Genomic DNA, 55,346 nt, shown 5'->3' on the forward strand with positions numbered 1-55,346 from the left:
ATTCTCAGCGAGTGTTTTGAAGGGAATTCGACTACCATGGAGATCAGTCACCTATCGTGCAGACTCTAGCTACGAATAGCATCACCAGTGCAAGATGGCAGCAACTGTATCCCGGATATTTTGGCTTCATTTTAAGAATAGCGGGCGCAAGTGTCGTCCATCCTCACACAGTTTATGATTCCCACAGAACCTAATGTTAAAATGCCCAGATATAAACATATTCACAACCTGGTACAAAAGATGATTTTGGTCTCTATAGCTAAGTTCATATTTATGACAAGTGTAGGAAAATTTCATTTTTAAATAACTTGTTTACATTTGATTAGGACTTACAGTTATGCATGATTAAGAGCAGATACTGAAGACAGTGTCCTTTCAGTCACATTCACCTCTCATTCCCCCACAGCTCCACCCTCCTGTCCAAATGTGATCACCTCTAGCTCCAAAAATCCAAGATGGTTTGAAGTCTATTTTTGTGTTGCAAAACAATAGAGTTATAACTCGCAAGTTTGTCATGGGACCCAAAAAAAATACTTTTCCCCATTCACTGACATGGAAAAAGAGAGGTCTGTTAACCTGTGGATGTTATTTTTAAGGGTCAAAACCTCTGCAAAATGAAAAATTCACTATCAGGATTTAATAAAGTTGGTCCGATAAAATTTGGAAAGTCTAGAAGAGCCGTTAGATTAAATCATTTAATCCCCTATCAAGTTATTGGAGCAGTAAACTGGAAGTAGCCAGCCAGTCTCTTATTATGTTAGCGCTATTTTGCCTTCATGCACCGCTGAACAACTTTCACAGGTATGAATGGGGACCCACCTTGAATGCTATATTCAGGTCATTTAATACAGCCATGGCCAAACTACAAGTAGAAAGAGACATGACTGTTAACTATTTCAAATGACTATTTTTGGCGCTCTGAGCACTACAGGCCGAGTACCATCTAGTTCCATTATGTTGGACAGAAGGTAGACATCTTTACAGCAGATAACTCCACACTCTGCAACTCACACCGAAACAATGTAGATCAATAAATAGCACTAAAGGTAAGAGGAAAAATGTGGAATTTTGATTTTGGAGTGATTTGTCCCTTTAAGAGCCTTTATATAATCAAATCATCTTATTCCACATTATCTGCCCATATATTCTGTATATTCTGTATCAGCCTGTTCCAGCTTTTCATCAAAGCTATTTGATACACTATTATATCCTCATATTCGTATAAGGACAGCATTAAATACAGCATTGACTGACACCGCATACTAATCGTATAAGATAAGCCTTTAGACAAATACACAAAACTTCCTTGAGTAAATATTCATAACAGCAAAAAACACACATCTTTGCATTATTTTATACACTTTCCCCCAGACTGCATCTTGACATACAGTATGTGGTGTCTTAGGAAACTCTGGGATCTTTGCTTGAATTAATAATGAAGTTCTGTGAGTTTAAAAGATATTTTCTGGCACAGCATGAGCCTGACTTACCCACAGGCTGGCCTGCAGCTTGTTAAAATGTTCGACAGCTACCACCAGACGCAATGTTATTTCACTGAGGCGGTTGAGTGGATTAACACAAGTGCAAAGTGCAAAGCTTCAACCTTACACCTTGCAACTCCAAGAACAGCATTATGAGTTATTTTGAGAACACTATAAGTCATGCGGAACTACATCCTGACAATAACTTTTTTTGTTCACAGTTAAATGAGAAGCTGAATCAGAGTATTTCTACAGCTTAATACTTCCTTAGAGCGACAGTGATACAGCAGGTAAATGCAGTTCACGCTACATGATTCCAAATATAGCCATCCATCAAATAGCATTAGTTTCTTATCAAAATCCACCGAGAACACAACATCACTGAAGTACCAACAACTGTTCAGAACTTCAAAGAGACACAATGTGATTTGCAAGTATTATTTCATTAACCTCGGGCAGATTTAAATAAAAAACAAGATAACAATCAAATAAGCATTTGCATCAGTTCACAGAAACTCCCCAAAGCCACTAAAATATCTAATTACTGACATGGCTGAAAGAATCCAATCTCAACAGCAAATGAAGCGTGAGGCCCTGATAACATCGCAAATGAGGTGCTGAGATTACAGCCCATCTGGACTTCAAGATGCAATTTTCACACTGTTCATCGTGGCGCTTAGCCTCAGAGTTTACTCGGGGCCACTCATCTTGTAACAGTGTAACATTTCCTAAATACTGACTCACTAAAACTCCACAGTCGGGATGCGAGAGTGGAACACACATGGAACACAGTGATAAGAGGGAGGACAAAGCATTACTGTGTTATCTAGAAGAGAGATGGACAGAAGACGCAACGCAACACAACGCAATGCGACGCAACAACACACAACAGCTGGAGTACATCTCCTCACAACTCAGTGTCTTATTTATTTATTACTCTTTAGTGCTCTTTCTTTATTTTACTTATTTTATTGATTTTTCCTTTACTTAATTGATTGACACAGAGAGAGAGAGAAACAGAAAGATCTGTTTCTTGATTTTTTTTTCTTGTATTTATTTATATCATCATTTAATTGTATCTGAGGCTTTGGCAATATTGTTAAACATTCATGCCAATAAATCAAACTGAATTCAATTGAAATTGAAAATGGGAGAGATGAGATAGAAAGGGAGAGAAAGAGAGAAACAGATAAAGTTGCAGATACACAGAGAGAGATTGGCCTGTAAATTTACTGTTTATGTAATGAATGATTGAATGAATGTAATAATTCAATAACTTTGTGAACTCCGTTGGAAAAAGCACATTTTTGTTTATGCTTATATGCTATTTGAATTTAAATGAGCAACCATCTAGAATATTTTTTAACAAGTAAAAATGCTCACTTGAATTTTTGATTCGGGGAAAAATGACTTCAGTTTCTCTCTCTCCCTTTACTACCTTAAGTCTACCATAAACTCGCCTGACTTTACTTATCTTATTCTTATACCGAAAACCAAGCCGTTGGCCAAATCCACCACCTTGAGAAGTGAGACTGTGCAGATGTTTTTACACACAAACACACACACACACACACCAGCATCGTGACTTTCAGTATCATTTCAATAGGCTCTTCTTCTTCTTCTTCTTCTTCACAGTCTATTAGGAAAAGCATTGGAGAGGAAGACAGAAGACGAGAGAGGGGGGGGGGTGACTGATTGGAGGATCGTTCATGCTGCTCCTGTGGAGAGCCCTCCTGGTGGTGAGTGGAGCTCCATTCCCCTACTTGGCCTTCACACCACTCTTGCCAATCACTTTCTGTTCAGCCCTTGTTGCCACAGCTTCTGCTACAACAGATGTACTTAAAGGGACACTTATTCAGTTTTAGACAAGCTTTGCATCAAAACAAGGAGGGCAGTATGTGTAAATGACATATGTTAAACTTACTATCCTGCCTGCACCCAGATCTCTGTACTCGCGTTGTTACATGAACGAAAGATTGTGCTTCCTCATGTTTGTATGAGAGAGAGAGAGAGAGGGAGAGAGAGAGAGAGAGAGAGAGAGAGAGAGAGAGAGAGAGAGAGAGAGAGATTGTTTCCAGAAACATGTTTTAGTGTACTGTTTAACTATAATAACAAATTGTTAATTACAAACCGGCCGCCTTATTGTTTTCGAACAAGCCTGCCAGAACCAACTTGCACCTCCCGCCAGCGGAGCATTTACCAGACCAGTGTGGCGCAATGCATTCTGGTAGTTAAAGTTTCTACCTCTTAAGCAAAAGAGAATGCCACAGCCCCTTTTCTCTGTTTTCTCCAGGCCTCCTTGAACGCTGCTCAGCCTTGATTTCAAATTCCCAGTGGCCTCTTGTGGTATTGCAATGGAAAAAAATCCCCTGAAGCTCAAAAACCATTTACTGCATTACCATCACTGTAAAACAGACATCTGCTAAACTGTTGGCGGGACACCCAAAACTACAAACAAGGTTAGGGGGAGGGAGGATTTAATGATCAACATCAGCAACATGTGCCCTGATGTCCGAACAAGCAGTAGGCTACATATCATTTTTAAAGATGGCTCTCTGCAACCTGGGCATGCAACTGATTCAGCTATAAAAATACAACCACCTTCCCCAGTGTAGCTTCACTACAGTTAACCAGAGAAGACAAAAAAATAATAATTATGTAACAGAAATTACCAACAATAAATAAAAAAGCATGTGGACAGTGTGGCATGTATAACAAGAATTACTACACCACATAAATTCAATAGCCTGACACTTGTTATAGAGTCAGCAGCAGAATAAAACATCCCCGAGGCAACAAAACAGAGATATAAACAGTTGCTCTATAAACTACACAGCAATATCCACACATAATAAAGCAAAAGTAGAGACCGGAAGACTTTTACACACCACGTAGCATGTACACGTGAGCTGAATGATAATCTGCAGTGCTAAAAACCAAACACCTCACACCTCACTGAGGGTGACAGTTCCTCAGTGAGCATACCATTTGCATTTTAGCATTTACAGGGTTCCAACACTCTTTCATGGATAACATTTCAAAAATATTCCATTACTATAAGGACCCATAAAAAATTGAAATAAATTATTTCCTGACTTCCCTGGCGTTTTTTAAAAAAATTATAGATTTAAACTATAACCAAACATAACTACAACAAGCTGGCATATAAGAAGGGAGAAGCGAAATGCGAGAAAAAAAAAGTCAAATGCACGTGATGGTAAACAAAATTTGTTACAAAGACAGCTTGTCATTACACACAACAAAATTCCACGACTTTCCCAAAACTTTCAATGATTTTTTACTGATTCCATGACCTTTCCACACATGGAAAATGTGATTCTGTTATTCCACAACGTTTCCAGGTTTTCCATGACCATAGGAACCCTGCATTAAAAAAAAATAGCTAAACACACCACTGGTTAGCTGTTTGGATCAGAAAGTGCTGTTAAAACACATTTAAAAAACTCTCAATACAGCGTCCACATAAAAAATTCAAAAATTCAAAATCTCAAATGATCACTTTTCAGAAACTCCTGTAAAAACTTTTTTGTTGACTGCTGGAGTTGCTGCTACTTAAGGGGGCTTCACATTAATTTTCCCAGTCAGAAACTTGTTTTTGTGATTATTGCAACACCACATGAATGCAGTCTCTGCCCGCCTGCAGCCGCAGAACCGCCAGCAGATTCATCTCTGCTGCTGATTTATCTTCCTTCTTTCCATTTGTTAATTCATAACACTTCTTAATTTGGACTTATTATCATCAAGCATATCATCTAAACTTTTTGATTGTTTTTCTGGTTTAAATAGGCCTCCATATGACAACATTTCTATTTAGGAAAAAGATTCTGTAACACATGAACAATGCTTCATATCTGACAGGATGTTGTTAAATCTTTGCATCACTCTTGTTAATGAACTCAGTGGCAACTGAATTATGATGCACAACATCCAAAACAAAAAATAATCTGCCATCATTTGAGCTTCATTTTAACTAATAGACAATGACTTTTACTATTGAATATTTACATTGTTCTAGTTGCAAACCTTGCAACTAACAGCTATAGCTACAGTGTAGTTACTTCATATCCCTCCAAAGTGATATCTTTTTATTGCTTTTTCTCACTCAAATGTACACACTGATTATTACTGATTTTCCATAGCCGTTTTATATGACTGCATGCATGTATTTGTGTTGATGAGTCATCTCTTGTGTGGCATATTCAATATGTTGCAGTGCAAGCCTAAAAACTCAGGACTGGTAGATGATGCCTGATTCCACAACCACAATCAATATAATCCTGTTTTGGTATTTCTCCTTCCATATGGGTGTGTTTCTTTGTTTGGCTGTGCAGAAATGACGACAACCAAACCTAATCCAATCAAATCAATATACGACACACGAGGAAGCAAACAGCGTGTGGGCGGTGAGTGACTGCTGTGTGTTTGACTCACCACCAGAGACTACTGAGCTCCTCAGCGTGCTGCGATGCACCAGCTGAGCGCTGTGCATATGACTGCATGGATTAACTGGGGGTTTCACAAAGGCATGAGCCTGTTAAACCACATCAGGGCTGATGAAGTAGGGAGAGAAAATCAAACCGAGGGGGTATTTTGGTCAAAGAGTAGATCAAATAAAGCTTTTAGAGCTTTTCAGTGGTCTGGCTTGTCATTTGCATGGCTGTATGATGTTATTATTCAAAGATCTTTGGATTATAAATTAGTCTAATGCAACCCTCTGTTTAGAATTACATGACAAAAATATTGTGTTTTTATTACCTTAGAATGAGTTGTTCATATATAAAGGAGAAGCCATTCCTTTTCCACAGAGTCCACCATGTTGCTTTTACAGTAGCTAGCATTCAGCAGTAACGTGCTACTGGTAAGGTGTTTCCAGTAATTATATTACTTTTTAAAGAAAAGAGCACTATAACCAATAACTAATACAATTTCAGTAATAATATTATATCTATCCCAAAACCTCACCCCACTGGTGGGCTGAAATACAACAATTTGTAATCGTTGCATTGCACATGCACATCACAGAGCGGCAAGCTAGTTTGGAAGATAGAAGTGCTTACCTTGAGCGGCTGGAAATATTCTCATTAATTTAATTTTGTTTGGGAGCAAAGATAACAAGAACACTGTTGCTGCAGATAGTGGTACTAAGATTCTTTCCACTGTGAAAACACCTCCTCAAAACTCGGAGAATGTCTGTAATCCTAAATTGGTGAAGATTCTCAGTCATCCAGGTCATGGTAAATATAAGTGCTATATTTTTCGGCAACTGGACTTGTTTGAGTTTCTTGATGATGTTTCATTTCTCATCCACAAGGCTTCTTCAGTTCTTCACAATGATTCTAAGTTTTAGGTGCAAACTAACTGGAGCAAAAGTCAACTGGAGTCTGTAACACTACACTAGATAAACAACCAAAACTGGATTTTAATCTTTGACAGCTGCAGGCAACAAGCAACAAAAAAGTAAGGAAGCTTGTGGCTGCATTTATTGTGGATGAAATGTTACCTTTCTCTACGATTGACTTGCTGTCTTTTAGATAAAAAACCAACAACAACATTTGTAAGCTATCTAGCCTTGGCTGCACCTATAGAAACTTACCCTTCACTTTTGCCTCTCTAAGGCAAAAAGCAATTATGACACATAAAGGCCAATATGCCATGCACACAATGCAAAAAACAGTAACAACAAACACCAATATGCCATACACACATCACAAAAAACAGTAACAACACACAGCAATATAATATATATAAAAAGCGCAACAATTATTTAGTCAAAGTTTCACTGATCATGCAGGCATTTTGCAAATCCATATACAAATTACACACCAAATAGATCTTCATAATAACTTCAATAACCTAGTTTGGAAAATCTACACAGCAGATTGATGACAGCACATAGCTTTTTTTCAAAATAAAACAATATCAGCTCTTCAAAATAAATAATACCAGTGCAAATATCTCTATATACCATTTTCTTGTTTGCAATTGGGCATTAAAGATAAAGGATTTATGAATTTCAAACCTAACACCTAGAGAGCAAGTAAAGCTTACCTTTCAGGAGTGTACACAGCATATTGTGAGGCCAAATGTATGTCCAACTCTTTCCATTCATGAGAATATTTATATATATAAGCTGATTTTTCATGGGTGCTATGGTATGGTTGACATATTTTTCCAGTCTTTCACACTGTCTCTTTCAAGAGCGTATTCTCTCTCATTACTGAAAAAAGTTTACAACAGAAGCAAAACATAGCAAGATTGCTTGCTGAATAAACGAACCACAGCTTTTTCAGAATCTCCCTATATATTAGCAGCCAGCTATAATGAGACACAGAAACCTGCAACTTTACCACTAGATGCCACTAAATCTAACACACAAGACCTTTTAAGAAGAGTCAGCTTGGTGGTTTTTGCCTCCTCCCTTCACTTGGGAATCCCAGAGTGGCTTCCATCTCTTTCAACTTGTCCCTGAATTCGACACCAATCAAAGGTATCCTGACCTGCCCTGTGAAACCCATGAATATTTGAAGTGCTGTAGAATTCACCAAATAGTTATGTTTGCTGGCACATCACGCCATGCTCTGCAAAGAGACCTCAAATATTTAAACCTTTACTTTTGTTTACTACTTCACTTCTTTAGCGTTCTTTTATTTTCTTTCACTTGAGGTTGGATTTTTTGTTCAGACTGGTATTTGGTAGCAGTGTCAGATACATAATGTTATGTATTTCATCTTTCTGCAGGTTTCCTAGGTCTTTTCTACTATTTCTCCCTCTATTGAAACAATAGACTGGACAGAGTGGTATTTATCTCTCAAATAACTCAATAAACATGTGCTACAATATTTGTGCTGTTAGATTTTTTGCTCAGTCTAAACTGTTTATGCTGTATTAAAAATAACTAGTTTTTTCTGTGGCTTTCCAAGGCTCAAAGCCTTGATATGAAGTTCTTGATCTTAAAATAGTTCTTCATTGAGTTTATGTCAGCCGTTTGATCTCAGGCTGTGAAAACAGCAGTTTTCTGTGAAAGCTTGACAGGGAGTTTGAGACGCCTTCCCCCAAAAGGCCGCATGTTAGATCAGCATTTTATCTTCCTTCCTCTGAGCTGCTGCTGAAAAATAAAGCCAAATGGAAATAAATAAATAATCTGGAGCCTGGCTGGAGAGAAAACTAACATCTCTCATTTAGGCTTTTACTTGACGTTTTCCTGTATTTTTGACTTGTTTATGCGTCTCATAAGCAATTTAAGTCCTAGGAGGTGAAATGTGTACAATGTTCCAGAGAAAACAGTTTCTCTCCTTTACTTCGAAACTCATTTGGGAAGTAAAGAAGGGAAGATAACTGCAGGAATCTGAAGACAGTTTTGTAACTGAAGGTTTTGCTAGAGGAATATGGGATGAAGAACAACTGCTACGCTCAAGATTTTCACTCAAAGTAGAAATTTAGGTACTGCCATCAAACAAGACGTACAATCAAATTACTTCACAGTGAATGATGCTCTGCCATGCCCTTGATAAAAAGCTTTTTACTCCCTTACCAATCTTAGATTACACGTTCGATTAACCTCAGCTTCTATTACCTTATCTACCCACATATCCTCTTTCAGCTGCAAATATCTCAGTTACAGAAGCAACAAGCTCTCATTTATTTTATTTACTTGTGGTAAATAAGTACTTGTTTACTTGCGGTTTCATGCAACCTAGTGGCCAGAAGAAAATGTTGGCATTATACATTTCTGCAAACCAGAAATATATTGCATTTGCACATTTTATACACATCATATCAGTTCTTCTAAAGTGACGTAATATATGAGCTGACATTTCTCATGTGGATGTAGAGGGACTGGTGGAGTGATCTGTTTCTTAGGTAAGATGCCTGTCTTGCTGCAGTCCGTTGCAGACCACTATTTGAGACAGTTGGTGTTTCCATTGCATTTTTAAGCTCCAAACATGGGTGATTTGTAGTGACCTGCCGATGTGTTTACATTGGCTTTTTTGGCTCAAATTGTGGGTGTTCTGTAGGAACCTGTTATGTGTTTTAAATCGACTTTTAAAGCTCCAGTCACGTCTTTCGTAGCAACCTGTCCGTGTTTTTTTCTCTCCACTTGTGAGTGTGTTTTGTAGCGACCTATTGTTTTGTCTCAATCTGCTTTTGGGCTCTAAACGTGTGTGTTGTCGGATTTTCAGGCTTCACTCATGAGTGTGTTTTGTAGTGACCTGTAAGTGTTTTTCCTTCTGCGATTAGGCTCCAAACTTGGATATTTTGTAGTGACCTGTCTGTGTATTTCCATTTGCTTTTTAGGCTCCAAACATGGATGCTTTGTAGCAACCCATTGGCAGGTGCAGTGCTATAAAAGTGATGCTACAGATTGTTTTCCTGTTCTGATTGTGCACCGCAAAATTAGGAATTTGAAGCCAAAACATGACTTTTTCTAACCATAACCAAGTGTTGTTTTTTGGTTTTTTTTGCCTAAACCAAACCACATGTTAACCACAGTGTTGTTGAAATGTAATGTATCAATGTAAAGTTTTAACATATCTGCTACATAACAATGTATGTATGTAACATGTTCATGGTTTACAGAAACATACAATTCCCACAATTTTTCTGGCAATTGGGTTGTTTCATGACCACCTCATGATATAGCTTAATTGTAGATATCGATGACAATTTCTTCAGAACACCATGATAAGACATTTTAATCTTGCTCTGGCCCGACCTTTTGCTTCCCCAGAGAATGACGTGATTGAACTCAGTGACATCGTCGTGTGTCAAGACGGTCGATAACCTTCCGCCCTTCCCTCCAGCGGTTGAACAATTAACCAGCAACAGCAGCAGATGAAGACGAGGGATCATTATGCAGGCTAATCCCAAACGATCAATTTCCCGTGTGTGTATGTTTGTGTTTGTCTGCTTGCTGTCTGCGTGTCTCCTGCTATGTCAGTAAATGTGTAGGTTGTGCAGAAAATCATTAGACCCTGCTCTGCTTGTCTAACTCCAGATCTCCAACCCTGCAGCGCAATGCTGAATCTGATGCAAAGTTAACTTGAGAATTCATTTAAAATGGCATTTTAATACCATGAGACTGCGTCAAGAAACGAGGTGGAGAAAATGTGCCTAGTATCCCGAGGGCTCATTCTATTGCATTTTAATATAGTAAGAGAATGCAGATCTCTATCTTTTTAACACCTTCGGGGTGCCAGACACACTAGCACTAACCCAAAATTAAGCCCACAACAGCTGCCTGTCTCTGGGGTTCTCAGCCCAGGCTTACCCCTTCAAATCCAGGTTGCCTCTGTTAAATGTGGAGAACAAGAAGTGGAGGAGGACGGATTAGTGGTGTTAGGGAGTTAGGGGACCTCAAAATAACCATCAATTTGTAGACTCAATATACACCCATTCAAAATGAGAAGAAATTTGACTGTAAAATCTAAATTGGCGGAACTGTTAAGCTCCAGAGAAGAGTTTAATCTTTGCCTTTTTCGTGCCTCAGCTGCTTGAGCTGAAAGTTTTAAAGTGCCCGACCTTGTTCACTTTGAATTTTATGCAAACGAAGCGGCACAAACAGCCACTTGCAAACAGCCCCTTCAACAGCGACTGCAACAGCACGCTTCAGCTGCTAATCCACTGATCCCGACACCCGTGAACTCCAAGAGCCTTTTATAACTGAGGTGTTCTCTGATCTGATCTGACCTCCACCGTGTCCGACCTCCCAGCAATCACTCTGATGGCTGTGCACTGTGCTGCATGTGAAACACAGGAACTCTTTTGAGGATACAGTTAAAGCAAAACATAAAAAAGAGACATGAGTCTTAGCATCTTATAAGTGAACAAACAAGGATCTTTATATATTAAAACATATTAAAACAGTAACCTTTGTGAAAATGCCATTTTATAGTCAACTTTGTCTTTTTTTAAATTCAAGGAACAGTTTGTAGGATTTGGTGGCATCTGCCGGTGAGAATTGCAGATGGCAAACAGCTGGAACTTCTCCTGTGTACCAAGCATGAACTCCCAGTTACGATTCCATTAGGAAGTTTATATCAGGAGCCAAAAAAGTCTTCAGAGGTCTCCTCCTCTCCAAACCAAACCAATCAGATATTCAAAACTGGTAAAAAGATGCAATAAAGCCATTTCATGTTACAAGGCAGTATTTCTCCAACACTGTTCTGCACATTGCAGTCAGGCTTCTTGTCCCACATCTGCTACTGTGTGCTCAACTTTTTTTCTGATAACTTAAGATCCAGAAATGGAGGATATTTTTACCTGGAGCCAAATTATCTTCAGAGATCTCATCCTCTTTTAAACAAACGGACCTGGTGATTTAAACCAGTACAAACACTAAATAATGCAATATCACATCAAAATTTAGTGTTTTTCCAGTGCAGTTTGGCTTGTCCCGGGGGGCTGCTAACTACGGTGGCTCATGCGAAAACATGAAAACACAAAATCCTGAAAATATCATTTTGCTCTGCAACATGGCGAATGAGGACCCGCTCCCTCTGTAGATATAAATGGCTCATTCTAAGGTAACAAAGACACAATTACTCTTCTTTTTAGATGATTTATACTCACAACACATATCATATTCAACTTCTTCCAGCATATTCTCCTAAATCCTACACACTGGACCTTTAAAAACTATAAAATTGTGAAAAAATAATCTATTCAAACTGGTATCACTGACATAGTCACACTGGTGTGAGAACATCACATTCTGTAAATAAAAGTGACCATTAAGAGCATCAACGATCAAAATCAATGTCAATTCCCTGTGATGGGATTTCATTTCAGACACTAATGGAAAACACGAGGTAAATTAACAACTCAATATCTTAAATGACCATTTGATCTGCATTACTGTCAGCAGAAAAAGCATCACTGCTTATGTTTCTGTAGAATAGCACACCAAACAGCAGATTCCTTTTTTTCTGCATGGAAAATTGTCGATCAAATATTCACGATTTAACACAACTGAGGACACACACGCACGCACAATGAGTGATAGGGAGTCCACGGAAGGTTAAGCAGGGGATGACACTGAGCTTAGCCCTAAACATGGGCAGAATGTAATGTGCGGAGCTGTGTGTGTGTGTGTGTGTGTGTGTGAGTGTGTGTATTAGATTTTTCATAATTGCCATAAGTGGTGCGTACTCTCTATTCCTCTTAAGGTCATTTTTGACAACTGAGAGTGTGTGTGGATGTGTGTGTATGTGTGTACGTCCATGTTGTTAATTGTCATGCAGTGCAGTGTCTTGGTAAGTGAGTCATGTCTAACGTCAGGGTTGCACGTCCTCCCCTCGATGATTTATTCCCTCATAATAAAATAAATATCATATTATATAGTATCCCTGTTATATACATATTAGTATATTGTATATAACAGAGTGTGTGAGTGCATGTGTGTATGACTCAAACAGGGAGTTAGATGACAAGAGAAGGAAGGATGAGAAGTGAGTAGCAATCGATTGAAGAGACGTGGCAGGAGAGGGGAAGGAGAGCAGGGTCAGAGATCAAGTATGTGTGTGTGTGTGTGTGTGTGTGTGTGTGTGAGAGAGAGAGAGAGAGAGAGAGAGAGAGAGACTGATAGCTCTCCATTGCAGGCCCCTACTGACCACAGGGAATGGTGGTGAGGAGAGCAGAGAGAGCAGAGTGGATGTCTGGTAACAAGAGCTGCATTTGAAAGATGATGCTGCCGCTGAGCAAGAGGAGAGGATGTTCTGAGAATTGCACAGGGAGAGAGTGGTCGAATGAGAGCAATAAATAAAAGAGATGGAGGGAAAGGGGGGGGGGGGGGGGAGAGGAGGAGTGGAACGGGAGAGATCAAAAGGAAGTTTTTTACTCTCTTCATCAGCCGCCTTGGGCTGTAAAACGTCTGTTAAAACACATGAAACGCGCACCAATTTCACACGCTCACACAGCCCTACGTGTTCTGATTCGGTTGCTCTTTTGATCTTCCTCTGCCTTTCTGGCCACACCTTCTCTCTGCTCTGTCTCCGGAAATACAAGGCGACAAAAATGATGAGGGGGGTCTTCAGACTAGAGATTCAATCTGAGGAACAAATCCAGCTTTTCATTTTGCTTACCGACAAACATCTATGGCAACAGATTCTAAAGATTCTATTTCTAACCACATTCACACATTTCCCCAAACACACATACTTCACATACTTTATCTTTACTCTGTTGGATATTGAATCTGATGTTGAGCTTTTTGATCATTACATGCTTGCTGGGAGAATCTAAATCAGGGTATCATGATAAATCTTGACCTTCATAAAGGTGACATAAAGCTACAATCTGCAAATCATAATGCTAGTTATACACTGTAAAATCTTACAAGTTGATTTGACTTTAAAAAAATCTAGGAAACTGATCAAAATAAATAAAACTGGTTAGCTATAATATATATCACTTTAACTATAAGTCTTCATTCATGTTTACTCTATATCTAATTGTTAAGTTAACTTAAAATTTAAATCCTTTGACTTAATTTTTTTGAAGTTGTTGCAACTTAAAAATGATAAGTTTAATTAATCTTTCTAATTTTAAGAAAATTCAATAAAGCAAGTTTACTGTGCAATTTTTTTATACTGCTGGTTGCAAATTAGTCGGTCACATTTATATTTTCTGAAACATGTTCACAAAAAACTTGCAGATCCCCTAATTTCATCATTGGCAAAATCTTCTTTGTCATGATCAAGTTAAGTCAGACTTGGTTTACTAAAATTGCAAACACTTAGAAAGAACGTTCATTTTTACGTTGCCACAACTTCATAAAATTAAGTCAATACCGATAGATTTTGACTAAACTAACAATTAGATGGCAAGTGGACATAAATTAAGTTATATTTACCTCATTTTATCAAGGCAATATGTTTCCAAGAATATTTAAGTAAACTCAACTTGTCAGATTTAACAGTATATTTTTTAGTACATTAGGTGTCTCATATGGGCTTAATGTTGGATGAAACTGTCACTACTGTTCTGAAGGTGGGCCAGAAACAGTTCAAATAAAACCACACCAAAGTCTCTGCACTGCCTTTTAAATAAGCACAAAACCAAACAAGTCAATAATTCAGCCTGAGTCTGACTCTTGAGTCTGGGGCCAGCAGGCTAACACTGAGCTATGTAGTGCAGTATGAAAAGTATTTGTACTGAAGGATGTTAATTCTGTTCCTTCCTCTAATTAAGGAAGCAGAAAATCCTTGGCAAATACTTGAATGAGAGGTGGGCTGAAGAAAGAAAGCTGCAGGACAAGAAGAGCTTAAGCTGCCGCAGTAATTGAAGGTTTTTAATCAGGAAATCTACAATCGATCGCAGAAAAAAAACTCTTTCATTGGCAAGCAGTCTACAGTATAGAGATTATTTTTCACTCTCAAACTAGTGTTGTTAATCTAGATAAACATACTCTGCCACTAACTCACTGGTGTATGTGACTGAATCCTCATTTCCACAGGAAATAAGAGACCAGTCTTAGACAGTCACAGATTTTTCAGACGATTTTTCTTCACCATTTGGACGTTATCGTAATATAAGCCAAATTTAGAACATGTTTGGATAAGCCTTAATAAAGTCATCTATTTTTGATTTGCTATATGGTTTTCCAATGCTTGATTCCTAAAGTCTTGCAGATGAGGTCTAATTAACATAAAATGACAAACACACTGCCAGAGTTGTGAATAAGTCACACATGTTCAAGTTACAAACAAGTCTTAAGTCTCACATTAGTCCCAAGTTACTCTGTTAAGAGTGAACAAAGTCAAGTCATTGCTCAGGTCAAACAAGTTATGTCATATACAATTCCAATAATCTGGTCAAATATTATCTTTCTAGTTTACATTTGAGCAGCCAATAAGCTAATAAGTTAGTGAAAAGGACACATTGACGCATCTTTGCATGTGACTTTTGTTGCTGCAGATGAAGTTGGATGTGTCTGGTTTTTGAGCGACAAACGTCGCATATTTCTGTATCCTTTTTTCTACTGTCATTGACAACATTGTCATTGAATCTAACTGTTATTATTTTTCCACTAGTCCATTCCACATTAGCTCACTTGTGCGTCGGCCTCTGCTGGTTTGTGATGTTGCCAGGTTTGTACGAAAATATTTTGTTATATGAAAAACTAGTAGAGTCCTTTCGAGTAATTGGTCTCAAATCTGTAATACAGATTTCTCAGTCAAAATCAGGTTGTCTTTTATATATGTTGGTCAAGCAAGTCCCAAAACCAGGTGAGCAAAAATTCACCTGCAGCAACCTGATAAATTCACATGGCAACAATTTAGTGTTCATGAGTCCAATTTCGTTGCACAGTTCATATGTAAAGATAATTCTAAAATACAGACAATCCTAAAACTTGCATATAGAATTTTAGTATTGTGGTAAAGTTGTGATGAATGCTGCTGCTGAGAAAAACTAGCCAGCATATTAAACTACCTGGCTTGAACTAATGTATATTTTAATGGAGAGTAACAATAGTTTGTGCTAGAATTTTTTGCCATTAAATGTATTTTCATGATAAACATTCCTCAGGAGCTGATACTGCATTTAGACCAGCGTGGAACTGCATAAAGCCTATATATTAAACTGTCCCATGCTGCGACTGCTTCATGTACCGTCTCCATTGGACAATCCATCAATATGTTTACATTTTAAAGGCCATTTCACAATCTGAGCTTTTGTTTTGAGACCAGATAAAGAAGCCATGGTGACTGTTCAAATCATTTTATTTTTTTCTGTCTGTCTGTCTCTGTGTGTCTCATGAGCTGTAGTCCCTGCAGACAGACACCATCGCAGACATGAGCCCATGAGACTGTTCACTGTCATATAAGACTATTGTGTGGTTTTGTCCCTCCACTCCTGTTCCCTCTCGTTCAGTTTCCATCAAATTGATGTATATTATTAATTTCTTTTAAACCTCAACAAAAATATTGTATTTTAAAAAGTAGGGGCAGATCTTCAGAGCTTGGAATTGTCAGTGAAAGCAAAAACTTATCAGTGCAGTCGTGCCAGCGTTTTCTTTTCATGCAGATTATCTCACGCTTCCTCCTTTCCATTTCTTCTGCCTCCTCGCCCGGCTGACAGAGCGAGACCGCTCAGCTATCCACCCCCTCAGTCCCTCCTTCCCACTTGTTTCCCTGCTCCATCAATCTCCTGCCTCCTGCCCGACATTCCTCCTCCCTTTCCTCCGACTTACCATCCTCCGTTTGTTATCCTCTCTCTCTGCCTCTCCTGCTCTCCACCACTCTCCTACCTCAGAACCACTACAGCACTCTGTTGCCATGACAGCAAAGGTAATGTCAAGCCAAGAGATCAGCGAACCTGTTTTAAACCTTTTGTATGTCCACGTGTGCCTGAAAAACACACACACGCTCCAAGCCCCAGGTGGCTGTCGCCTTTTCTGGGATCTATCTCCTAAACTCAAAAGGATCTTGTTGTCTATCTCGCCTCTCTCAAGGATGGGCACCTGTGGCCTTCATGCCGTTGCTATGGCAACCCACATGGATCCTTGACTTGATCCTTCATTGGCTGAATTCCCAGAGGTGGTGTCTTGATTAGCTAGAAGGAGTGGCAGTTGCAACTCATTAATAACCTCTACAAACAAACCCATGTTGTTGTATAACCAAATTTTCTATTTTTTGCTGCTTTTAACCCTTTGAAAACCCAGAGTAACATCACATTTTTTTTGCACTGCTTTCAGACGCCTTTCATCAATATTATTTCAAACCTTTGACCCCTGACCAAATGGGTGCAATTTCTTTCAGAAACATGGAAAAGGACAATAAGTATATCTTGGTAAAATATGCTCCACAGATTGCAAGAACTAAAAACTATATAAATAATTATCACGATTACAGATTTAAAGTTAAGTAACAAATTATTAGAATCTTTTAAAGTAGTTTCTTCCAAGTCATGTTCTTGTTTGTTTGGTTTTTTAGCTTTCTTTTTCTTGCTTTTTTATTTTTCAGTTTTTTAAACATATTCTTTCAGGCAATTCATTTTTTCAGGTAATTTTTTGTACTTTTTTTCTCATTTTCTATGTTTTCGAATGAACACCATTTACCATATGCCATAGACTAGAGGCTTTCATCATATGAGGCATACATCCCCAAGGGGGTTTCATGAAAGAGAGGCAAAGACACGGTCCTCTTCACTCTAGTTTGGCCTGCTGATTTGGTCAAGTCACCAACACGGTCAGCACTGCAGCTGCAGCAGTGGCTGTGACACAAAGCTCATGGAGGCAATTAAGGTTCTTTAAAACAGGGCTCCAGTTGTAGCCCACAGCTAACTCACTGACTCTAAAACAACATTATTAGTATGTCCAAATACACAGTATGTCTGTCAGATGCAGCATGCAGCACTACGCACCCTTTACTTCTTTTTTAAGGCCACACTACTACAGTTTTGATCAATTTTCACAAACATAAGCATTTTAACACCGTGTTAGAAATAACCTCCATCCATACCAACATGCCTAGAAATGCCTATTACATTATTAGTCCTGCACACTGAGCATGCATGAGCAGATGTAAACAGACAGAGTTGAGTGTGAAAGAGTGAAAGTGACATTTGGATTACACAGTATAAGATTCTGTGCAGAGAATATATTACTCCTGTTAGGTTATCCAAGAGGGTTAAGTTATTCTTACATGGGAAAAGAGTAAGAGTCTAAGAGTCTAAGAATAAGAGTCTGTTGCTGTCCAAGGTGGTTGGAACTATGACAGGGAAGAGTTTATGAAAGTTATAAAATAGCAGGCAGAATTTTGGATGTAGGATGAGATCTGAGATATTTTTCTGCAACCTCAAGACTGCGATTACTTGATAACTTGTAGTTGTCAACTCTTATTAATCATTAACTATAGGTTGTATGTGGTTCTGACGTACCACTGGGTGACACATCTACTCAAGTAATTCTTGATACATGAGCTCCGTAATGAGTAAGATACATGAAATATGATGACAATAAAAAAAAAAATCCAAGTAATAAAAAAAGTTATCTAAGTTTCATCAAGATTTATGTTGGTACAACTGTGGCAACAGAGGTTCAGTCATATCTCTCATGTCAAAGATTTTCAGTGTTAACTTCCCAGTGTGTCCCAATGCATGTTAGCTGGGCTTGAATCCAGACTATAATGTTGGAGTCACCGTCAACCGCCTACGGACGTTGGGTTGCTTATCTACTAAAAGACTAATCCTCTAAACTGGAGGGAGCATAAAACAGCCTGCTTCTCTCGGGATTCATGGCTGGAGGAATACCTGGACTGACTTAACATGGAACGGGCAGCCAGCCTGTTACAAGACTTTGATAAGGGCCTTGAAGACTACTGGGACTCTGTAAACTTATAAAATGGTAGCCTGCTCCCAGTTGAAAAGGCACGTATACAAAGATGATGATGTATGTTGCCCCCCCCAATCCCCCAACCTCGTGTTATTTTCTATGTCATGTACAGTTTTTTTGTCTTTGTTGTTTTGTTTTTTTGTTGTACTTTGTTGAATATGTGTTACGTCTAAAAGAGAAAATAAACTATGAAATAAAACTGCAGGGGCAAGGGAACATTTTACATTGTTGCAACACTGTCCTGGATTCAGAGCCTATTTTTATGAGCATTCAGTGTTTCTGACAGAATTAGACTCTATTTGTGATGGTCGTGATAGAGGGCAGCAACAACTGATCGCTGAGCAGCACTGAAGGACAGTCTCAGTGAGCTGCTCTCCTGATCTTTCTGCCCATTTGGCAAAAGCTAACACAGCCACAGCAGCTAACATTTGAACAACCTCACATTGACACCGAAACGGCTCAACTCTGAAGTTAAACGCAATAATAACCATTAGGCAATATTAGCCATGCAATGCTAACAGTTAGTCCAGTCACTGTATGTTAAACTCTGTCCAAGGTGGGAGCCACACTCCTGCAGCAGTAGTCTGGTAAACATAGAAAAAGCAGGGCAAGAGGCACAGAGTGGATCAATACACTGTGTGCAGCTCTACAATTAAATTATATTCTACCCTTTTAAAATAGTAAAATTTGGGGTTAAATTGTGGTGATTCGATTTAATTGCAAGGTTGTGCAGAATTCACAGGGATTGGCTGGAATTGTAGCAATTGTTGCCATTGCAACATCCTGGAGTGGGCTGATATATATGACAATATATTAGAGCAATGGTGACAATGACAATGGCAAAGGAGTATCCACACAAGAATAAAATCACTAAAGGTATGTAGACCTAGCTTTGATGGCTTGGCTTGACGCGTCCTAACTGATAATACCCAATCAGGAATGGAACATGGGTGTCTGCGTCCTTTTTTTTTAAATGTCTCTGTCACTGCTAAACTGTCCAGACTAAAACACAAGTTTTCAAACTAAAACAGGGTCACCAGCATTTTCAAAGGCTGCCCTGTTAGGGGGTCCAAAATGCCAGAGTAGTGTGGATGCCTGCAGATGTAAATGTAGCTAGTTACGCATTTCAAAATGAAAACTTATTATTGTGGATGTTGCCTAAAGCAAGGGGGCACAGTTATTCCTATATAGTCTGAGGCAGGGCTCGCAGTGTCAGACTTTGAAATCCCTGTTCTAGAAGGGGCTGATAGAGAAATTTGTCATATGAAAGGTATAGATGTGCACCAATTTTCATTTCAACCAAACACAAAAGCAGCTGATTAGCTTCTCCTTGCAGAGCTGTTAATCAGGAAGACTCCCTTCTGTTGTGAAAGCCTGCAGACTTTCTGGCTTCCAAAAATTCAGGCCTGCCTACCCCAGATTAACAGAATATTCAAATGAAGCACCTTCATTTGGCACTCATCACATTGACTAATTAAATGTTGCGAAATAAATGAAAAAATAGTTACAGAACAGTCCAAAACTAACATTTTTAATGAATTGTGGCATTCTGTTAGTCACATGGTTTCGTCTCTTAAGCAGCAAACTCCCCAGAAGCTGTTGTTTACTCTCATTAACCAATGACAGCCTTTTCCCCCCTCGAATGCTTTCAGCCCCCAAACTAATCTATTTCTCTGCGCTCTCACAACCTGACTAATGGGCAGCCTTCAGTTCCCATTAAATGAGGTCATTAGTGTGTTTATGTGTGTTGTTGTGAGAATAAGGATCGCAGCAGATGGTTATTGCTATCGTCACTTTAGGGTCGATGATCAGGGTTGCTTTAGACATGCACTACAACTGTAATATATGTGCATGTATGTGTCAAGGTAAACAGGCAGTATGTGCAGAATGCTCCCCCGTGTGTGTGTGTGTGTGCGTGTGTGTGTGTATGTGTGTGTGCGTGTGTGTGTGTGTGTGTGTGCCAAATGTAAAGGTCTCAGTAAAACTTGTTTTAATTGTCTGTCTGTGTGAAGGTCATTTCCACAATGACTCATCCCCTCTATCCCACGGTGCACTGGGGACAGCTGTCTGCACACAGACAGACAGACGGTTTTAAAGAGGAGCATGCTGACAGATTAGAAATGACTCTCAAGGACAAAACAATAATGACTGTGACTCAGAGTGGGTTAAATCTACTATTACCAAATCTTTATTATCTGCTGTAGTTATTTCAATAGGGAGTAATCATTTGGACTGAATTGAGTTTAACAACAGAGAAGACTTTGGCGATTAGACTCCGTAGATGTTAAGTAATCATTTCAGGGAAGAGGAGTAAAGGCAAATTGTGAGGGCAGAGAACATTCTTATTGAAGCTGCATTTGAAATACAGTATATTCAAATATAAGCATACTTACAGCAGTGTGCAAGTTGAGTTCTGTACATCTTAAGCATATATTATTATAATTATCATGGCTTAGTGCAGACGATCCCAGCTCAGACTTTGGATCATAAATATACTCTGAATGTCACGTACAGCTCCTTTAGGGTGACAGTTTGAATATATGCAGATAAATTTATACTGTTGTCCCAACAAGTGAATTGTGTGTTGCAAAGTTTCATATTTTCGCCAAAAACAAATGAAATAAAAACCAATTTAAACTCAGGGTTAAAAGGTTAAAATACTTGATAAAGACATCTGAAGAAAAAGTGACGTTGATCTAGGTTTTTAAGGGTTAATAGAAAACTTAATTCATTCAGCATTACGTTTCCCTCCAACGTATTTGCTATTTCAAATTATTTGTATATGAACGTAATTGAAGAGATTGGGCTAATGTGTGTGCAGTGATCATTTGGAACCAGCAAACACTTTCTAATATGCAGTCTTATGTAAGGATGTTTTCTCCATTAATAATTCACTGGCGCTTTGGAAGTTTTTTTCACCACTCTCCCGCCTTATCTCGCTTGCTCTCTCCTTCACTTTCTTTGCTTTGTCCTCTCTCTCACTCTGTGCATCGGTACGCTGTGCCTCAGGTAGAGATACAACACTGATAACAGGTTATATAAAGACGTCCCTTCTCTACAGCATTTGTCTTGCCTTTTGTTTCTCATCGGCTGTTGTTCCAATAGAGCAGCCTCGAAGGGAAGTGTTGCATGAAATAAAGGATCTGATATCTGAAAAATACTATACTTACAAGAACAAACCATGATTTACATTATATTCTGCATAAGGTGCTTTGGTGAGAAAATGTAAGACACTTTTCAGATTGGAGATCGACAAAAGATATAATAATTTTTTTTTTACAATCAAGATGATAGAATAAATTGTTGATTCTAAAGATTAATTAAAATAAAGACTGAATTTCCTATTTTTTTTTAATCTAACATCTATGTTAAGATGAACATTTAATCAATTCTAAGTGCGTATAGTCTATTGTGAAATGGAGCTGAAAGTGTGACTCATTTATGGCGACTTTTAACCCTATATGTTCTTGCGTCATCACTGTCAGTTATTTTTAAGTTTATCTTTTGAAGACCCAAGGACATAATGCTGAACAGCGCTTTTTCCGTCCTTCACCTTCATGCCAAACTGTCATTAGGTTAAGCTGTCAGTCATTCAGTCTCGTCACTGCATTTCCGTCACTGTCATTTCATTATCGGCAAAAGACCCCCACATCAACGACCCAGACGACTTCCTGCAAACCCACACACATCAACTATTCACCAGCTCATCTCACTGTGTCCCCTACTAACTTTCCCCCTGCTCATCTTTCTCATCTCAGTCCCCTTTGCCTCAACTTAATAACTCAACGCGGCGTCATGTCATCCCTCTCCACACCTCCTTCAATTCCCTTCAGGCCATCTGTCTCACCTCTCTCCTCCACTCCTGCAGCCTCACTTTGAAAACTTTCTCTCATTCCATCACTTCCCTCTGCAGATTGATCTTCTGTACGAGTGCTCCAGAGGACCATCGCGCATACTTAGCACTTTCATCTTTAGGTCTGGCTCACAATCTATTTTATATTTCAGAGACCAGGAGCCATAAAAGAGGTGCTATGAATCATGGTCAACGTATTTAACCTGACACTTGTTCGAAAAATGCATGTAAAACTGAGTATGTGGTGTGTTCTAACTGCGTAGTATGTGGATTTTGCATATGCAAGAAATGCCAGAGTGTTTACTAGTGTAGGATGAGATTTATTTTTGGGAAGTTTTATACAATTAAGTAGATAACCTTATTTTGTACTCTGTTTTATTTAGATAAATAAGTTAATTTCATCTATAGTAAAACCATGCATTTCATTTTTTATGATGCTCCTACTTTAAATTAAAATAAGGAACTAGGCCTTCATAATGTGGTGCACCTTCCCTTTAATGGCAAGGACTGTTAAGGTGGTGAGAGATACTTCTTGTGTTCAGTTGAGTTGAGTTGTTGTCCATTTCATGAAGAAGACATTAAAAATGACGGATAAACTGAAAAGTTGTCCCTGTGCTTTCTTTCCTCACTGCCCTTAAGTGACTCAACTTATGAAGTTAAGGTTGGAAGAAGGCAGCCTTACACTAAATTAGAAAGAATTTCTGAACATGAGGCGTAAATGAACATACTTAACCACCTGAAAATGCATTGTAATTCTTCAGCCTGCGCAACGGTGAACTGCGAGTCAGACGGTAAAATAATGCACTTTTGGATAAAATAATTACAAATGATGCCAAGTGATGTTAAGGTACAAGAGCATCACTTAAAGTAGAAATTCCAATATGTTATTTCCATGGCCTAGGAAAGGAACAGACATACTAGGTACAGGTCTGGGGCCCAAAGTGTCAAGGGACCCCCCTGACCTTCACCTGCAAAATGTATCTTGCATAACACGCACCAACCAGAGTGAGACTCAAAATGACCACAAAGAAATACAAAGACACACAAAATAACTACAAAAATGCACAAAATTACCCTCTTGAGACAAACGACTACAAAGAGAAGCCAAACTAGCACAAAGAGACAGAAAATTACCAAACAAAATTACCACAGAGGCATTAAACCACAGAGTCTGTGTGTCTTGCTTCAATGGTCTGTTGTCTCATAATATGCCTATTTCTATAAAATCTTTCCCTCATCATCCACGGAGCAGCTCCAAGTTTTGTAATTGATGACATCACAAATTTGAATTTAGCACTTTGGATTTTGAAATCAGTTGTTCATGTTTACCAACATTTTTGGACTGTTTCAGACCAGGAGTAACATGTACGGATTTTGAAATTAGATGTAGTATCCCTTTAAGAAGAAAAAATGTGATGTGATTGTGATTATATATTAAACATCAAAATATATAATAATCTCAATTTCAGTCATTAAAGTTATACAGAAAAATTGATTTCAATTTGTGATAAAGAATTGTTGTTCAATAGTAACACAGACTGATTAAGTCATGATCAGTCCAGTCAAGTGATGCAGGGAATTGATGCAGTATTGCTTAAGTATACATCAGTCACCTAATATGTATCAATATACAGTACATATTGATTGCGTATGTAGTATGCAGTATGTTAGTATGCAATTTCTAAAATAGCCATAATCAAAATGCTATCCAGTAATGGTGCAAAATGGACAAAATGCACAAAAACAAATCAAACCACAAAGTACAAAAACGTTATGGATAAAAACCAAAAAATCGTCATTTCAGCTTGCCAAATTATTTCCCTCTCATTCTAAAATGCATACTAACAACATCAAAACACATACTTCTACATAGTTACATTTACCAAGGAACGTCAGTTTGTTTTATTACATTTCAGACAATTATGTTATAGCTCAAAATGCTTCATTGACTTCCTGTTGACTACCTTTGATTCCACTGTGCGACAACATTTTCCTGGTGACTCATTTGAGTATTACTCAAATAAGACATTTAAAGGCTCCATTGGTGCAAATCAAAGCTATAGATCAGTTTGAAACTAATAATTTAGGAAGAATTTCAGACAGACTTCACACAGAGTGTAATGAATGTTAGGAATAGTTGCTGCGACCCAGTTTAGATATTTCATAATATTTCCTCTCTCTTTGAATGCCCCCGCGCCGAGTCTGTAATTCACCAAAAATCTGGCCCGTTGCAGCCTTTGGTAATTAACAGTGATGTCTTTCTCTCTTTTCATCACTAAAAACATGAGACTGTCGCAGCATAAAAAGAGCGGGCTGATTTTAGAGTGAGAGGGATGTTGGTGATGAGAGGCATTAATAAGAACAGAGATATCTAATTTCTGGTTCCCACAAGTTCCCTAATTAGGACAAATCTCTCTCTTCTACACACACACATGCACTCACTCACAGCCTTCTCTGTATTCTAGGCACACACACACACACACACACACACACACACACACACACACACTCTGCTGGTGGTGATTTGATTTCTGTACCTGTCTCTCTGAATCAGACTGACTCGACCTCACTGAGACAGATGTTAGGATCTAGACAGGTTATTGATGTACTGTACCTGAGGGTGCAAGTATGTGTGTGTGTTTCTACAGCACTTAAGGTTGTATTGAGAAGATCAAGGGTCTGATATCACAGGAGGTGCTGTTTGATTAGATCCTGAGGGACTAACCGCTACATACACCCACAGATGCACTTAGCATGCCAACATCAGCTGTTCATCCACCTGCAGTAGCCTCAGCTTCACTTTCTTGAGTCTGAGTTGGAGTGGCTGCGACATAACTGTGAAATCTGAAGGACGTGAATTTGTACGTCTGGCTTTGTGTGTGAAGTTGTTATTATCAGCCGAGTAGTTCAGGGAGGTTGGTGGAGCAGTTGCCCTTGCACCATCTGTCTGGCTTGGAAATCAATGCAAAAACAAAAAGCAAAGAAAAATGAGACCTTGCTTCTCTGAATGGGCGAAAAACATTATGTGTATTATTTGCGCATAATAAAACTGACATTTGCGATCAAAAGAAAACCTTGAGACCTTTTGAAAAACATCTGTGATGCACTATTATAGTTTTGTCTTTCGTTAATGGGATATATTGTGTGTGTGTGGGTTTTCTTTTAAATGGATTTAGACTTTTACCTCTTCTTTTCATACCAACATTTAATCCTTTACTTATGTTTTGTTGTCTAATTCTCTCAACATAAAAAGGTTACACACTAATAGTTTTGGGCTATGGACAGACAGACAGACATAAAAGTATATTTTCAAGTCTGTTTGGACAAATGGTTGGGAAGAATTAACAAATCAATCAATATGTCTGAACAATTTTAAAAAGAAAGAGGACGAAAAAGTGTGTGGGGTATTTGATCGTGGATGGATTACTTAACAGGCACAAGAGCACAAGCCCAGGGGCCCAAAGTGTCACAGGGGCCCCTTGCCTGCACTTGCAAAATGTCACTCAAATTAACACGTACCAACTAGGAAGAGACTCAAAAAGTCAAGAGACAAAAAATGAATACCGAAAGCCACAAATCAACCACAAGGAGAAACAAAATGACCAAAAAGACAAAATGACCTCAAAGAAAGCGATATGGCTACAAAAAGACACAAAAACAACTACAAGGAGATGGAAAATGACAATTAAGAAGCAAAAAGGACACAAAACAGCCACAAGGAGGCGTGCAATGACTACAAAGGGACACAAAATGACCAAAAAGACACAAAGTTACCTAAAAGAGAAAAAGAAATACCTCAAAGAGATACAAAATTACCTCCAATATCTCAACCGACTACAAAAAGACACAGAACAACCACGAGGTGACACAAAATCACCACATGAAGTCTGTGTGTCTTCATGCTATGTAGGAGAGGTCACTTGGCCCTTTGAATATCTGTGTCCTGGGGCCCATTGTCTCATAATCTGCCCATGGACTGGATTTTAGGGGTTTGGCTGTTTCATTAGGAAAATCACGGCTTCTGGTTTTATCTCTACAAAAGTCACTTTCTGCAGATTGCAACTATTGACAAAGTTGTCAAAATGTCCTTGAACAAAACATTGTTCAGGACAAAAAGTCTTCCCATTTGAGCATCAGCTAAACGGCTCTGTCATAATTGGTAAGGTAGAGGAGTGGGGTAATGGGATGGTAGCAGTGGTGCACGTTGCACAGGTCTATTTTATTGCTTCAAAGATGACAGCAGAGGTTTTAAAAAGAAAGCAGTCTCAGAGAGCGACCTCCCAGGTCAGAACCACTGAGGGAGAGCAGAGCGACAGAGCATCCTGCTTCTACAGATGCTTCACCAGCAAGCACATGATGCAACTCGGTGTAAGACTAGAGACTGGCAGAGAGATGGGGGACAGAGGCAGGATACAGAGCGGGGTCATAAAGATGCATTTCTTAGATTTAGACGTATTTTCAGAAAAGAAAGGCACAAAGAAAAGGGAGGGGCATGCTGAGCCAGCTGTCCTCCCTCACCAAACCACTTAGCTGATATTAAATTCAGACATGATGACTTCATCCTGGCGCACTTAGCCACTCAGCAGTTATTACATCATCAGATTTGGAAAGGGGCCCGATGATGTCATCCTCAGGGTGGTGGAGGTGACCACGCACACACGTCCACGCACAGACTATGTGCTGTGGTGTTATCATATTAAAAGAGGCTTTTAGCCAAGATCTTATGAGTGATTTCCTGTGAAATCAAGCTAGTGGATGTGACGATATTAAAATAAAATCTGAGCTTAACCTTAACTTATTCCATTAATCCTAAAAGAGCTAAAATGCTTTGAGTGGTAATAATGTACTTCCAAACGCACACACATTCCCGTACTCCTATCTTTGAGAGGACACTCATTTACATGATGCATTTCCTGGACCCTTACCCAAACTTTAACCATCACAACTAAATGCCGAACCCCAACCCTAAGCCAAACCACATTCTAACCTGAACCTTCAAGAAGTATTTGATATAAAGGACCTCACATAAAACTAGGCTGTCTCAGACAAGTACTTTTCATATTGGTGCTATAGGACCAGAAAAAGAGAAAAAGAACACTTTTGCTCAAAAGGTAGAAAACCTACAACTATCAGAAAGCTGATTTCCCACTGGCTGGTGATTGAATGTGGACTGGTTCGTCTGACACAATGGCGGCCAGCCTGATCTTGTGTTAACCGTAAGCTGAAACATGTTTCTGACAACACTTTAGGAGAGAAATATGCAAATAATTAACAGAATCTTGATCAGAGCTGCTTAGACTCTTTTTTGGCCTCAGATTTAACTGTGCAGAAAGCAGAACGGTGCCCACTTTCTGTTTACTAACTGTCACCATCAAAACATGGTGATAAAATATGTTTGTGAAAACATTTTAGGTGAGAAATATGTAGTGCAGTAACATAATTGATATGATTTTGGTCAGAGTTTGAGAGAGAAAGAGAGAGAGAAGAGCAGGTGTGTCTCTCGATCAGCTGTAAACTCTTTGAGTTGTGTCTTTCAATCACAGATGATACAAAAATGCGGAAGTAAAGCCTAGGCACGGTTAGACTGAGGGAGGCCTACCACAGTTCATCTACACATACGACCCACATTGTTTTGATACAAAGCTGGTTGAAAAAAATATCCCTTTCAGGCCATTTTTTTGCCCTTCAGGTAGGATTTAAAGAAGTGAGGACCAGCCTAAATGTCCTCACTTTGTTTTAGAAAATGTTTCTGACCTCACGATGTATTAAGTGCAAGAACACACACACACAATTAACTTCACATACTCCTTAAAGAAATACTTCAAACTCATTTTTTCTCAGAACTTGCCATATTTTATAGTAAGGTACATACATTTACATTTCAGCTGTCTTTGTGCTCACAGTAAGGGGGACAAACACCTACAGTAAACATTATGTGGCTCAAGTCTTTTCAGAGCTAAGACAAACCCACACCCACACACACACACACACACACACACACACAGTCGCTTAGCACAAGCACTCTCATATCGAAACACGCACACACACATAATTGCATCCACAGTTAACTGTCCCCAGTGCACTCAGTCTGTTCCAGTCTTTTCTCAAACCACCTAATTTAGGCCTTCTTGTACTTAATAATATATGAAATACCACTTATACTTACAAAACATGTTCAACAAATCAACCATAAGAGTACAAAACAAGAACATAAATAAAAACGGTCTACATCTTTATGAAGAAAACATTGTCGTTATAAAATAAACTTTAATAATCCACATTTTTTACAGCATTTCAGATGTGGTTCATTATGGTTTTCATACGATGGGCTCGGTTACTATTTATAAGAGGAAGAGCTGAAGAAAGAAGAAGAAGAAGGAGGAGCAGAGGAAGAAAAGAAGAGGAGTAATAGCGACATTTAAGACATTCTGCACTGCACACGGTTACAGTGACAATTGGCTGTTGCCATGGAGATGATGTTGCATGTTACCAGGTGATTTTCGGTGACAGTCTTTGGGATCGTTTAAAGCTATGGGGTTCCCTTTGTCATGCCCCACCCTTCCCACTGAACCCCAATAACTTCAAAGATAAGTGATTGAATGATTGATTAAATGATGACATCACTTCTAATGACCCTCCCCACAACATCAAAGTCCCCTCCCACTTGTTTCCCACACTGAAAGTCCAACGGGTCCTGGCTAGCAGGATGTTAAATCCCGCCCTCCCTCATTCCATCCGTGTTGTGGTTGTACCAAATCGGATATGGATGACAGAATCCACCAACACCCCGGCGTTCTAATCCTCTGACAAACCGTGCCACTTGGCAATCTGGCGACGCGGGTGGTCGCAGATCTCCCTCCAGTGCTCGCCGGGCGTGCCCGCTGCAGATGTGCCAAGCACCAGGCGCCCGAGGACGGTGTTGGGGCAGCGTGAGTTGCCCGTGTCTGAGTCCATCAGTAGCAGCTCCACGCTGGTGTCTCTCAGGCCCTCGTCGGAGGGCAGATCAAAGACAAACAGCTCGTTGAACACTGGGTTGGGGGAGCACTTCTTCACATGGGTCTTCTTCTTGCACACGCGCTTCTTCCCATGGTACATGTTAACCTTGACATATGGATCTAGAGAAGAATGAAGAGAGCAAATAAAAAAAGTAAGGACAGATGCAAAAAAAGGCATGGTGAATATCCATCCCTGCGGTGGTAGCAGAGAGCCATATTACTCCAAAGCTGGATCAATACGGCAATCAATAGAGCGGAAATGATGGATGTTGGTGATGAGGACAAAAGAGGCTGCCTGTGTAAACACTCTGTGTGTGTGTATGTGTATGTGAGCGCGCATGTGCTTGTCACTAAAGTGCTCTCTATCACATCCTGATCAGATTACTTGAGTGCGGTGGCGGTGTCATTATGGCAACTATCACAGCATCCAAAGTAGTCTGGGCTGCTTGGCAGGAAGAGGAAAATTAAGGCATCTGTTTATGTGGAGAAAGTTCATGCACTCATGCATTTGTGTCTGTCGGCTGAAGCAGTGATCCTACGGATTGCATTTTGAAAGGTTCAGCTTAACGTTCATTTACCTGTTGGTCCATTGTTTTCAGTCTTGGGCAGGTGGCGAGCTTTGAGGACGACCACAGTCAGAGTGTTGGTGGTGGACTGGTAACACAGGGAAAGCAGTAACTCGCCTCGGCCTGAGGACTTCTGTGGAGAGACAGAGGACGGGTGAATGGGTGGCAGGTGGTGGGATACAGAGTATTGCTGGGTTTTTTTTTGTTTTTTTTTTTAAAAAAGGTGATGCAAAAAGAGATGGCAGGTGTGAAAGGGGACTGAGAAGAAAATAATTTCTAACATGTTTAGCTGCTTCTGAACAAGACATGAACTGGCATCAAAGTGTATTCAAGGCAGCAGACTAAAAAAAACAAAAAAACAAAATATGTTTTCTCCTCACTATTAAACTGAACCGCCCACTTATTATGACCCTGTTTATTTCCAAAGTGGTTGTATGTAACTAAAACATCTGTTGTAATATATTTTTGTTAATACACTAACCCTTTGAAACCTGGAATGACATCACTTTTCTAGTACTGCATTCAGGGGCCTTTCGTGTGCATTTAAACCTTTGAAACTTGAAAATGGCAATGAGCAACTTGGCAAGAAATTATAAACTCTATACATTAACAACTAATAATTTATTCACCACTCTCAACAATCCTGTGGTAGAACCTACAGTTGCTTGTTTTGCAAATGGTGTCAGCGCTGTTAATTAAATGGCTGTCAACTCAATATTCACCACCTGCTTATGCAGCGTGTTCTCTTATCTTAACCAGCACAAATGTGTGATGGAGAAGCTCCCTGATCTGCGATACACATCCACGTCTGTGTCCACACCCAAGAGAGCTGACACCTCGGATGCTGTGATCACACCTAACGGGATGTCAAGCCTTCAGCTCATGGTTTCTATGGCAATGAGAAGTAGCACAGAGACAACTTTGAAAATACACATTTCTATACAATTCCTCTTGAGACGTTGTAGATCTATTATAGATGAAAGAACAAGCTACTACACGCAAAAAATTCACTACTCTTATTGTTATATTTTTGTCGTTCTCAAGGGTGGAAACAGGGCGATGGCTATGCTGCTTGCGACATGCTGTATCGATTCCCTTAGGTTGTGTCTGCTCACACATGCACACACCTCACAAAGCAGTGAGACATAATCTGTGCCATGCAGACAAAGAGAGCCACCACCCTGTTGGCAAAGGGCTGCCTCTAACGAGAGAAAACAATGCAGACGGCTCATTTTAAGAATTCAGCCAAAGATCCTTTAAAAAGTCTTATTGCTGATATTTATACTGGGGGCTATTTCTTTCTACTCTGTAAAGCCTTTTTGTCACCATCAAAAAGGGTTGTTTGCACTTTTATTTGCACATGAAGTGGTTCTCTTTTTATTGCAGGCGAAAAAGTGCCAATATGTTCATTCATTTAAAGAAAAGACAGCTTATACACAGTAAATAACTACAGTTAATGAGGCCGAGCATTTTTTCTCTTTTCACCTGCCAAAAAGACCCACAAAAAATCCCATTGCTAAGCAATATCACGTAATCTAAAACTAATTTTCTATTGATTGAACTAAAAAGTGTTCAGACACAGCCGACTCCTCCCTACAGCTTTATGAGAGTTGTCTCTCCTGGGACCCAAATGAGAAATGGAATTGAAAAAAAAAAAGGTTATACTCAGCGTGGAGAGAGCCAGCAGAATATAGTTAGAGAAATACTATCCTCTTGATGATAAAAATACAGAGGGGGCTCTGCCGAGGGAGGAACAAACCTTTTATATTTCTCCGAATCTGAGTCGCATATCCCAGCACTTCTTTGGAGTGCTATATCGTATCAGGGATCTTTAACGATATTACAGATAGCTCACAATCCTCCTGAGAAGGTACAAATGTGTGCGAACATATCCTCTCCGACCTGGTAGGCACAGTGCGTCCATTACAGCTCTGCAGAGTACAATCTGAGCCCACAATTCTATCATTACATTGATATCATCTCAGATTCCACCTACAAATCTAAAGAGTGCTGCTGTATACAAGACCACAGACCCGTGATACAGATAGAGATATCATCTTACAATCTATTGTTCGAATTCACCAGTACTCTGAATGTAATGTCACTAATTCAAGTTTATTCCAATGCATTCCCAGGAAATATACAGAATATACTCGTGGTTCTAACAATACTACAGCCCACATCTCAGAAAGCGGACCGGATACCACAGTACATGACACTCCTCTAAAAAGGAGTAACATCCTACTGGAAATAAGCTAAAGTACATTTGCGGTCCTCACAGTTACCAGGAAAAGCCTGTCTGGTGCAGAAGTCAATTGACCACCAGCCCATAGATCCATAATGGTGTGGGTATCACTCCAATCTATTCAATACACCATTGGAAAATGAAAAATGTCTATCTGATTCCCTTTTAATTTGGCCATTCCTTTTATTTTCTTGATATAAAGATCTTCACAAAATGAATTCTGTGAATCATGAGGAAAATGGTTTGATTTTTTTTTTCAAAAACATGAGGAGAAGGCACTTTACCTAAACATGGCCCCCAAAAAAATGTCTTTCCCCTTTTTTTTCAAAAAAGAAAAAAAAAAAATCAAACCAACTCGCTCAAGTTGCAAAGGGTTAAATAGATAATGAAAGGTGACCGCAAAACAAGATGTTGATCCAGGTTTTAAATGGTTAACCTCAATAATTTGTATAATGGATTATTCAGTGACTGAAGCATTGTTTGCTAAGTGGCAGGTTATTTGAGAGGAAATATGCCATGTATATAATTCAGCTGTTAAATGCATTGACCACAGAGATTAACTATTTTAGAATAATCAGCACTGTGTGAAATTGGGAAATTCAGTAAAAGAGGATAATAAAATGGAGCAAAAAATGGTAAGACAATAAAAAAAAAAGAAACTGTGAAAGCTTTCATGCATCTGGACTCACAGCAGTCAATCCAAGAACAGCAGACCTTAGTATCAGCTTTCAAATCCATAATGGTGCAACAGCTCTCGTCTACTGCCCACACAAGGATACACTCCCTATCCGCTTTCTCTACTGGCTTCATTTAACATTTTTCTAAACTAACTAGTGACAGAAGCTATGAAGGGAATTTCTTTAATGCATTTGCAAAATGTATTATTGAAATTCAAAATTAAAAGCTTTGGTTCAAGGTGCAGATTATGCCATTAGAGTAAACTGAAAGCAGTATAAAAAGGTGTGGTTTTAAGAGCCATAATGTGATGCATGTCATTTAGGTAAGTTACAGAAAGCTCCATAATTTACATGTCTATTATAGTTTAGTAAGTAAATGTTTTTTAGGATGATAATGTGCTGATTTATGCGTTGATTAATAGTGTAATGGTGGAAGCACTTTAGCACATTTTGGTTATAATGAGAGAAATGCTGAGTCATTATTGGAGCCATTCTGCAATTTCAAGTGGTTTTGTGGTCAATTTGACTGTTATATAAAATAAAAATGTTGCATGCTTTACAATAATCTCACTGCATGTGTTATACATCTAATGCCAGTGGAAAAAAACGTTTAACTCATGACAAAAAAAGTGTTCAATCATCCAAATTTTTCCAGATCCTACCTTGACATTCTTTTTGATGATCTCTCGGCTCATCAGGACTCGCCCCTCCGTTAAGTCGATCCCAGACAAGGGTACAAGGGTCTCTCCGATGACCTCATCGCGTGAGAACCTATCAAAGCTCAGCACCATGAAGTGAAGGGCCAGCTCTGACACTCGGGCCAGTGGGATCCCATAGAAGCTGAAGGTTTCATCAAAGGCGGGGTCCAGAGTCTTCCTCAGGACTCTGGTTTTCACTCTGTGCTTTTTCTCCGGGAGCAGGGTCAGCTTAATGTAAGGGTCGGAGGTCAGTGACTGCTCGTCAGTTGGTGTCAGGCCATGGGCTTCCTGGATTGGAAAATCAAAATAAATCAATTCAAATTTCTATTAAAAAAAAAAAAAAAGATTGTAGACACATAAATCTAAACACATACCTTGATATGGACGATGAACGCCTTCCTCTCTGGCTGGTACTCCAGGGAGAAGTGGAGGGTTCCTAGCCCACCCTCTCTCTCCTCTCCCTGGGGCTTGTCCACAGCTGGGGTGGGCGCCTGGCTGGAGAGGGTGCTGCATGGTGAAGGGAGGTCACGGCGGTCCATCACCCCAGGTTGGGTGAACCCTGCATGGGGAGAAGGCAGCTCCAGGTCCGGGGAGCTGCGCACCTTCTGGTGGTGGTGATGAAACGGTTTAGTGGTGAAGTTGCCATTCAGATCCCGTTTCTCCAGATCCAGATGCATTGCCGGTCTGGACCCATTTGGGCTTGATGCCAATTTACTGGTGCCAGACGGACTCATTGGCGACACAGTGTGGCAGTTTCCGTTAACATCAGTTTTACTGGTGTCGTTAGCTGCCGTGGTGGCAGGTGCAGCAAACTTCTTCTTGCCGCTGAGGCTCTCTGGGTAAATGTCGACCCCTTTGAGCATGTGCACAAACTTGTAGGGAGGTGTCTTCTGGGATTTGGTGTTTTTACGCTGGCAGCAGATCCATGCAAAGGCTGATGCAGTGAAGACAAGGCCGAAGACACTCACCACTGCAACACCTACTGGCACTGCCACTATGGAGGAGGAAAGAGTGTGGAGGGAAGACGAAATAACTCGTTAAAATTGTCTGACCACACGCCCCAACAAAAATGATGAAACAAGCAACAGTAAAACACCTCGACAGATTTCATTGTTGAATTATTGCAACAGAATCCATTTTGTGTGCAAGTCTGACGCAGGCTGCTATCTTGACTCAGAGGAAGATAAAAACAACACAATCTGTTCGACCCTCATGAAGTACCATCAGTACTGGGTTCATATTCCAAACTGGCTACGCCAAATCAACAGGAAACAGCTGGTGTAAGTAATGAAGTGCCGGAAAAACCACATAACGTCATTATGTGACTGTTTGATTTTTTTGATGGCAAGTTTATAAAAATGGCTGAATCCAGAAGCGGAACAGAAAAATAACAGAAACTTCGCAACAAATGCAGAAAGAAATGCCTTTTTTTGACAAGTCAGAAAAATATACAACATTTTTTGACTGACAACCAGGCCAAAAATATGCGATATTACCTTTGTTGTATTAATTTATATTCCTAATACAGCAGCACTTTAAGGACCCAATCCCTTTTAAATGGTACTTTGGTCTCCTATAGTATCACTAAAATGTTTCTATGGAGACAAATTACTGACATATTTGCCACTCATGTTTGAGTTCTTTGTTTCGTGGCTCTGAACTGTGACTCAACAGCAACCATGCTGCCTTCTCATGCAGTCAGAGTTAATTATTTCAATGGAGGAAAACGTGCATCATTCCCTGCAGTTAAAAAGGGCGGCCCAGTGGAAAAGCACTCAGGTTAACACTCATACAAAGAGCAACAGAGAGAGGAGGGGGCACCAGGATTAATCACTCATGTATCTTTTCATCTGTGCAAATCGATTTCATGTGTTTTGGATAATCAGATGTTTGATCATTGCCTGGGTGATTCTGATGTTGAAAACGTCATGTTAATACACAGAAATATATATATATGTCAATATGTATTTTCCTACATTTGATTATCCTAAACACATGAAATCGATTTGCACAGATGAAAAGATATGTCAATTATTTTTTTAATCACTGGTAAGGACGTTGTGTTTTTTATTTTGGCTTAGGGAAGGGACGTACTGCTTTAGAATGCTGCCTGTGTCTTTAAAAGGCAGGTTTTCTTTTAAAATCGCTGTAGAAAACAGTAATTGTCGTAGAATTTCCGATTGCCCTTTAACGATTTAGTTTCCGCAAAGGTTTGCATTTTGCTTAATAAATTAGCAGGGTTTTTTTTTTTGTTTGTTTGTTTTGTTGTTGTCTATTCCTGTGCTTTTCTGCTTGTTGCATTGGCCCCATAAGCATATTTAATATTAATATAAAAAAACTAATAACAACAAAGTCACATATCAGCTTAAGTATAGTCCCTTTGCCTGTGCATTAATGTCCAGTGCATATACAATTAAAATATAACTATCAGTATAATTTCTATGGTGTTAAGTTTTTTTTCTGAGATAGTTGCAGGTACAGAATCCGTTCATTTACTGCCTTAACTTAACTTAAATAAGGAGGGGCAGTAAGCTCATTTCAATTTTAGATCACAGCACTTGTACACACTGTTTTCTCCGTTCGCCTGTCATTAATATTTCAGCCCAACATCCTGGGTGGAGTGGCTTTCAAGGCAACAACAACAACAGACAGATGGATGTGGCAACGGGAGGGCGGTGAGGGAGCTGCTGAACCGAGAGGAAATAAAGAAAACAAACAGGTGCTTTCTGGACTTCACCTGTGCTATAGTAACACCTGCTTAATCCGTTGATAATTAATAATAGTAAATGAACTTTGCTCATATTCATATCGTAAACCATGTCACCACCTCCCTATTGGTCCTGACACTTAGCAATGGTTCATTATTTATGACAGAGGAGGGGTGGTGCAAAATGGGGGAGGCACTTATAATAACTTTTAAGCACTGGGGAGGGAGTTATGTTTTTGTGATTTGGGTAAGGGTGGGACATTCAACCTAAAAATGGTCACGGTTTGTATTTATTTTAAATATCATCAGAACCTCAAAGCCTGCAAGTGGCAAAGGCATGTTTTCGTTTCTTTAAAAACCTCAAAAATCACACCATTTATGACAGACAAAAAATGTGAAATTCCTCTCTATCTATCTATCTATCTATCTATCTATCTATCTATCTATCTATCTATCTATCTATCTATCTATCTATCTATAAATAAAATAAACAATGTAACACCCCAGCCACCCCCCTTACTCCAAATAAAGTACTGTCCCTTAATGAAGCTTTCGCCCTTAAGCTAACTGCAAAATGGAGGCTGGAGGTCTTCCCAAACACGTTGTTACACACTGGACAAAGCCATTCACTTTCACGTTTTATAAAATAAGCTGCTCTAACATACTTAGCTGTAATGATGTTTTAAAATGACTAAAACTTAGCATAAATTAACATGAAACACATTAGCCTTTTGCTAATCTGTATCTTTTAAGTATTGACTGACTAATAACCCTAGTTAATACTTTCGAGATGAGTCATATAATGAATAACTAGGTACTTTTCTTCAAGCTTAACCCCCCCCCCCACTATAACACCAACAACCACCAACAATAACACATTCAGTATGTGTGTTAATGAATGAAAGGGTCAGACTCACCGAGCTGAGCGCCGTCCTCCACCATTGGAGCCATGATCGCTGTCCGAGGTGCTGAAACAGTCCGTCTGTTTTTTCACACTGAGCTCTCTTCTCTCCGGTGAACTCGCTCTCTTGATGATGCGGCGCAATGTATCTCCACAATGTCTTGGCTTTGATTATGTTAAATAATGTAAAGGCTTTTGTACGGCTTCAATAATTGAAAAAGCAGTCTTGTTTTCCCCGAGAGAAGGATGGAGGGATGCTCTGTCCTCGCCCTGCTGCTGTTACTCTGCGATGCCTGAGTGTGTCTCAGAGGCGGCAACACCCCGTTTCTTCTCCCTCCCCCTCTCCCTCTCTCTCTCTCTCCTTGTTTCCTCGGTTTCTCTCTCACTCCCTCTGCACGCCAACTCCTCCCCCCTCCCTCCCTACCGGTAACGCTGAGCTCATCAGTGCTGACGCAGTAGTGACGGAGGCTGGCTGTGAAATCAGGACCCCCAGAGTAACTGCACAACAGGGCTGCCAATTTCCCTGATTGATTGTTAGGGAATGAACGGTCTAGGCCTGTATCTCTCTCCTGCGTGTGTGTGTGTGTGTGTGTGTGTGTGTCTGTGGGTACGTGTACATCCTTTCTCAATAAGACTGGTGAATGGATTTGGTCCTATCATTCATTAAAGTAAGAGGTAATTTGGCTGATAGGTTCTTATGCAGTGATGCTGTCCTCTGAAATAGATTGATAGTAATTAGAGTAACAGGTTGGTTTATTAGGACCAATTCATTTAATACTCTACTGTGTGTACTATGCACTGTTTACGGAACAAGTAATCACAAAACTTACAGAGTGCTGCAAATGAACAGCACAATGAGGTACAACCCTGAGGACTACTGACATAATGAGAATCACTTTGTCCTTAAATGCACTGTTGAGTACAAGTAACATACTGAAGCCTTTGTTTAAAGTGACAGCAAAACTCAGTTTTCATCGTTTTTCATACAGTGTTAATGAAGTATTATATATGACAGCCAGGTGTCTACAGGTATTAGACACTTAAATCTGTATGTTTTAAGACCTTTAGGAGCTAATTTTTCACCAAATTTAAGAATGATCTTTTTTTTCTTTGACAAATCATCCCTTTCTAATTAAGGCATTGCAGCATTGCAGGTAAAGGTAACTAACGCCAATAGCTTCAAGTGCAAAGGAAGGTTTATGTAAGAATATGGCTATTATAGCGAGCAAGGTTAAAATACATTTTGTCAACAAGGGGAGCACAAGTTATATTAAAAGCACAGTTTTAGGTTCAGTGTTGAAAAATCAGGGTTAAGACATTTGACTCTCATCAGACATTTGACTTTCAAGCAGGAAAGCTCAACTCTTGACAAAAATGTCTTAAAAGATGGATAAATTAAATTAGATCCTTTTTTTGGAAAATCACTACCTTACAAATTGAAATTTAAGATGATTTAATTACTTTTAAGGGCTAACATTTCTATAATTGAACATTTTAAGACTTCTTAAGGACCTGCTGACACCCTGAAAGTGTATGTAATCACTGCACAATCCTTTAACAGAACGACAAGATGAGCAGCAATGAGCAATGAGCAGAAAGTAAAAGAAAAGAGAAGAAAGAGTTTGATATGACTTGGACATGAAGTGGAATACATATTTTATAGCATTTCAGGTTTATGTGGACTAACAAACTATGAACTTCATTGGTAAATACTCTACCTTTCCCAATGAGGTTGGACTAAGTGGTGTGGCTCACTAAGACAAAACCTGTATTGCTGAAGTGTTTATCTGTGCAGTTAACATTATAACTGGTGCACTATTCCTGATAAATGAAACATAAATTAATAATTGGAATAAGACACCATATTCAAATAAAGGTTTTCTGCATTGCCAACAGGTTCAACTTTTGTTATAATCAAATACTGACCCCTGGTGTTCACAGTAAAGAATGCATTTTCTCTGAAAACAACAACGGCCAACGGCTAAGTCAGTGTCATCAGTCGCATGATTTAAGCTGCTGGAGAGGAAAAGCATGTACACTTAGGGGGGAAACATCCTGAAAACGAAACACTCTGGACACAGAGCGCTGGAACCAATCAACCAATCCGCAACTTGACCCCCATATGTCCAAATAAATTCCATTCCTACAGATGGCACTTTGCAGCCCAAGCATACAACTGGATATCAGTTATAAATATACAGCCGCCAAATGAAAAAAAAAACAAAAAACATTCGTAACATTCATAATGGTATAAAGAAATCTTCCACATACTTCCCATGGAGAGACTCAGTGCCAAAATGAAACAAAAATGAGCAGCTTAAAAAATGTATGGCAGCCACTAATAACTCACAAGCAACCTACAGGACTTCATTCAAAAAGTAAGTACCACAATACACTGGAACGCTCCAGAGGCCCTTCTCAAGATCACTTTATGAGTGACCTGAAGATGAACAATGGTGCAATACGAGCAGTGTGACTGTGTGTACAGTATAATGCATCTTTTTAAAATTAATGTTTGTGCATATGAAACCCCTTCAACCCCCCTTAATTTAAAACAAAATGTTCTTATTTTTCTTAGAGTTAACTTTATGTGATAGGTGCTCATTTGGTTTGTCTTTCTGTTGTTGTTTGCTTGTTATTTTAAATTAACATACATGCAGTGATATTATCTGTGCATATCTTTTCAAGTTAAGGCATATTGCTAAATGATGTTCTAAATGTGAAAAAATAAAATGTCATTATCAAAAGCTAAAGACAGCCACATTCATTTGACTTCCCCTAAAATTAACCAGGAAAAAAGCAAAACTCAGAATTACTAAGATGTCAGTGGACACTGACAATTGCAACAAGCATTATTACAGCACATGAATTAAATAGCCAGACACTTCTCGTAGAATCAACAGCAGAATAAAAACACAGCCAAGTAAAGATACAGCCGAATAAAAACGCTGCAGACTAAAAACACAGCCGAATAAAAACATCCCAGAGGCAAAAGCAACAACACATAGATGTATAAACAGTATAAACTCTACAGCGGCTGCAGCTACATAGACACATATTAAAGCAAAAGGAGAAGCCGCACAGGTTTTACACAACACTCAGCACACACAAACACAACACTAGGCAATGCAGTGTTTGCTGACATTTTCATGCAGAGAATGAGTTCAAGAGTTCAGTAAGCGTGTTGTTCTACTCACCGGTTTGAACATCATTCTGTGAGTCTTGAGCTGTCCTCCACAGTCTGCTCCAGGTTCAACTTCTTAGTTCGTTCATACATAGTGAAACCAGTTCACTCAGCCTCTCTGTCTCACAGTCTCAGGAATCGCAGGTTTGGACCCACACGCAGAAACGGAGGATGAGGCATCTGGAAGAGTTCAAAGGTTTCATTTGTAAAAAATAGCTTACAAATGGGAGCTCCCAGGTAGGCAGGTTGATCCAACAACACCAGGAACACAAAGCACTCGGAAAAACTTAACCCCGGGACAAAAAGATAGGAAAGCTACAAACAAACTCGGAACTGAAATGATCCGACAGGTGTAACTGATAAACTCATGGAAACAGGTGAGGTGGGAAAACACTCAAAGGCCGTAAGTTAAACAAGACATAACTAAAAAATATAACAAAATAAAACAGGAAACCCTGAAAATAACTAACTAAATGTAAGAGGGGAAAAAACTAAAACCCCATACCTAGACAACACAATGCTCATGATAACTGAACATGTAAAACCAAAGACAGATAATAACGCACCACCCTCACAGTAGCTTTCTGGCCAGGTGTTGCATTAAATCAGTAATTTATTTTTTTAAACTATGAGGAGGTACACTAATGCTAGCCTTAACCCAGTCATGGCAAAACTCCGGCCCAGGGGCCAAATGTGGTTCTCAGGCGGCTCTCTGCTTGTCTTTCAAAATATTCTATATGATTGACATAATACTGGTTAATCAAGCAATACTGTGTCAATCATATATATTTTCATTCACTTCATGATGGCAGGACAATTGTAAAGTTTATAGGCATGCAGAAAGTAGAAACTATGCAGGTGAAACAAATGTGTTTTCATAAAGAGAAGCGAACAAACTGTTATCTAACACCAGCTGTTTCCTGCAAAGAAAATTGAAAATTACTTCATTTAAAGATGAAACAGTTGCTTTTGTTTCATTTCTAAGTGTTTTTTCGGTTTTTTTTTAATGGCCCATATGACACAAGATACACCTGGCCTCCATATTATCACATCGCCTGTCGAAAAGCCTTGGACACCCCTGCCTTAACCCATAATATGTGATCCTTAATTTAACTGCACTAATGTAGCATTTGTGTACTTTTCATTGACAGCTGACTGCAATAAAAAACAATCACCAGAATGCAGAAAAGGGTTGATTTTGAAATCTTTGGCCAAAGGAGCTTCCAATGCTTTGTTTCATATGTGTTTCCCTTAGTCTTGACACAAAGCCTCAGACACACACACAGCCTCAGACACACACACACACGCCTGCCTAGCCTCATATGAGCTCTCACAGGTGAGGTCAAACTGGAAATATCACATTCTGTGATGTGTCATCACATTATTATTATATTTGCATTAATCACAGCAGCTCTCGGTCTATTAACATCACAGGTAGGATCAGACATTGTAACTCATTTTTTACACCATAGACCTTTAAATATTAAAATTTAAAAATATTTTCAATTTCTCATTGACTCTTCATGGTTAATAATTATTATCTAGAACAGTGATGGCAGCAGCAGTCGTGCCAAGAGGACGAGGTGTGACTGGTGGCCTGTTCTTCCTCTTCACTCTGCTGTGTCTGGTTTGCCTTGCAAATTCACTGATACACAAGAACAAACTGGTGAATAAACTTTTGTTTAACCTACTTTTGTTGTTAAAAAAAATCACATTTCAGTCCTACTTGCTATGATAGGCAATATTAGAGCTGTTGTCATGCTTGTATGTCTCCATATGTAACTGCATGTTGATTCTCATGCTGCGTTTGCAGGAAAATCTCAAAAAAAGCCTTCAGAAAGCACAAGAAGAACTAGCCAAAGCGAAGGTTAGTCGGTCAGTCAGCTTACATGTTCACACGCTCTGATATTATTGCACTGGACTTACTTCAGTGATACAGACAGCCTGAGAGAACAGTAACTTATTTACATGTGACTTAATGTACTACAATTGACATAATGCAGCAAACTGAGTGATGAAGTGGTTTTATTTTCTCCCATTAGGCAGAAAAGGACACAAATTCAAAGCTTGTGGGAAAATATAAAAGCTTCATTGAACCAATGATGGAACTTCTGAAGAAAACCTCAGAGGAATCACCTGACAGCTTTCTGGCACAGCAGGAATTTAAGGAGAGACTCAAGAGCTTAATGAAGAAAACCAAAACCAACGCAGATGGGCAGAATAAGGAGTTAGATGCAAAAATAAAGAACTATATGCATAAAGTGGGAAAAACAAAGAAATTAATCAAAGCCTTTGAGGAGTATCAAGCTGAATTGTAACGTCAATGTCGTTCAGTGCCTCTGTTTCAGTTATTACATCTATTGTATCTGTTAAGTTTCTCTTTCTTATTGTGCAGCTACATCCTAATGTTTCTATGCACTGGCCCTGAAAATTTGGTTTTGCATCTCTTCATGGTCATTCAGTGTCTATTTCTATTTTAGGTCTTTTGTGTTGCTTTGTAGTCATTTTATGTCCTTTTGTTGTTATTTTGCCCTTTTTTGTAGTAACTAGTTACTAGTTTGTAGTTATCATCTATGCTTATACTTAACTAAAATAATAAGGAGGATAACCCAAGTTATTTGTTTCTGTTTTCTTTAATCTAAATTCTTGATCCAGGAACAATCTTTCTCTGTTAATAAGTTATGTAAATGAATTGTAAGAGTATCATTTAGCAGACTTGTACAACCTTAATAAAATAACAAATGGAAATTTGTGTTATTTGATGTCTTCTTATATTGCAGCTCTATAATATAAGGTCCAGGCTTTGGATAAAGGTAAGTTCTCTGTAGAAATGGTGCCAGAGCTGATGAGGCTGATAAACATGGGATCAGATTTATGTAATACATTAGGAGCACAATTAAACATGCTCACAAGCAAATTTTATATATATACAGTATACAACTCCCACATGCAGATATTAACTACCACCCACACAGTATCAGTCCTCGAGCACCAACTCAACTACGACAGACAGCTTATGCGAACAGCTGCGAAAAACAATATATCATGTCAACTTTGACATTTGCATCATACATCACATATTTAGTACAGTTTTGGTCTGGGTTGTTATCTTAAGTGTGCATCAACTCCTGATGGCAGTATTTTCTGTAAAGTGAAACCATGACATACCATTTCTGTGAAAGTGAAGCCTAAGAGGAAGTGTCAGGAAGATACAGAGGAATAACCTCTCCTACATGCACAAACACGCTGCTAGAAACGGTTACAAAACACACACTTACAAATACGGATGCATGTTGAGGTGTGCCATGGTCGAGGTGAAACCAGGATAAATTAGGTCAACTGACTGAAATACATCTCATGAAGTGAAAGAGAAAAGATTTTCTGAGAAAGATTAAGAGTTAGTGTCAGGTAGTTACAAAGGAATAACTTGTCCTGCTTGTACAAACACACTCTTGTAAATAATTACAAAACACACCTGTAGATACAGGTGCATGCATAGTTGAGTTGAGGTGAAAAAAGTAACATTTGGTATAAAAGATCAAGTGACTGAAAGAAAACAATTGAAAATTTCTCATGAAGTGAAAGTGAACAGGTTCTCCAAGGAAGATCAACAGCTTTGACGCTTTCCACCATCCCCAGCACACATAATGTGTAATATCCTTTCATCTCAACTGATGGTTTCTTTAGTTGGTTACAAGGATTTAACACGCGACAATTTATTGATTAAAGTATTTTTTAACATAATTCACATCAATTTACTGTCTGTCCCAGTATCAAAGAATTGTTCAATAAATTAGAATAAATCAGGTGACCACTTTTTTTTTACCATCAATTTCAGCTTCAGATTTTTAATAGACTATACAACATATTTTTGCTCAGTTTTGTACTGATTTGTTGTCTGTTGTGTGTCTCACAGCATGTACCTACACCAATGCTGGTAGGGACTGTCAAACTGACAAACGCAATTTCTGTGAAATTGAAACTTAAGAGATGGTCTGACATAGCACATGCGGGCGCGCGCACACACACACACAGGTAAGTTGTGCAGTTGGCCAGGTGACACCAGGAGTATATATAAAGCAGTCTGTGGTGTGTCATCTCATCATTTTTACAGCCACTCTACATCAATCTACATCAAAAGGTAAGATCAGAAACTTAAAATCACCACCAGGTGGTTTATGTTGTCAACATTATAACACTGAAATTTTACAAATTCAGAAAAAATGTTTTAATGTTTTTAATTCTTCATTGACTCTTTTCCCTATAATTATCATCTAGAACAGCCATGGCAGCAGCAGCCGTTCCGAGGAGCAGAAGCCTGTATTTCCTCTTCACTCTGATGTGTCTGGTTTGCCTTGCAAGTTCACTGATGGACAAGAACAATCTGGTGAATAAGCTGCTCATATTTATTTGCAAGTCCACATCTATTGTGAGCCATTGAATTAGCTTTTGCCTGGGTCTGTTGAAGGTGGCAGTGCTGTTTTGGCTACGTAGGAGCAGTGAGAGCTGGCACTAAAGGAGTGGCTCTGGGACGCCAGAGATCACTGCTTAGCCTCCTGGAGGTGTGGGACTAACTAGGTGAAACACTGATCAAAGGAGGTTCCCACTGATAACTATATTTAAGCCACAACAGCTGATAAGGGATCCTAGGATCTTTACTGAGGGCTTATCTTCTGGAGCACAAGTTTGTGTTTAGTTGAACTTGAATAACTTCTTATTAATTAATTAATTAATCTATTTATTCATTTAAACTGCAGTCAAGTGTGCTAATGTGTGCTAAACCTACACAAGTAACTAAATGTTGATTTTAATGCTGTTTTTTCAGAAAAATATAAAAGAAAACCTTCAGAAACTTCAACAAGATCTGGACAAAGCGAAGGTGAGTCAGTCCGTCAGTTTCAATGTTGTTCACATGCTCACATACTGTTGCACTGGATTAACTTCAGTGATAGAGTACTCTGACAGGGTGAGAGAACTGTGACTCGTTCTCAAGTGACTTTGACTAACATAGCAAACTGAGATGATGCAGTGTGATGAAGTGGTTTTATTTTTCCCCATTAGGCACTAAGGGCCCGCAGCTCAGACCTCCTTAGTCAATTTGATAGATTCATGGACAAAATGATGGTGTATCCGAAGAAAAGCTCAGAAGAATCACCTGATGACTTTCTGCTACTGGCAGGAATTATTGAGTCCACAAGGGGCTTTGTAGGTGGCTTAAATGAGGAGACAGATGCAAGTATTGAAAAGTCTGAACAGGAACTGGAGAAAATGAAGAACTCAATCGCAGCCATAGAGGAGTATCAAGCTGAATTGTAACTTCCATGTCAATCAGTGCCAGTGTCTCTGATATTTGCAGCTATTATATCTGTTAAGTTTCTCTTTCCTACTGTGCAGCTTGATTTTAATGTTTCTATACACTGGCACTGAAATCTGTTTACTTGTTTGACATTAAACAGGGCGATAGTGAGCACAGGGATGTGATGTGTTGATATCCTGGCAACCTTTCAAGTGCAAGATACATGGACTCTGTAATGGTTTTGTGTCTCTTTGGGGTAATTTTGTTTTTTCTATGTCTCTTTGTGGTTGTTTTGCTGACATTTGTAGTTATTTTGTGTCTCTTTGCAGTTCCTTTACATGTCTTTGTTGTCATTTTGTGTCTCTTTCTGGTTGATACACATTAATTTGGGTGACATTTTGCAGCTGAAGGCCATGGAGGACACTCAGGGTCCCTGGCCTGTGCCCAGTAGGCCTGTTCAGTAATCCATCTATGCTTCTGCTGAGCTGAATTATTAAGGAGGATAACTCAAGTCAATTGTTTTTATTTTCCTAAGTCTGTATTCCTAAACCATGATTAATTTAGTTTGGGTAATAAGTGTTGTGATTGTACTATAAGTATAACATTTAACAAAAGTGAGAAACCAAAATAAATTCAGTACATGGAAATTTGAGTCATCTCATGTCTTCTTTTCTTGCAAATTTCAAATATCAGGTCCAGACTTCTGATAAAGGTATGCTCTGTGTAGAAGTGGTGTCATAGCTGATAAGGCTGATAACATAACAGCCAAGAGAATCATTATTAATTTAATTTTTTAATCAAACTTGTTATACAAACAAGCAACCTGCCAGACTCTAACCTAGTTTGAGAAAAATTACTGGAACCCCTCTAAAACACTGCTCTTCTGGATTGAGCACCGTTTACATAAATGTGATGTCCGCTAGAGTTACGGCAGGTTTTTACTGATATATCTTGTTTACAAGAAAATGGAACAATCTGCATAAGGACTAACTGACAAGTGCTAATTTCTTAAGAAGTAAAAGGAAAAGTCAGAGGATGGGCAGGGATACTTCAGTACTAATATGCTACAGTACAGCATTGATTGTAAAAGACAGACAGATGGATAGATGTTGCTAACTATGACATTTACATCATTTGCTGTCACATTGTTTAAAACTGAACTCTAACTCATTGTTAAATAAGGCCTCCACTACATTTAATGTTGTTTCACAAAAAGTAATGCTTATATATTGCACAATTTTGCTCTGGCTTGTTTTCGAGGAGTGTGCATCAACTCCCGATGTTGGGATTTTCTGTAAAGTGAAACTGTCACATACCATTTCTGTGAAAGTGAAGCCTAAGAGGGAGTGTCAGGAAGATACAGAGGAATAACCTCTCCTACATGAACAAACACGCTGCTAGAAACGGTTACAAAACACACACTTACAAATATGGATGCATGCACAGTTGAGGTGTGCCATGGTCGAGGTGAAACCACGATAAATTACGTCAACTGACTGAAATACAACAAGTGTCTACATCTCATGAAGTGAAAGAGAAAAGATTTTCTGAGAAAGATTAACAGCTTTGGGGTTTACAAACATGCTCCTATAAAAATTCCAACCCCTATAGATACAGATGCAAGGTGGCAAGGCGAGGTGATACGAGGAACTTTTGCTAGAAAAGGTCAACTGATTGCAAGAGAACATTTGATAAATTCTCATAAAGTCAAAAAGAGCAGAATTTCAGAGGCAGATCAATAGCTTTGGGGTTTTCTATGACTCTTGTGTGTATTTTGTGTAATATTCTTTAATTCCACCTGATGGTTTTCTTTCCTTCTCTATTTTTTCAGTTGGTTGCAAAGTTTTTGCAGACATAACATTTAATTGATTAAATTGTTTCTCACCTGGCAACAGATGAGAAAAATGTTTACACAAACATAATTTGCTATCTGTCACAGTATCACAGAATTCTTCAGATAACACAAAATAAATCAGGTGACCAAAACATTTTTCTAGTAGGCCTCCATCGATTTCATCTTTACTTTTATAATGTATTGTGCTACTTATTTTTGTGTGTACTGTGGTAGAAAAATTGCATTTTGTACTCTGTTGCAATGAAACAATGACACCTTGTCCTCTGATGAAACTTTTTTTCTTTTCTTATCTGGAATTGCCTGATATAACTGTGAGGAGTTTAACTTGTAGCTGCTTTCTTTTTTCTCGACAGCCTTGAATAGCTTGAGTGCACTCAGAATGTTTCACACACACGCACACGTACACACACGCGCACACGCACACACACAGAGAGAGAGAGAGAGACACACCCTGTTTCTGCCTCCTTCATCCCCTCCATCAGAGTCTGTTAGTCTGCAGCTACATCCTGTTGTGACTGTACATTTATCCTTTTTGCAAAAAAGCTCCTACTTAAATGAAGAATTTGAATTTCGACCACAGTACCCTAGCAGATATTGGTATCTTCCTGTGGTTTCAAACTGTACATTAACAGTTCTGCGGAAGTGAAACTAAAAGTGTTGTCTCATTTTTTTTTTTTACAGCAGCTCTCCTTCAATCTACATCAGAGGTAAGATCAGACACTTTAACTCACTATTAGATGGTTTATGCTGTAAACATTTAAATATTACTGTTTTACAAATTTTCAATCCATCCTCAACCCCTTATGCTCTATAATTGTTATCTAGAATAGCGATGGCAGCAGCAGCCATTTCAAGAAGCAGAGTAGTGGCTGGTGGCCTGTGTTTCCTCTTCACTCTTCTGTGTCTGCTTTGCCTCGCAACTTCACACACAGACAACAACAAACTGGTTAGTTGTTGCTAACTCTGCCTCTGCTACATAAAACAATTTTAACATTTATTTGCAATCACTAAGCCATTTTGAGTTATCTCAAGGAAACTTACTGCTAGCATTTGCTTATTTGTTTTTGACCTGATGTCGTCTATGCTGTGCACAATGTTAGAGCTCTTTATACTCACGCATAACTGCATGTTGATTTTCATGCTGGTTTTGTAGGAAACTATCAAGGAAAACATTAGGATAATTCAACAAAGGCTGGACAAATTAAAGGTAAGTCAGTCTGCTAGTTTGCATGTCGTTCATATGCATTGAAGCAATTTCAGTGATAGAGTATTCTGAGAGAGCTGTAACTTGTTCACAAGTGACTTCATGTAAGACAGTGGATAGAACAAAGCAAACTGAGCAATCGCCATGTGATGAAAAGGTTTTGTTTTTCCAAATTAGGTACAAAAGGCCACCATTTCAGGGATCTGGCATGGATATATAAGATTTGTCGATCCAATGATGGCACATCTGAAGGAAGCTTCAGAAGGATCCCCTGATGACTCTTTTATAGAGGAATATATAGAGAAAGTCAAGGGCTTGATGGAGAAAACTACAATTTTTGTAGATGGGCAGAATGAGAAGATGGATGCAGAGATAAAGAAAACCGAACAGGAAGTGGAGACAATGAAGAAAATGATCAAAGCCTTTGAGGAGTATCGAGTTGAATTGTAACTTTGATGTCAATCAGTGCCTCTATCTCGGATATTTGAAACTATTGCATCTGTTAAGTGTCTCTTTCTCATTGCGCAGCTTCATTTTAATGTTTACATGCACTGGCTCTGAAATTATGGCTTCATTTTAATTGTTTGAGATAAAATAGGATAAAACTATTTGTTTTCACATTTTTCTTGCAAAGATAGAAATGGTACTACAAAGTAGAATGTTCAATCTACATTCATTCGGCTATTTTTTAACATATACAATGGATATTTGGAAAATGTGCCAGACTTGCTAAAGGGCAGCTTCAGTATTTTTCAATGTGGCTCCCATCTCCCATTGACTTTGTGTCCAAGAGACTAGTTGGAACAACAGTTTTGGAAACTGGGCTAGCACTGAGCAATAGCGCTACAGTTGGCGGCGGCAAAACACGGTGCAATAAAGTGCTTGTTTTTGCCACTGACAGGCTTACATTATTAGAAATATCTGACAATATGATGGACAGGATCGCTACAGAGATAGACCTTTTTGTCAAACAATAAGATCTTTTTTGTTTGATCAAAAACAGCCCCAACATAGCTATTCCCAAATTCCATTAAATAAGCAGTCCTTTTAGCGTGTATAGAGCGAGCATATTTTCACATTTAGTTTTGGTGAATTAAGTGTTTATTTAAAAAAGTCCACAGTTGACAATGGTTGGAGCAGTAGAAGGAAGAATATAAACATTTTTTGTTAGTAATATTTTGTTTCTGTCGCCATTGAACAAAATGTGTTTTACAAAGCTGAAATGTTGTAAGCTAAAATGTAATGTTTATTTATTTGGAGTCTGGTCTATCTGTAGAGATGAGAGACACAGAGTAACACTATAAGTCTGTCCGTGGCAAAAACAAGCCCTTTTAAAGGCCGTAAACTGAGGATGTGTAATTATTGCACGGATTTCAAAAAACCTTCTGCACAAAAAAACATGGGAAAATAGGGTCCAGGTTGAAAAATACCAAAGTCACACTTTATGAAATCACAAAATTCAGTTATTGCATGTGTAATTCATATTATGTGGTCAACACAAATAAACTCAATAAATGGGACCTATTGTTGTTTGATGCCTTCTTCTTGCAATCCTTGTAACTTGAGTTCTAATTAAAAAAAATATGTCCTCTGTATAGATGATACTGAGTTGGTAAGTTAGCTTCTCTGTTGCTTCTAAGAAAGGCTGTACTCCAAATCAGATAAGGATTTTTTAGTCTTATCATTTTAAATATCTCCTCTCATTGGGATCAGTGGTGATGTGTTTGTGGAAACTGAGCCTTGTATAATGATAGTTTGTGTGATTAAATGGTAAAGAATTAATTATAACATAAAACCAGAAGATCTGACCGTCTTTGCAGCATTAGGTGTTTGGTTCAACTTTCAGACTTTTGCAAAAGTGTTTTTAACCACATTTAATTTTGTGCAGCCTCTTTCATGACCTAAAAAAAGTAAAATGGTGTAATGGCTAAAATAATATGTGACAAATATAGAGGTAGATTTTATGTGACTACTAAAGGATCATAGACTATTTGCAGTAGCAAATAACAAATGTGCCTGTGATATTGGAGCTGTGTTTGATGAACTGCTTTCTTTTTTGAACTTGCAGCCAACGCATGGCTGGTGGGCTGTGTATAAACTCACAAAACTCTATCTGAACCCTTAGATCATCACTACGGTTTTACTAATATCAAATATTATATTAACAATGATACTATTATATGTATGTCTGACTCATTTAGGACAGCAAATCCCATAAAGGCTTTATGTGTTGCTTATTCTTTGAATAAGGAGGTTCCCCAAAGAGGATTACACTGGGATGGATGAGTGAAGCACAGTTCTCGTGTCTCATTAATCACAACTAATAGATGTATATTGGACAATGACTTGTTCATTGACCAAATGTATATAAGACACTTTTGTTGAACTGATCTTCACTGACTCCTGTGCAGACTCCTCTTGTCTCTGTATCGGACTTGATCATCTTGCAAGAAGACTGAATACACTAAAATAAATACGAATATTGTCTGATTAGTCGTTCAGTCGTTCATTAGTTGTTCAGATTTCCACTACAAATGTAAAATCAGTATCCTGCGGCGTTGCTAATGCAAATGTCTTGATGTATTTGTATATGGTTAATGGGTTAGCCACACCCTCATGCGTCTATAAAAGCTGCTTCCTTTGTGAAACCACATTCCTGGTTTTGACAAGGCGGGAGGTTGATTTACTGAAATGTGTTAGGATAAGATTTCTGCCTACTAAAGCTCGGGTATGCAGGTGTGTTTTGGTGTCATTTGGCAGAAATCTCATTATAAACTTTGCCCACGTAATTCAAGTGGACTGAAAGAACACTAGACTTCAGCACCTCCTCTTGGCTCTGTTATCAGTCTTTAGAAAATCTAGGCCTGGATGGGGCACTTTGGCCTATCACAGGTCATTTTAGAGAGAGGGCGTTCCTATTGGCTGTTCTACAATTGCAGATCTGTGTACACGTCCCTTTTGTGAAAGCCTGATTCAGTGGGGGAAAATCCCCCACTGAAAAAGTTTTCTATTTCAGCTTTGGTAACAACTGCCTACACTGAAAGGCAACCCAAAAAAGGAGAGACGCTTACGCTGTACAGTACATATCTTGTTATGACTGTGTGGTGACCTGTACATGTGCAGTAAAAAAACTACACTCTTAGACGCTCCATACACAAACAGTTTCTTCAGAGACATCATAGGAATACAGGTGAGGTCGGAAACTATGTCCTGTAAGACTGTATATGTCCTGTAGGTATGTGTAAATACTGCATCGGAAAATTTGGATGGCTGTAGTTCATTTACACTGTTGAAGTCAAGTCAATTTAATTTATATGGTCTAATATCACAAGGAGCGTCAGGCAAAGTCAGGAGTGACCAAAATTAGAATAGTCCATCCTCTGGTGATGATAATTACTTATTTTTAAAATTTTTGGCTATCCCTCCAATTGGGCAGGGTAAAACAAAATGCAGGAAATGTTTATCTCTTAAGTTTATGTCCGACACATTATCTCCTACATAGGAGAGATAATATTTCATAGATAATGTTTTGTTAATAGAAGATAATGGGCCTCATGCAAGAAAAGATCTATGAACAAATGTTTTCGTATTTTTTGCTGTTTTCCTGGGTAAGAGAAAATTTTTTGACTGGTAGACAGCATGCCGACCAAGATAAGAGAAAAACACCTTGTTTTTGCAGACCACAAATTGTTGCCCAGCACAAGGAAAAATAAACTTAACACATGAGTACCATTTGAAAAATGCATGATTATCATAAAATCAGAGTTAGTTACTCAAAAATTATATTTCAGGGTAATTACAATGACTGAATTATTACATTTCAGGGCAAAAGAAAACTTTACTTGACCCACTGATTCCAATTACTGCAATTTCAGTAACTGTGTATCCCTCTGCTGACCTTTGATGGACTCTAAGTACATTTAGTCAAGTACTGTACTTAAGTTTTTAAAAATTTGAGGAACTTTTATTTTACTTGAGTGTTTAAATCTTATGCCACTTTTTGCCTTTCACTCCACCAAGTCATTTTTCATGCAAAAATATTTCATGGTTCCAGCTTCTCAAATATGAGGACTTGCTGCTTTTCCTTTTAATTATTGCAATTCTTCTGTTTTTATGACAAACTTTTTTGCAGTTTTGTAGTTTTAATACTTCAATACATTTCCCTGGTTGTACTTACAAACATGCCGTGAAAGTTTGAATGCAGTGCTTTTAATAGTAACAGAGTATTTTTATGCTGTGGATTTAGTACTTTGTTTTAGGCTTAGGCTGCTGACATGGTGGATGTTTTTTCATTGCTTGATTTTTGATTTTCCTGTAACACCAGTATCGGCATTCTGGAAAATCACATTTACTTTAAGTTTATTTCCCAGTATGTCAATTGCACTAATACAAAAGCTGTTCATCTTCCAGCCTTTGTTTGGGGGCATCTCTCCAGTCTTGGCCATGTTTCAGAGTCTTTGCACACTGTGCAAAACCTCCCCTTATATAGTGTTTAGAGGGTGTTACATATACTAATAATATGTGACTTATGATCAAGTAGAATTCATCACTGAGTACACTTGGCTTGGAGCAAAGCTGTATGATTAAGAATACTTTATGCATATGGAGTTAACTTCTTTATTTTCTCTTCACAGAAAATTAAAATAAAATATGCGAGAAATTTAAGAGAATGGTGCTGCAGGAGTGCCAATATCTCGTACGTCTGAGATAAGCTCATGTTTTGGCCAACATTACCCAAATTGTGTTTGCTTTGATACGCAGGGCTTCCGTACAAAATTGTCAAAATATTTCTTTTGACCAATGCACAAGACCAGCAATGCATTCAGACATCAACAAAACAATATAACATATATAAAGTCTGCATTTGACCGTGCATTTTCATGAAATAAAGAGACCACTGACATGCCTTTATTTTCTAAAGGCTGTGACACATCAAGCCGACATCCAAGACCTAGCTGCGACAAAAGTCCTCTGCTGCGTTGTCCTAATGTCGCTGTGTGTCTCAGCAAAAAAGTTGCAGAGGAACACAACAAACCGACGGCCAACAAGCACATATCCTCTGCACCTGCAGAAGAGGAGATACCCCTCCATACCAGCTAAAGGCCAATCAGAGCAATTTCATTCTCCGACGGGCTCCACCTACCGCCACCGATTTAACCATGCTACATCAGCTGAAAAAAGCCAATGACGGAAAACAGTGCTGGACACACCATGTCAACAAGGGCCTCTTCCTCTTACCGTCGCCCAACCTGGGCGGACAGTCGACTGTTGGTTTGGTGTGTCATGGCCTTAAAATCATTTTTCACCTGCAAATTTTGTTACTACTGTACTGAATTACCTCAAAAATGTGAGCTCATAGACACTGGCTATTGTACAAAACCTTACAGTGCAAACAATGATGATATGTATGTCTACTATTTATTCTACTTTTATTTATTTATTTTTCTGCTTTTATATTCTATCTATAGTACTCATTTTATGACCATGAAGTATCGTTGTGCTCGATGTGCTATGTTCTTTACTCTTTTTTTTCTTTTCTCCTCTTCTTTTCTTCCTCTACTTCTTCTTTCTCTCCATTTTCTATATATTTTCTTTCATTTTTCTCATTGAAAATCAATAAACATATTTCCAAAAAAAAAAAAAAAAATTTTTTAAAAATTAATTAAATAGGCAAGAAGGTGTGGTTTAATTGTACAGCTGGGTAAGAATGTCCTGAGTCAATATTGTCTCTTGCACCCTTCTATTGATATGTCAAATTGGTTTGCTCTGTTGACATTATGGTCATTACAGTGTACTTGTACAGTAAAGACATGTTTCTCAAGGCTGAGGTACTGATCAGTATTTTTCTCTCAGATCATCAGACAACTATGGCGGAAGGTAAGATGTGATGTGATATTTAGGTTGCTCCTGCATGGTAGCATCAAAATAATGGTTGTTGTTTGTTGATTTGGTTTGATTTATTAGGTTAAAATTAGTTCATTTGTAGTACACTGAAAGGAATGAATGTGACTTCAGCTTTGATTTATTTGTGGATTTTGGAATCATGCTCAGTCATAATGTTATTAAAAACTAATACAAAACATTTTCCATCCAGTATGTCTTACAGGACAGAGTGTATGTGTAGCTTTTGTTACTGATAGTGTTTAATCGGGAAAAAAGGTATAATGGCTTTTTCTCTTCAAGGAATAATTCACCTACAAAATGATTATTTGCATGTCAATTACTCACTCCAGGGTAAGTCTGAAATTGTGAGCTTTGTTTTTCTTGCAAGCCTCCACAATGAATAAAGAATCCAAGAACTGAGAAATTTTGATGAATTGAAGTCACAGGC

At 38.7% G+C, this 55,346-nt stretch overlaps 1 protein-coding gene and 1 long non-coding RNA gene across 2 annotated transcripts; one reads left to right on the forward strand and one right to left on the reverse strand.

Annotated features, from left to right (window-relative positions):
• Window positions 1-28,529: 28,529 nt before the first annotated feature.
• Window positions 28,530-37,801, reverse strand: syt4 (synaptotagmin IV). The gene is made up of 5 exons (XM_042512468.1): window positions 37,493-37,801; window positions 34,243-34,862; window positions 33,833-34,156; window positions 30,261-30,381; window positions 28,530-29,802 (listed from the first exon to the last, which is right to left on the reverse strand). The coding sequence occupies exons 1-5, from the start codon at window positions 37,524-37,526 to the stop codon at window positions 29,483-29,485; spliced, it is 1,419 nt and encodes a 472-aa protein (XP_042368402.1). The 5' UTR covers window positions 37,527-37,801; the 3' UTR covers window positions 28,530-29,482.
• A 10,499-nt stretch (window positions 37,802-48,300) lies between these two features.
• On the forward strand, window positions 48,301-50,528 carry LOC121962293. The gene is made up of 4 exons (XR_006107121.1): window positions 48,301-48,518; window positions 48,637-48,757; window positions 48,965-49,018; window positions 49,193-50,528. It is a non-coding gene; the product is annotated as an uncharacterized LOC121962293 (long non-coding RNA).
• Window positions 50,529-55,346: the final 4,818 nt, after the last annotated feature.

Source organism: Plectropomus leopardus, chromosome 23, assembly GCF_008729295.1.
Source record: "Plectropomus leopardus isolate mb chromosome 23, YSFRI_Pleo_2.0, whole genome shotgun sequence".
Lineage (NCBI taxonomy): Eukaryota > Metazoa > Chordata > Actinopteri > Perciformes > Serranidae > Plectropomus > Plectropomus leopardus.

Bases quoted from the DNA above. Each gene is read 5' to 3' on its own strand.
- syt4 (XM_042512468.1), bottom strand. From the start codon at position 37,526: ATGGCTCCAATGGTGGAGGACGGCGCTCAGCTCG. The intron at 34,863-37,492 runs GTGAGTCTGACC...CCTCCTCCATAG, and splicing joins GGAGGACGGCGCTCAGCTCG to TGGCAGTGCCAGTAGGTGTT. The intron at 30,382-33,832 runs GTAGGATCTGGA...GTCTCTCCACAG, and splicing joins TCATCAAAAAGAATGTCAAG to AAGTCCTCAGGCCGAGGCGA.